This window comes from Magnolia sinica, chromosome 8 (assembly GCF_029962835.1).
Source record: "Magnolia sinica isolate HGM2019 chromosome 8, MsV1, whole genome shotgun sequence".
NCBI classification, from domain to species: Eukaryota; Viridiplantae; Streptophyta; class Magnoliopsida; order Magnoliales; family Magnoliaceae; genus Magnolia; species Magnolia sinica.
Window position 1 is genome coordinate 76,618,993 of NC_080580.1, and position 72,089 is coordinate 76,691,081.

Sequence of the window (72,089 nt, forward strand, 5' to 3'; positions counted from 1 at the left end):
AATGAATCCATCACATTGCCCATAGTCACCTTCCACTTCTCAGCACCAGGCTCACCTAGAGCTATTAAAATAAAAGATGAATCCCCTGCGATATTGGAGTTGTCCTTGTACCATGCCGATATCCTATGATCATACTATATGATTCTTCTCATAGGTGGCTGCTCCACCTACTCTGTATCCTTGTCTTGCTCACTCATGTGGCTATGCCCAACATGCCACACACGTGCAGAGGTGGAATCTACTACATCCACTGCAGCTCCACCTTTTGAAGTGCTCCCAATCAACCTGTACAAGTTACCGAGTCGTTGCACTTTCATAATTACCTGTGCCCCCTTAGATACCTTAAGAACACTATCAATACATGTGTACTTGCATCCTTTTGCCTCAAGTACAACAAGAGAAATCGAATTCTGCTTCAAATCAGGAACGTGCCTGCCATCAGTCAAGGTACGCTCCTCCCCATCAAACATCCTGATGCGTACTGTACTAACAGTCACAACATTACAGGCAAAGCCATTGCCCATAAACACCTGTCCACCATCACACTCCCTGTAGCTGGCGAACCAACTCTGATGAGGAGTCATGTGAAAAGATGCCCCTGTGTCTAGCATCCACTCAGCCTTACGATCATCGTATGGCCGCCTGATAGTAGACAACAAAACATTACCATCACATCCACTCGATCCATCTGATGTTGCAGCATTGGCCTCCTTGTACGAAGCCTAAGAATTTTCTCTCTTCGATTTAGGATTTTCACAATCCTTCTTCACATGTTCTTCCTTCCCACAATTCCAGCACTTTACATTTCCTTTGCCCTTGCCCTTGGATTTGGATCCAGAGCTTGAAGAACCTGTACCTTGTTCAGAATTCCTACCCCTTGTAAACAGTGCATCAGAAGATGTTCCCATGTCATCGTTTTACTTTCTCATAGCCTTCCCTTGAAGAGCTGAGATAACGGTGTCGACACTTAGGATTTTATTTGTGCTACACATAGCGTCCTTGAATGACTCATACGACGCCGGAAGAGAATTCAGCAACATACATGCTTGTTCTTCATCTTTCATCACTTCCTCTGTATCCAGCAATTTGCAAACTAATTTATTAAAGTTGCTAACGTGAGCCTCCAGATCTCCACCCTCTGTCATCCTGAAGTTATACCACTGCCGCTTCAAGTGTAGGTGATTTTCTGAGAATTTTTTCGCATAGACATCCTCTAACTTCGCCCATAACTTAGTCGCAGTTTTCTCCCTCATGACATTGTGGAGAACCTCATCCGTGAGACATAAACGGATCAATGATAATGCCTTCTTATTAAGAGTATTCCATTCATCATCAGTCATAGTAGACTTTCACTCCTTAAGAGCACCATCTTCGCCTTACTTGATTAAGGAACTCATCATCTTGATATTCCATAACTCAAAATTATTTTTCCCTGAGTACTTCTTAATATCGTACATGGTGCTTGTCATTATTACTAATCCCTCAGATTCAGATATGTGCATTGCTTTGATACCACTTATTGGGGATTTGTACTGCAAAATCACACAGATCTAGATCTAAGATAGCAATCCAGTGACACCAAGCACACACAAGAGAACACAGATTTAACATGGAAAATCCTTGCAGGAAAAAATCACGGCACGAAGCGACAGATCTCCACTATGAAATAGAAATTACAAAGAGAGAGGACTTACCAGATTCGAACAACCTTAAATTTCACCCTTGCTACACCCTTTAGAAACCCTAAAATTCTTTTAGGAACCCTTATAACTCCTTTAAAAAGCCTTAGAATACCTCCCAATCCCGCATACACCCATTTATATAAGTTTAGAAATAAATAGAATCGGAATAGGAAACAAAAATCGTAAAATCTGCGTTTCCGCGGAAAATCTACGTAAAATCTTCGATGACATCGAAGGTCCATCGATGTCATCGAAAATGGACCAAAACTGTCTAGCGACCAGGGGTGAAAAATTCTGAAAATTATCGATGGCATCGAGCTACCTTTGATGTCATCGACGACTGGCTTCGATGTCATCGAAGACTAGTTGATGTTATCGACAGACCAACAAACAGATTTAAGACATATGTCCATAATATTAAGGACATTTACTCTTCAAGAATCTGTCGATGTGGTTGTTGATGACCAACCTTATGACAAAAATAGTCATTCAATTGATATAAAGGATGATGTGGATTTATACATTATAGGTAAATCAGATAACAAATCCACATCTTCTAATGAACCTCGATCGTTGAATAACATACCATTCATTAAGGATCATCTTCTCAATCAAATCATTGGAGATCCTAATGGCGGTGTGAAAACTTAACGTCAACTTGAGGGTATTTATAGTCATTTCTCCTTCACCTCAAAAATTGAGCCCAAAAATGTTATAGAAGCACTTCGAGATGAATATTGGATTGCTGTTATGCAAGATGAGCTACAACAATTTAAGAGAAATGAGGTGTAATAGCTAGTTCCCAGACCACTTGATACAAATATCATCGGAACTAAATGGATCTTAAAAAATGAATCTGATGAATCTAGAAACGTGGTAAGAAATAAAGCAAGACTTGTGACGCAAGGATATTCATAGATAAATGGCATCAATTTTGATGAAACATTTGCCCCAATAGCGCGTCTTGAGTTTATAAGGATTCTCATGTCTATTACGTGCACTTTACAATTCAAATTGTTTCAAATGGACGTCAAAGGCGCCTTTCTCAATGGTGTACTCGAGGAAGAAGTATATGTTCAACAACCAGAGAGATTTTTATATCCTAAGTATCCTCAACATGTATATCGACTGAGAAAAGAGCTTCATGGTCTTAAACAAGCACCCGGTGCATGGTATGAGCGCTTGACGCAGTTTCTTCTAGACCACCAATTTTGTAGGGGAAGTGTTGATAAAACACTATTTACGCAAAAGACAGATAATTCTTTACTCATTGCCCAGATTTATGTGGATGATATAGTCTTTGGATCCACTTGTGAAGATGTTACTCGTAATTTTGCCGAATTAATGAAATCTGAATTCGAAATGAGCATGGTTGGTGAGCTAAATTTCTTTATGGGGCTACAATAAAGCAAATGCATAATGAGATATTTGTATGCCAGTCCAAATATGCAAAAAATCTAGCTAAAAGATTTGGACTTGTATCTGGATGTACTCACCATACTCCCATGAGCACCACACTCAAACTATCCAAAGATGCTAATGCAAGAGTGTGGATCAACACTTGTACCGCAGCATGATAGGTAGTTTACTATACCTTACAGCTAGTCGGCCGAATATAGCTTTTAGCATTGGTGCATGCGCACAATTTCAGGCCAATCCAAAAGAATCACACCTATCAGCGGTTAAAAGAATTATCAAGTATGTGGCTGGAACTACCAATTTCGGCTTATGGTACCTGTTTGACACATCTACTATCATTGCCAGGTATTCCGATACCGATTGGCCTGAAAATATAGACGATCGCAAATCAACCAACGGTAGTTGTTTTTATATCAGCAACTATCTTATATCATGACAAAGTAAAAAAACAGAACTCAATATCTTTGTCTACTGTTGAGGCCGAATACATAACAGCTGATAGTTGTTGTGCGCAACTTCTTTGGATGAAGCAAATGTTACTGGACTATGGGATTGAATAATCCACAATGACACTTTTTTGTGATAACACAAGTGTCATCAATATCTCTAAAAATCTAGTTCAACATTCAAGAATAAAGCACATTGACATCCGACACCATTTTATATGAGAACTTATCGAAGACAAGATTATTATGTTGGATCATGTGCCTACCAAGCGTCAACTTACTGATATCCTAACAAATCCCCTGGATGCCAATAGATTTGGAGATCTCCAAAAATCTATTGGAATATGTGCGATCTAATATATTTTATAGTTCATGTGCGTCTAATGATATATCTGAGGACCACGGGCCTCCAAATTCTTTTTGAACATAAACATAGGATACGTTTATAATTTTGGTTATTATCCTTTTGTGTAAAATTTGGTGAGTGTACAAGTTGATAAGTAGGTATATTATTTTGTACATCTCCTTGAGCAATTTGAAGCATTTAAAAAATTCTAAAACTCTTACTTCGATGTTTCATTTGATGACTCGAATGACCCTTCGATGACATCGAATTAGATTTGATCACATCGAAGATATACCAAGAACTAAAGCGTCGGACATTGCTTGCTGTCATTAAACACCTCCTCGATGACATCAAATTCCGGATGTTCGATGTCATCGAACTAGCTTAAATGACCTCGAAGCATCCTAACTTATAAAAGAGCGGGTGAGCGCGAAAAATCCCCATTTTGGATTTCATTTTGGGCAAACATTTTTTTTCCTTCCGACTCGGTGGTGTCATGGTGCTCGTCCTGGGTTCAAATCAACTCCTATCTTGGTAAATTTTCCCTCTTTCTACTCCCCTTTCATAAATAGATTGGATTTTGGTTTGTCCTTGTTCCTAGGGTTTCTGCCATTTCTCTAGGAATTTCTGTTTTGAACTATGACAAAGGACAAAGGGAAGGCTCTTGCCGTTGGGGAAACCTCACGGCCAACTAGAAAAAAGACCTTGGCGCCTAAAGAAAGGGCCAAATCCCCTGCGACATCATCGGATCAGGGTTCCCCTACCTCACGACGTGGTAACCCTGCCCAGCAAACTCTCATTGCTCCTCCCGCTGATTCTCCTCACGGCCAACTAGAAAAAAGACCTTGGTGCCTAAAGAAAGGGCCAAACCCCCCGCGACATCATCGGATCAGGGTTCCCCTGCCTCACGACGTGGTAACCCTATTCGACAAACTCTCATTGCTCTTCCTACTGATTCTCCCATTGCTCCTCCAAGTGCTACTTTGCTTGCCAAATATTCAAGGAGGCAGCTTGTACATGAGCGACGGGTTAATGCTGAGTGCATCCAACCCTTTGGGATTGAACCTCTTCTTGCTGCAGTAGATTGGACCCCTTTGTTGAATTTTGAGGGTGTTAGTCGGGATAATAGGTCTATAGGTTTCTTGCACACTATCATACCCCTGTTATGGACCCACCATCTGTGTCCATTACTATTGGACACTCCACCTTTGTCATCACGCCTGACACAGTTGCTAGTCGGTTTGGCCTTACATTGTCTCCAATATGTCTGTTAGAAATGAACATTGATGACCATACTATTGGTTCTTTAATGACCAAATTCATGTGCTATGGTAGAGACGTTCCCTGGCACCAAGGCAATGCTCTCAAAACCATGTACATGCTTCCTAAATATTGGGTCCTCCATGGCATCTTCTCCAAGAATGTCTACCCGCGTGGAACAAATCGTGTCGATCTTAATCCTTTTATGTTACTAGTCCTGTACAGTGTTGCATCAAGGGTTAAGTTGTGTCTTCCGTCCCTAATTATCCACCAACTCATCGTACTTGTCCATAGTATAAGACCAACTCATCTTCCATTTCCACATCTCATCCGCATCATGAGCTAAGAGCCGGGCTTGCCTGTCACCGAAAAGGCCTAACTATATGTCCTAGAAGGGGGGGAGGGGTGACTAGGACTATGCCAATTTTAAAATAATAACAGTGGAATAAAACAATAAGATAACCAAGAATAGGAAAGATAATAATTCACAATACAGAATGTAAAGCAATCACAAAATCTAGTTGTTCTAAGGACAACCTTTCACCATAAAAACCAAGGGTTTATGGCGGGACAACCTTACTAGAACAATTAGAGAATTAAAAGTTAAAACTGTAAAGGAACAGAAAGGAAATAGTAAGAATTGAAATCTAAACTATTACAACATTCCCCACAGTGCTTGAAATGAAAATATTACAACATTCACATCCACACATACATCCCACAATTTTGAATGATAAATGATATAGAAATTAAGCAAACATTCAAACCACAATACACAAAGAATTATAGTGGTTCGTTGTGTGTTCACCAACTGTTAAACAACAGCCGCACAGATTCCTACTCTACTCCTAATATCCTCACACAGGGGATATTAGCGTTCACTATGAAAATAAGTTTCACAGGTTCACCTAAAACCTTCATAATTGTGTCTTTCAATGGGCTTACACAATTCAAAAACCCCACTTCTGAGTTTTCCTTGCTCTCCTCAGATAACCAATAGATTGAGATTTTTCTGGGTTAATCTCAAACAAAAACCAAAATGAAGGAAATTTATAATACAATAAAATACCTGGGTTTCTCCTTTTGTAGCAGCCCGAAAAAATCAATCGGAGTAGAAGTTCGAATGTGGAATTTCAATGTCCAATACTCACTTTGAAATGGTTCTAAGTTCTAATTGATTTTAAATTAAATCCAATTAAAGCTAGCTCTATTTGATTTTGATTCCAAGAAGTGAAATATCCCAATTCCTCTTTCAAATTAGATTGGAATGCAGAAACAAAATCAAATAAGAAAAAGCTAACAAAAGAGAATATTAAATATGCACAATTAGCTTAAGAATGAACACAGACTTATCTTAGAGTGATGCCTTGATTTTACTTGAATTGCCTTATAAAACTCTAAAATTCGTGTTCTATTTATAGTTGCAGAAATCACATCTATGATTAGTCTTGAGGACACTACGACTGGTTGTAGACTGAACAGATTTTTGAAATTTTAAGCGCGATCGGATAAAACCGTTTCACGACTGGTCGTAGGGTGTCCACGACCGGTTGTGAGCCCTCCACGACTGGTCGTGAGCATCCTACGACTGGTCGTGAGACACCTGATTTGATTGCTGTAGTTTGAGTCGAAGGTGCACGACTGGTCCTAGAACGAGTCGACACTGTTTCTACGACCGGTCGAGTAGTCTCCAGGACTGGTCGTAGCTCAAACAAAAAATTTTAAAAAATTACAACAACTTAGGACTAGTCTAGAAATTTCTTAGACTGGTCGAGCCAGAGCTAAGACTAGTCGAACAAAGTTCAGGACTAGTCTTAGAACAGACCAAACATCTATAAAATGATTCAGTTTGAATTATGTATATAAAATGACCTATCCTAAGGTCAATCTAAGGTCAATCATACCTTGAAAGTGAAGTATGAACATTGAGACTTCATTTCTTCAGATGATAGTTGACCTTTGAAGATTGTGAAGCTTGAGATCTTTCTGCTTGATGTAACCTTGAGCTTGAGATCTTCTAGAGCTTGAATTGCACTTCATCTTGCATTGTACACTAACTTGAGTCTTTGAACAAGATCACTTCTTTCGTTGTATCTTGTACTTGCATTTCTTGAAATGGTTTGAAGTAGTTTTTCGTTTTTGACTTGAAGCAAAGTGTTTAGAGAGGTGATGTAATATCTTAAACATATATACCTATGAGCTACACAAGACATAGATTGAAGTTTTGGCACTACAAAATTTGACAACCAAAGGAGCAGGAAACCATAGCACTTATAGTCACCAATGATCCCAAGCGCCCTTGACAACATTTTACCAAATTGAACATCAAGCGGATGGATTTGAAATATCACCCGATTCCAGGTGAACAAGAAGGGGATGAGCGGCAAGCCGAGACGGAAATAGGAGAGACGGTAGCTCCTATTGAGGATGAGGAACGACCACCGCCAATCATTCCATCGACTCCTGACTCAATGCATGCGCAACGCTCCAAGTGACATCAGGATCGTGTTGGTGCAACTCTTCATGGGCAGGCGTGTCTTGAAGACCGATTTGATCGTCAGGAGGAACATATGATGCGCATAAAGGAGAGACTCTCAGGACTAGAGCAAATGGTAGCGGCCTTGCAGCGCACGGCTCAACACATTGTAGACTTGCTAACTTGCCGCTATGATGATACAATTCCTCATGATGTAGGTCCTGCTCCGTAGTATGTTTTTGTTTTTCATCACATATCTGTGTTGATTGGTTGAACTTAGGGCATATATATCTTTTTTGTTGCCTTAAGTTTATGTGTGTATGTGATGATTACTAAACTTCTTTTTACGTGACCTACTTTTGATCTTGTCCATAGATGGGCTACATGCTTTTTGATAATGTTTTTAGATTATTTTGTCTATGTTAAGCTTGGGCATTTATTATTATTATTATTTAAAATGATATCTATATACGTGTCTAGCTTATTATCTCTGCTTCCTCCATATTGATTCTACTAAGCACTTTAAATGCTTCAACTTCAGTCATATAATGATGTATTCCTATCTACTAACCCCTTGCCAATGACTGACAAAAAGGGGAGAACAATCCCACCATTATGTTCCTATGAGTGCATGGTTAAAATGAATGGTGATGCAGGATGATAGAGGGAGTAGCAACTCAAGCAATACAATTGTGTAATTGTTCAGTTTCGGAATACAATTCTGTAAAATTGTGTAATGATGTGTACCCATAATTTAGTTTACTGTTCCAAGTATTCTAGGTGTTTTGTCACGTAATTGACAAAAGAGGAGATTGAAAGTGTACTTGTTTGTCAATTAATGTGAAGGTTGAGTCAGTCAGTTCAGTAAGCTCCATAATGAAATGACCACAACATACAGTCTCAACACAATGGATGAATCAAGATGTCAAGGTAAATTAAACCTCACATCTCATGACCAAAACACCTCAGGCATATAATACCCATTAAAAAATACTCTAATCTATTCAAAAACTAATAAGGAAAATATGTTTTATAGATTAGGTAATAGAAAGCTAAGTTGAAAAATCATACGAAATTCTGTCAAGTTTTCTAATTCATTCGTGTCATCGAACACTATTCGATGACATTGAAGGTGACTCAATGCCATCGAATAAGTGTCTCAAACTGTCCAGTAACCACATAACATTTTGGACCAAAAATTTGATGACATTGAACTTGTCTCAATAACATCGAAGACCAACCTTTGATGACATCAAAAGCGACTCGATGACATCAAAAAATGACACTCAGATGTTCAACAAGCTCACGCATACATTCACTTGAAAAATTCAATGACTCGAACAATTGTTCGATGACATCGAACATCAACCTTCAGTGACATCGAGAATTGAGCAAATTATGTCCAACAAACTTTGTAGGAAAAAACACTTAAAATATTCGATGAATCGAACTGGATTTGATGATATCGAAATTCAAATTTCAATGACATCGAATCATGTTTGATGACATCGAATAAAGATAGAAAAAGTCTAACAAGTTTTAAACAATTTTCAAACAAAAATCTCGTGTCATCGAACTGCTACTCGATGACATTAAAGGTGGCCTTCGATGTCATCGAATGCAATTTGATGGCTTCGAATGTAGAAAGAATTTGTTTGTTTTATTACTGTTTAGACTTTTGCCTATATATCCGGAAGGTTGCTTTCTTAGTTTGTATCGAGAAAAAGAGTGAGCTCTGAGAGAGTAATTGCTTACCTACCATCATAAACTTTTTTCTCATGGGAGTTCATCCTTCAACCATTTCTTAATGCAATAAATGAATATTCAATAGATTGGATTGGAGAATGAACTTCACCATTCGAGGATCATCCAGCAACTTACTTAATGACAAATCATTGTGCTGGAATCTCTTGAATGCCTAATACCCTAGAATCACTCTCTCTCTTAAGGATCTATATTCTTTAAAGAGTAGATTCTCCTAAAACCTTAACCTAACTCCAACGACTTGCATTGGGAGCGTCTACAGTGTTGCGGTTCAAGGGAGCTGAAGATTCTTTCTTATCAAGGGAAACCATCTTCATTATGTGCTAGAAACGGAGCTCACCTATTTTCAAGTAGGTGTTTAGAGTCCATAGAATTTAAAGATCCTTCGTTGTGTATGATTGGTTTTCAGGTTGTATTTCACAAACACACTAAAACCTTTACAGGCTTTCGACGGGAGAATATGTATAGAGTTCTTGTGTAGGATTTATAGTGCCTTGTGTAGGTATGATTGATTGTCTTGTGTAGACATGTATGGTTGCCTTGGGTAGGTAATTCCTTGTGTAGAATATATGTGTCTTGTGTAGACAATACTTTATATAAGTTGTGAAGGTTTATGGTAAAACTGATTTAAAACCATCACGTAATTAATCCGGCACACTTTAGGGTGGAGTGAGTCAGCCAGGAGTGGAGTAGGCACATAGTCGAACTACTATATATCGCTGTGTTTGTGATGTTTCTTGCATTATTAGTTTAATTGATTAATATGTGTAAATGTGATATATTTATGTTTTGCTGAACTTATATCTCTTCAATGCCTTAAAACATGAATGTGAATGATTCTTTGATGATCTTATTGAACTAAGTTTAAATCAGTAAACATTACATAATAGAAAGATCAGAATTTAAGAAAAGTCCTATTTACTCCTTCTAGGGCACTTTGATCAATTCCATACTTCTATTATAGCGGTTATACCACAATTTCAATAACCCCTTAATCTCCTTGATCTAGCAATGTCACCAATAGTAATATTCCTTTGCAATTGATTTCAATTGGAAAGTCTTAACATCATTTCAAACCTTAGTGGGTGTCACGGTCATTTCATTGTCCAAAGGTAATGAAACGTCACGGCAGTGGTATTTATTACTAACTAGGGAATTTGAAAATGGCCGAAACAAAGTCCGGCATATGCAAGTGTTGCTATGCAAAGTCATAATTTTAGTCCATGATACATGCAAAGGACGGAATAATTTGAATCACTTATTCAGCAAATACAGAAATTATAATTTGTAACTGCATGCGTATCATCTCCATCATCTGCCGGAGCATGGAGTTTTCTTCTCACGCAGGACTTTATAAGCCATTGGCCCTTTTAACCAATGTCATTGGCCACCAGTACAGCGTCTTAGACCCTTCGATCCTTGTGATTTATGAAACACCACCCATCCGGAAAGGACTCAATGGGGGGACCGTCTGGCCTCAACAAAGCACGAGACAAACATCTCTATCATATCAAATGGGCCCCACACCTTCACAAATCCTCTCCCATCAAAGGCACGACCCTATCAAAGTAGGAAGCGGATTGGGTAGCGTACTGAGTAAACTCTGTGGGGTCCACTGTGATTTATGTATTTTATCCACTCCATCCACTCATTTTACTAGATAATTTTATATCTTGGGTAAAGAAATGAAGCATATTCAAAGTTTAAGTGGGCCACACCACAGGAAACAGTGTGAATTGAGGTTTACCATTGAAAAATTCATCGGGCTATAGTTTTGAATCAAGCTTATATTTGTTTTTCCTCTTCCTCCATGTCTTTATAATCTTGCGAACTATCACCGTAAGGCCTAGAAAGGTTTAAACGGTGGAAATGATTATGTTACCACATTTCCTGTGGTGTAGTCCAGTTATATTTATATATAGTTCAATTTTGCGATAAACAAATAAAATGATCTGAAAAAACGGATGCCCAGCGTTTACGGTGGGCCGAACAGAGTCTAGTCAGTACGAAAAAGCGTGCGGAGTAACTCAGTACGCAAACCGATTTCATGGAACTATACACGCGTTTTCGATTCTGACAACTGGACATTATCTTATGCAATCCAAACCATTGATCTGATGCCTCGGATCATGAATGGACTTTTCTCCAAAAAATCCTTCAAGAAAAAGATATCATCCTTTCATTTTGGTCCCCAAAAAACAAACGGATTAGAAGAGGAATACACTATCAGTCCAAACTCAACTGAAATAGCACAGTCAGTATAAGAGATATTCAGTAACTATCTATCCATCTGTGGGGCCCAACAAATCAATGGTCCTGATTATCAAATCATGGACTCTACGTATCAGAAATGAAAACTCACGTACACTGCAAGAGACATGGTCGCGTACCATGCAATTCATCCGATCGAAAGTAATCTGAACCTCTTCTCCATCTGGCACTCCACATTTTCCCCATGCCTTCCCTCGTTCACCACATCGGCACCCTGGCGCAAGATATCCAACCCGGCGTAATCTCATGAACTCCCATCCCCGACTCGCCTCCCAATTCCGGATCTTGCACCCCCACTTTTATTAAAAACCCACCCCTCTAATCTCTCATTCTTTCACCAAAAATCCAAACAGAATGATGGGCCCTGAAAATCATCACCCCTTTGAAGACTCTCATGTCTTCGCATCGCGCGAAGAGATGGAAAATCTCAACCTCGACGACAACGACGACCACAACAACCACAGCGGCCGCTCCCAAATCAACTCCTACGCCGAAGACTACCGGAGCGCCATGTCATCGATCTCTGATCTCCACCACCCGTTATCATCATCGCCATCACTGGCCCCATCCGTTGTAGTCACCCGCAGCGACGACAGCAACAGCAACAATAACGATAACAATAACCAAAACAACCACAGCGATCCTTTACTGTCGCCGCCTTCCCCTATAAATTCCCCAAAGGCACCTCCCTTTTCGGATACTTCCTACCTCGATCCCCCTTCGTATGCTGACATCATCTTCAGCCCCTCCAACGGAAGATCGCCCTCGCCGTCTGCTTCTTCGACCTCCGAATACATCAAAATTACGGTGGCTGACCCTCAGAAGGAGCAGGAAATGACGAACTCCCTCGTCCCTGGGTCGAACACCTATGTCACTTATCTGATCACGACGCGGAGTAATATGCCGGAATTTGGTGTGTCGGAGTCGAGTGTCCGTCGCCGGTTCAAAGACGTTGTGACGTTGGCTGACCGGCTGGCGGATTCCTACAGGGGGTTCTTCATCCCGCCTCGGCCGGACAAGAATGTGGTCGAGAGCCAGGTCATGCAGAAGCAGGAGTTTGTGGAGCAGCGGCGGACTGCGCTTGAGAAGTACCTTTGCAGGCTGGCGGCCCACCCGGTTATCAGGAAGAGTGAGGAGCTGAGGGTGTTCTTGCAGGTGCAGGGAAGGCTGCCGCTGGCGCCGACCACGGACGTCGCGTCACGAATGCTTGATGGGGCCGTGAAGCTGCCGCGACAGCTGTTTGGGGAGGCGGCCGCAGGGGCCGTCCAAGTGCATGAGGTGGTGCAGCCAGCGAAGGGTGGTAGGGATCTGTTGAGGATCTTTAAGGAGCTGAAACAGTCGGTGGCGAATGACTGGGGGGGTGTGCGGCCCGCCATAGTGGAAGAGGATAAGGAGTTTTTGGATAGGAAGGAGAAGATGCAGGATCTGGAGCAGCAGCTCAGCAATGCGTCGCAGCAGGTGATCTGTCAGCCTATCTATATATTTTTTTCTTTTCCTAGAAAGAATGTTTGTAGAAATGACAGATCTGACTCAGATATACCATGAATAAGATATAGAGAAATGCTACATTTCATGGAAAGCAAATGCATGGCCTGAATCAGGAACATTGGTATGGTAGGTGGCCAGGCCGATGAGCCATTATCCAAAAATGTCAGAGACTGGGTCATCATGAGCATCCAGCGATTTTTGTGTTTTGCCCATTGAATGCGAACAGTATGGTTCAATGTTGTCTAAGCCGCCCGCTTATTGACCACTGATTGGATGTTTAACATGGTTTGATTACCTTGATTCTTCAGCCATGGTCCATCATCCACATGATAGCCCCACCAAATCAATTGCTTGGATCACTGTTACAGAATAGGTTCTTTGGTGCCAGATTCATGGAGCTCCATAATGCATGTGCATCATGGTAGAAATCTTCTTAAGATAAAAACTCGGTTGAAAAGAAGCTGAATAGTCCCTTAAGCCTTGAATCTAGCATGAAAGTCAGGCATGTGAACATTGTAAAATAGTGATGTGACTCTAGTGTTTAAATCTAGTTTGCAACAATGGAATATGTCATGCGTAACTCAAGCCTCGAACTGGAGGAAACTGAGCTGTAGATGAAAATTTTGAGGCAATTCCCCACTAATTACTCCACATATTAATGATTTAATGTAATGGCCTAAATCAAAATTACCGAAATCGCCAAACCACGGTCATGGGTAAATTGTGATCCTGATCATATGTTTACTGACCTGAAATTATGCTCCAATATTCTTAATATTGATTAAGTTATAATGTTAATTTGTTTAGAAAGTAGAAATCTTTACTTCATTTTATCCAACAGTATTCATACGTCATGATATTACGCATGCGGTATCTATCATACGTATCAACAATGCTCATTATTCATTGATTCATATATACATATATTACTAAATCAAGTCACATGCACATATATTACTAAATCAATTCACATACATTACCATATCAATTCGTCTAGAAAGCTATTATGCACATGCCAGTGTACTCAAAGGCGTTCCAGGCATGTGCGTAGGTGTTTTGGGCCTGTGCACCTCTCTTGGACCTTGGGTGAGGCGTTTACCTTGGGTGCGCGCATAGCATTGGGTGTGCCTGAAGCACTCGTGACTTGTACATGAGGTGCCCTTATGGGGACCTCATATATATATATTTTTTAATTATTTTTTTGGGGGGTGGGGGGGTAATATTTTGGGGGTTATTTTACCACCCAATATGGGTGCAAATAGACACGAAAGGTTGTTTAAGCCCAATTTCAACAACTTTTGTCATTTATTTTGATATTAAAGCTTAAGATATTTTCCCCTAAATTTCAAGGTTTTCTAATTTATTTTTATTCTTGATTTCTTTATCCTAGCAGTGTGACAAGGTAATCTTATTGGACTTCCTGAAAGCAATTTGAGCTTTTGTTGGTGCCATACAAGAGATTTAAGGTGAGTTGGGGATTTGGGGGGAATTGGAAAATTTAGGTTAAAAGATATGGAAAAATGGGATTATAGCCAAGGTGTGACGAAATGGTTTTGTAACTGTATCGGCTAACCCCATTAAGTGATATGGGGTTGAATCAGTGAGCCCTTAAAAAAACACTGCAATAGTTTGCTATAGACCCGTAACAGTCATAACGGTGCCATTTAAAGAAAAAGCCAGTTGAAGAAAATATAAAGTTCAAAAAAACAAAAAAGAAAAACAAAAAATTATACTTACCTCTCCTCCTCCTCCACCTGACCCCATATCTCCCCCACTCTGATCCCATATCTCCCTCTGACCCCATATTTATTAGCGATTACCTCACTCCACAATCTTCTTTCTTCTAAGTTGTACCTCTACAACCGTTTCTTGAAAAGAGCCGGGTTCATTGCATTCATATCCCCAATGCTTACACGCTTCATCCCATTTTATAAGGTGGCTTTGCCAACTTTCCCAAACAAAACGGAGAGCGAGGGATTCAATGGAAGAGGATAAAGTCTTTTGGTCAAGTAGTAGATCTGGGAAGTTCTCGGTTTGATCGCTCTATTCCTTCATTTCCTCTTTGCCTCCGATCTCGGGTCCACCTCATCCTTTTCACATTGGTTTTATGGAGCCCTTTCTCGAGTTGCGGTTTTTGTTTGTTTGGTGGGGCGGAAGAGAATTCTTACTTATGATAACATTCAAAGAAGAGCAATGGTTCTCCCTAATATTTGCCTGATGTGCATGGGGAATGAAGAGTTGATCGACCATCTTTTTATCATTGCTCTTTTGTCGAGTTAGTATGGCATTATTTCCTTTCTTCTTTTCAGTTGGATTGGGTCATGCCGAGATCAGTGGAAGATTGTTATGGGCGTGGCATGGAGGAGGCGTTGGAAAGGATCAAACAATCTTATGGTGGATGCTTATTAGGGCCGTATTGTGGGTCATTTGGGGTACCAAAAATGGTCGTTGTTTCCGGAATGTGGAAGTGGGGGTGAATTAAGTGATATCTAAAGTTAAAAGGTTAGTATCTGACCCAACGAGGTTTGGGCGAGCGGCCATCACCCTGGGTTTGCTCCCTACAGGTGTGGGTTTGACTCCCCTACTTAGCATTACCCAATACACGTGGTTGTGGGTGATTGCGTGTATTCGCAAGGAATAGTCTCGCCTCAAAAGGGGCAGGGACACCTCGTGTCTTCGGAAAAAAGAAGGTCAATATCAAAATGGGCGGTTTGTGCAAAGGCAGCCTCGACTGCCCTCCCCCTTAGTTGTTAGTTAGAGTTTTGTTTGGGCTTGTATTCTTTTGTCACTTTGTGAGCTTCTCAATAAAATTTCATTTATCTCTTTAAAAAAAAGGGAGATCGAGGCACATTGACGAAAAGGAGCCCTCAAACACACTCGAACACACCTGCAAATCTCAAGACCTCTTCTTTTGACGTACGAATACCCAATAACCCACTCTTAAGGATATCAACTTGGAGACCTGATATGACTTTGAAGCACCTAATGATTTTTCACAAATTGTCCATTGGAGCTTCAACATCGCAAAAGAGAAGCTGGTGCTGGCCAATTGGATGTGTGAAATCTGAATTCCGGCATTAGCCACTTGAAATCCACGAATAAGACTAGTCTCTTGCCCTTTGTCAAGCATCTTACTTAGAGCTTTTGCTACAATCATGAAAAGAAATGGAGAGAGAGTGTATCGCCCTGTATAAGGCCTCTCGTTGCGTTAAAAAACCTTTCAAGGATCCATTGACCAGAACTGAAAATACTGCCGATTGAATGCATTTTTGAACCCACCTTCCATTTTTGCTCAAAGCCCATCGAGCCCGGCATACAGTCCGAAAACTCCTACTTGATGTGGCCATAAGCCTTCTTGATATCTTAGCTTATGCACGATACCCTATTGGCTTTCCTTGTGCTGCAAATCGATGCACTCATGAGCCATCAGCTCACTATCCATAATCTATTTACTTGCTACAAGCACACCTTGGTTTTTCGAGAGGACATTCACAAGAAACGCCCGACATCTTGTGGCAAGGACTTCTGCCAAAATCTTATATAGGCTCCCTTATATGACTTATCAGTCTAAAATCTTTTAAACTATCCACCCTTTCAACCTTTGGAATAATGGCAATGAATGAAGCCCCCAAGTCTGAGAATAACTATCCTCTCTTAAAGAAATTTGAGACAAAGTTAACCAAATCTCCCTTTACCATGCTTCAAAAGGCTTGAAAGAAGGCCAAAGGGTAACCGTGACAGTCAGCGCCTGGAGCATTATTCCAACTTAGATTGTCCACCGTCTCTTTAATTTCTTCCTTGGTAAATGGCTTTTCAAGGAGCTTTGCTTGCACCAATTCATTCTTTTGCACCCATTCTGAAAAATCCCTCATGCTTTGGGTGATGCAGTTGTCACTAGATTTCTTGTGAGCGGATATGATCACAGCGAAATCACCCCCACATCACAGCATTCTCCACCTTCTGTGAATAGAGCTGAGCTCCTCCCACAGTAAATGCTGTTGCTCGGCTCGACATGGCCCATAGGTTGCCATGAACAACCAAGACAAACCCAAAGCTACATCCACATCCCTTAAAAGCACAGACATAGTGAATGATCTACTCCACTAGTCCTCTCTAGCCCACACGTTAGTATTCCAAGCCACCACAATAGCCCTGACAGAGTTGACCACATCCACCACAATTGCCCCAGTAGAGTTGATTGCGTCTAGCGGCTCCCAATCTTCCTGAACCCGTAGATTGAGTGCAATATCTTTGATCAAAACTTTGGAGCTTGGTTTCTTTTGGCAGTATTAGCTGAGCCTTGGCCCTTCTGCAAATTTCTTTTACTTGGGAACCTTTTTTGCCTGCACCCCAGGCCCTTGACATTCCAATTGAGCATCTTCATTGAGAAACCATCCTCACCCCTCTCCCTTTAGCAAAATTGTGGTATTGGATTGGTGAATTTCGGGGATTAAAGGTGAGAATTTGGGAAAATTGAGAAATTAGGATTTATAATTGGAGAATTTGTGGATAATTGCGTATACGGAGCTTTGGGCTAAGAGGAATTGAATGGTTTTGGCTTTGATTATTAAAAAAAAAACAGCTTATATCTAGACAGGTAAATTCTAAAATTTATTATATAAAATTAAAAAATTGCACCTGGCGGCGTGCGCCTAGGTGGGTGCTCCTAGGTGTTTCAGGCGCTACTGGGGCAGTTGCACCTAAGGTGCGCATAGTGCCTTTAACTACACTGGCATAGACTTAGTGTGTGTACTGAAGCTGCCTGCACTGCATGATCCTGCCCCTCATGTGCCACATTTTGGAGGAAGTAGCTTTATCATGTGCTCATCGTACCATGTATGTGAGTGACCTTTGATCTGGGTAAATATAGTATGCCTCATCTTATTATCGGTACGGGTTGCATGCTGCACATGATGCATCATTTGTATCAGTGCAAACTTGGTCAGTTCGGGATCGAAAATCTGATATTGCATCAAGTTGTATAAAACCGTGATTCAAAATTTAAACCGTTAAGATCTTCTAATTCTTTGAGATATGTTGAAATTTGAAAGCCTATCCATTGTGGGCCCATCAAATCAGTAGCATGGACACCAAACCGTGGGACCCACTATACATGTCTCTCTTTTTTGGGGAAGTATTTACTTTCTAAATTAGTTTTTATCCATCTTGTTCTGTCTAATGCTTATTATAATAGTTTTCATAACAATATCTTCCTCTTTGTTAACTGTAGAAATTATTTTGGATCATGTAATAGCTTAATGCCATTTTTTAAAAACTTCTGGGTGCAGGCTGAAGCACTTGTTAAAGCTCAGCAAGATATTGGAGAAACCATGGGAGAGTTGGGATTAGCGTTTGTCAAACTAACAAAATTTGAGACAGAGGAGGCTGTGTATAATTCTCAGAGAATACGATCTGCTGATTACAGACATGTGGCAACGGCCGCTGTTAAAGCAAGTAGGCTGTATCGCGAGTCAAATGCACAGACAGTCAAACATTTGGTAATTGTCTGATACTCTGAATTTGAGAATTCAACTGTGCTGGGTCATATTAGTCTGTAGAACCATGCAATTGGAATGCTATGCTTTTCATTGTGAGGCTTGTCTGTTGTTCTTTTGTTTTCTTATATGATTTCATGTGTATGGCAGGATACACTCCATGAATATCTAGGATTAATGTTGGCTGTCCACAGTGCATTCTCGGACCGTTCCAGTGCTTTATTGACTGTACAAACACTTGTATCAGAAATATCTTCTTTGCATTCAAAGGCTGAAAAACTTGAAGCTGCATCATCAAAAATATTTGGTGGTGATAGGTCTAGGATCCGGAAATTGGAGGAGGCGAGAGAAACAATAAGAGTCACAGAAGATGCTAAAAGTTGTGCAATCAGAGAATATGAACGAATCAAGGTAATTTTACCATGGCAACTGAACATTCCACTGTTTCAATTTTGGTACTTGTTTTGAATGATTGTTACTTTTCATCTGAAGCCCTTCATAGTGTGTTGATGGGAAGTGTTGTGTCTAACTTTCTATATTGACGAGACAAGTTTTAAGGAGCTCAGAATTCGAATTGGACAGTTGATCGTTAGCAATGAGTGTCATCATCAAGTTAGTTGCCTGACTAGAGATCGGAAGTAGATGGTTAACGATGAGGAGTGTCATCATCATTATCATCGTCATTGTTCATCATCTAAGCGTTATCCCAACTAATTGGGGTTGGCTATACAAATCCTGTTTTGCTTCTCTAGATTCACGGGAAAAAGACGTGGCCAAAGTTTGATGCCAGCTGCCAACTGGATGCAACCCTACTTTACCTGGGCTTGGGACTGGCAGTGAGAGTGCAAAACTCCCACTGGTGAGGGGTGTGATCCGAAACTAATCAAAGGAAAGAAGCCACATTACTTTCGTGGTCTCGCAATTCTGATACCTTCTCAGAATGAGAAGCATAAGGAAATATGTCTGGGCATTTCTTCTTTCTTTGTCAATGCTGGCCATCATAAATCCATCGAGTTTAAATATAGTTGTATCAATCTTTGAATCTAGAGGTTGTTGAAAATATCAATTTTTTATTTTTTAAATAAAAACAACTACCACAAAGCTAATTTATGTTTTATTAAAATCAAGGGGTATCGTTAAAATTTTGATAGCATTTTTTACTGATATAGCTGGTGCAAGGCTATCATGACGATGATGATAGCATTTAGATGTTTCGGTCTCTTGACTTTTTTGGGAGAATTACAAGTTCTGCACTATCCTAGAGTCTGGACCTTCAGTCTCTTGCTTTGCACAACCATAGCCTCAAAATGCCAGCACAAGTTGAAAAGCTTGTACCTCATTATTTAATTTAGGTAGTGACTTTGTTGCAAGAAATAAAAATAGTAATGCTACTTAAGTGCCAAAATTTGACTATCATCAGCTATGGTAGAGGCTCATGTTGACACCACTCACATGCCAAAGTGGTCCCATCTAGTATTGATCCCTAGCCCAACTATTACATGCAAACCCGAAAGGGCGAGTGGGTAGAGTAGGGTTATTGAGGGGCAATTTCAAAGAGAACTGCTAAGCACGAAGCTCCCACGCACATGAAGTCATGCTAATCTAGAAGCTCTTTTGTGCGATGTATGATTACTCCATTGACCTAATGGAGTACATGTATAAACTTGGCCATTTAGAACTTTGAGATATCTGACATCTAATCTACCACACGTGCTTGACGACTGGCCTTGGATATCTCCTTAAAGCCTATGCTTTTACATCCGGAAGTGGATTGTTGGAGACCGAAACACTAGGGATATCAAAGGTGACCGGACGCGGAAGGATTTGATTGGGCCACGTGACTCTGTCAGAGATGGGGCCCACACAAGGCATGTTTGAAAATTGTTTGGTCAAGTATGTACTTGCGTGATCCCCAGCTTTGATAGTGACATGTGGGCCAATCAAATCTTGCCACGTCTGGTCACTGGGGATATCGAGGATTCAAACGATGCAAAAGCAAGAAGTACCCTCCAAGGTTTGAAGATTTCAATTTTCAAGAATTTCTTAGAGCATAGACATGTGGTAGAATAGAACAAGCCTTGGTGGATGTAATGGAAGCAGCTTGCATGGTGACTGAAGCCAATCGGCCTGGAGAAAGCTGGCTTACTGATTCCCATCCTATCTTTAAACTCTAAACAGCTGTGCCCTTTGGGCCGGTCCCAAGTTACCATTTGAGCTACCATCAGAGTTTGCTCAAAATTTACTGTTTACTTTTCTTCCTATCCTACCCCCTTCGTCACCTGTCATTAACAAATTTTAGTCCATGATGCATCCAAGCTAGCCATCCAACTCTATACCGTAAAATGCAAGCTGAACCTAAACCTTATTTCATATGTAGCTTCTATACCTCATGCACACTAAAGAGTCCACATTCGACCTGATCTTCTGCCCCTAAACAAATCCTAATACTTAATCATAGGCCATATAAACCCAGAGCCTTTATCCTTGCAATCCCTTTCCAACCATGTACCTCTCAACCGCAATCTCTCTCACCTTTTTATTCAACTATTCCATCAGTTTGCATTATCCAAACCCTCTTACAACCCCTAAATTCCAAAAGCCGGCCCTTAGATCTCAAATTCAACCAATAGTCCCCTATCCCTCAATCAGAAAATTGCCTTTTATTGGCCTAAGTGCATAACCCATCCCTAGCGAATTCAATGGTTTATGGCCACAACTGGGTTCTCTCATAGTTACAGTCCCAATATGGTAGGGGGAATCATAGTGATGTTATGAGAGCATAAAATAGTTGACAAAATTAGACAATTTGGTAAGCAGATGAGTGAGATGAATGGTAGGTTGACTGTCCTAGAAGAGAACAGTAGGAGAAAGAATTCTAGCTATTAGTAACTGAGGGAAACTACTGAGGGATACATTTAGGGAACTGTTGTTGGTTTTGATACTGATAAACACAATGGATTGGATTTAAAAGTTTTCAAAAGTGATTATGAGTTTTAGATTTGAGGATTGCCATCTATGATCAGAACATGTTTCAAAAACACAAAATACACATCTCATAATGCATACTTATGCGTAGAAAAATCTGTCCATTTTTTTGGTCGTCGATTTCTCAACGTACAAAGCCTCCATCCAGATCTGTTGTAGGTTTAGGAGGGTGAGAAGCCACGTTAGATCTTCTGGTATGGGCAAGGGCTGACTAGAGCTGTTCAAGAGTGTGCCATAGGCCCTAGGTGTGTGTACGTGTGGAGGAGATGAGGTGGGGACACCCATTCTTCTCTCTCTCCTTCTCTCGTCTTCTACTCTATATGCTCTCTCTAGCTTGGATGTCCAAGGGGGGTGAACGTTCAGGATTTCTCTCTACACTCTCCCTCCCTCCTGCAATAGGCTCTTATATAAGAGGATTTAAGGGTTTGAGGGGAGCACCATAATATGGCAGTCCATCACCTCATAGGACTTCCGTGTTCCTTATTATGAAGGAAGCCTGCTTACCTTCCTAATTCATGCCCCCCCAACTATCAAATTTCTTTCACTATCCGCGTATCCAACCTCATGTGAATCTGATGCCACCCCAAGGTTTGGATCATCAAATTTTAATTGTTAAATCTCCATTAGGTCTGATTGAAAACAAATCAATGGGTAAAACTCATTTTAATGGTTGAAAAGCGTCTTTTTAAAAAAAAAAAAAAAAAATTAATGAGAGGACCACCCCCCCCCCCCCCCCGGCGAAGGGGGGACTATTCCCTGCGGTTGCACGCAATCACCTGCCAACCATGTGCATCAGGTAATTCACGAGGAGGGGAATCAAACTCGTGTTTGTGGGGAGCAAACCCACGATTGAAGTCGTTCACCCAATCCCGTGACGGTTGAAAAATGTCGATTAGCCAATCAAAAATCATAGAAGCGCTCGCCAGCCTTTTAAACACCTAACGGTTGGTTCAAACCATAAGATCAACTCATTAATAATTGTCCCAGGTAGACCATGTGGATCCAATGTTGGATCATGTGGTCCTTGACATCTAACATTACCCACTTTTAGTAGCCATGCTGTAGCCTCGTAAAGCGAGCTAAAGTGTAAATAGTCAATCTATCTCGGTCCACATCCTTACACACATCCTTAGGTCTAAGGATATGATGGAGCTACTGCAGACCGCAATTATCATTCTAGTGTAGACATAATGGGTCTTCCGGTCTAGAAACTTGCAAGCAATCCCGCCAATGTAAGTAACCAAAGATCCATACAAGGGGAACATACATGGCTCGTACATACACTTTTGTGAGGTATTTCTCCATTCTTTTTATTTATATGAATAAAATAATTATGAAGCATATTGTAATCCATAGGACAACCTAAAACATGATACTGATTCTAACACTCCCCCTCAAGCTGACACGTAGATATCGGTCACACCTAGCTTGGAACCAAGTAAAGAGAACCATGCATATGGCAAGGCCTTAGCGAGAATATCTGCAATTTGTAACTTGGACTGGATATAGGCTGTGGTAATCTCCTTAGAAGCAATCTTCTCTCGGATGAAATGGCAGTAAACTTATATGTGCTTAGGTCTGTCATGGAACTTTGGATTATTTGCAATGCGGATTGCTGCTTGATTGCTGCAATAGAGCATTATAGGATCACCTGCAAACAATTGAATTTCTTGTAATAAGAACTTGAGCCATAAAAGCTCACAAATGGCATGGCCCATGGCTCTGTACTCGGCCTTTACGCTGGAAAAGGTCACCACATTTTGCTTATTTGTCTTTTTTTTTTTTGAAAGGTAACACTATTAGGGATTGAACCCCGGATCACACACGCACGCGCGCACACACACACACACTGCATTGTCTTTGCCAGCTCATCGAACGAGCATGAGACACCGCATTTTACTTCTTACTCTTCCAAGTGACCAAATTCCCACCAACAAAAGTACAATATCCTGAAGTTGATTGCCTATTTGTGATGGAACCTTCCTAATAAGCATTAGCAAATGCCTGTATCTGAAGATAACCATTAGCTCAATATATGATCCCTTGGCTATGTGTTTTCTTCAGACATCTGAGAATCTCAAACTGCCTCCCAATGAGGAACCATCGGTTGGTGCATATATCTACTCACAATGTTGACAGCAAATGCAATATTTGTTTGGGCGATTATAAGATATATCAGCTTTCCAACCCTCCTTATATGTATGCTTGGGTCACGAAACAGCTCTCTGATCATCTAGCAATAGCTTCTTACTAGTCACAATAGGTGTATTAGCTAGTCTACACCCGAGCATGCCGGTTTCCTTTAGCAAATCAAAAGAACATACTTCTGTTGGGAAAGATTAATCATGGACTTTGATTTGACGAACTCAATCCCTAAGAAGTATTGAAGCAACCCCAAATCCTAAGTTTGAAAATGCTTATGGAGATACTTCTTAATCTTTGTGATGCCAATGTGTTACTCCCATGCAATGATGATATCATCAACATATACAACCAATACTATCAATACCCTTATTATTGTGTTTCATGAAGACTAAGTGATCAAACCTTACTTTGATAGAAGCCATTAGAAAGCAACACCTTACTGTATTTGTCAAACCACGCCATTGGAGATTGTTTTAAGCCATAAATTGTTTTATGAAGTTTGCATACTTTCCCAGTCTCCCCCTGAGCAACAAATCTGTGAGGTTGCTCCATGTAGACTTCCTTACCCAAGTCCCCATGATGAAATGCATTCTTGACATCCAACTAATAAAGTGGCCAGTCCTGGTTGGCTACAATGGAAATTAACACTCAAATGGAGTTTAATTCAGCCACAGGAGAAAACGTCTCCTCATAGTCAAGTTCCTAATCCGCTTGTACCCCTTACTACCAGACGGGCTTTCAATCGCTTAATGGAACCATTTGGGTGATACTTGATAGTATAAACCCATTGACACTGCCCCCTTTTCGGCTGGCAAAGCAACTAGCTCCCACATGAGTTTTATACATAGCAACTATCTCATCTTTCATGACTTTACACCAACTAGGATGTATTGCTGCATATGGTAATTTGTGGGCATGGATACATGTGACAGGGACATAGCATAAGCATGAAAACTGACTCAATTGATGATAAGAAATAAAATTAAATTTAGGAGGATGTAGGGTGCAAGATTGAATGCCTTTTCTAAATGTAATCGGTAACTCAAAGTCAACATGAGTGGAGAATGGACCCATAGGTGAAGGAGAAGGCTGAGGGGTGTCAGAATCGGGAGGACCAACTACTTCCCCCGTAGGGGTTAGTAGGTCCTAAAATATCAACCATTGGGCTAGGAACTGCTGGCAAAATGTCCATGGAGGGTAATTCTCTCTCATCAACAAAAGTGGTGAAGTAGAGAGCATCCTAAAAAAACGTAACATCGGCACTAACATATAGATGACAAGCAATAGGATTGTAACATCAATATCCCTTTCTAGAATATCCAAGAAACACATGCTTGACTACTCGAGCATCAAATTTATCACTTTGAGGTCCAAATTCATGGACAAAGGAAGTACACCTAAATACACAAGCAGGTAACGGGAAAGGTGCTAAATCATGAAACAGGACAAAAAAAGGGCTTTTACTGTTTAATTCTACAAAGGGCAATCGATTAATGAGGTGTCATGCCATGAGAATAGCATGCCCCTAGAACCATTAGGAGCACGCATATGGGCAAGAAGAGATCTAGCCACCTCCAATAGGTGTTGGTTCTTTCTTTTAGCTACCCCATTCTACTGCAGGGCGTAGGCACATGGAGTCTGGTATAAATCCTTGGTGAAGCCAAGTATGCTTGAAAGGATGTGAATAGATACTCTATTGCATTATCTAACCGAAACATTGATATATTGGTTTTGAATCTCACTATGAAACATTCGAAAAATGTCAAAAACCTCATAATGATCTTTCATCACATACACCCAAGTCATCTATGAGTAATCATCAATAACGATAATAAAATACCGAAAATCATTTAGACTTGGGATATGAATGGGATTCTACACATCAAAATGCACCAAATAAAAAGGAACAGAACATCTAATCTCATATCTTGGAATAAAAGTAGAACGGCGGTGTTTGGCTAATTGACACGCCTCACAATTAATTGAACTAAGTGAAGACAAAGAAGGAACTATAAGTTTTAAGGATGCCAAAGAAGGATGACTTAATCAACTATGCCATTGTAGAGGTGATGGACGAGCATGAATTGTGGCTCCAAAGATCCTAAGATCAAAGTACTAAAGTCCACATGATTCATGACCCACACTAATTATGCTCCTTGTTTGTAGGTCCTGAAATAAACAATGAGAATGATAAAATGTCATTGAACAATTTAGGTGCTTTGTTAATTTGCTTATAGATATCATGTTAAGAGGCAAGTTGGGGACATAAAAAATTGAGGGTAAGGATAAATTGGAACTAGGGCTTGCAGCACCCTTACCTTGGACCAAATAAGGATCCATTGATAAGGGTAATAGAGGAATGAGATGGTAAGATATCTGGGAAAGGTAATAAGATGTACCTGTCATATTTCCCTGAGTTAATCACTCAAGGGGTGGAGTCAGAGGATGCAACATAAGCGCAAGGTAGCAAGGAGTAAAGACACACCAAGCTCCTGTTTATACTTTATACCGTCTCTATTAGGCAATATAACTAGTGTACGGATATTTGATAATCCACTTATTAGATTACCCTTTGAGCTGGGCATAATGCTTATAAAGATTCGTTCCCTGTCTCATTGTACAAATCTCCTGAAAGATGTCATAAAGGCGTTGTGTATTTTTCTTTGTCAAGTTTAACTGTTGTAAATTCTCTCATACTTCTTTTGCAGTTCCATGACACATTACAGTGGTATACACTGTCTCATCCATACTCACATATAACCAATTTATGACTTGGGCATCATCCTCACTCCACTAAAGATATGACGCTGTCCCCCCAAAAGGACTATCATCTGTCAAGTGTTTAAGCATCATGTTGGATTTCAAGAAGAGCTTGATAGATCGTGGCCAAAGGAGAAAATTTGACATCCTTTTGAGTTTAATTGAGGTTATTTGCTGAAGGTAAGTTTTCAAATCATGCTTCATATCTGTGCTTGTTATGGGCAGGGCTTTTGTCTTCTTCTTTGAATTTGCTCGTTCGTCGGAGGCGTTGCTTGTGTATAGATATGGGCAAAAGGGGTATCGCGACTGGAATTGTCGAGAGAGACTGATGAAAATAGAGAAGATGGGTCCACTCCCGAAGGCCCTTGAAGAGGATGTGCTAGAATCGGGGTGTCCGGGATCAAGGACGATTGGAATGGAATTGGGGTAACTGGAATCAACATCGTTAAGAGGGGTTTTGATGGTGATGGGGTTGTGGCAGGGTGTTGGTTGTGCTTTCGTAGAGAAGGGTTTGGACAGGCGGCGATGGTGGTGGGGTTTTGAGGGACCGAATACCGGCCTTGATCGGGGTTTGCGATTCCACTTTGGGGTTTTGATGGGCGGAGATGGTGGTGGTGTGTTGTTGCTAGTGGTCTTGACGGGCGGTAGTGTCTCTCGCTAAAAGATGCATTGGCAATGGTGAGGACTGAGAATGTGAGCATTAAAAGGACGAATCGACAAAGCCTTGGTGAAAAGATCCGCTACATTTTTTGCCAATGATACCCGCAACACCTCAATAGGCCAGCAGGTGGAACGAGGAGAGGGCCCATCAATCATAACATTGCGGTCGAAAAAGCGTGTTCTCTTCGCCCTTCAGATAACACGCACCGTTGCCCATCCTCGTCCTTCTTTGTTTTCGATGAAAATCGACATCTCGTTCTCCAACATCTTGTCCTTAACATACTTTCGCATAATACGATATTTCCTACCAATGTGCTTAGCCTTGCTATGATAAGGAGGCTCCCTGTACCATGCAACTGCTCTAGTGTTGTCATAATAAACAGGCAATGACCTATCTACTCCTGGAATAACATTCCACTCTGAGGCAAATTTTCTGATCCAAACAACTATCAACTAGATTTTGCTTCCATCGTAGAACCTACGATGCACTTATGCTTAGTGCTATGCCAATTGACAACTCCACCCGCCATATAGGATGTGTACCCACTTGTTGATCGCCTCACATTTGGATATGCTTGAAGTCTCATTGTTGTGACCAACTGTAGATAGATTCCCATGCCCATAAACCAAGATCATGTCCTTGTTCTTATTCATGTACTTAGAGATATGTTTCACAACCATCCAATGATTCAAGCTATGATTGCTTATCAGCTCACCACTACCATTGAGAATGCAATATTTGGCCTTGTACACAGCATTACATGCATAAGGCTCCTGATGAGGACATCACTTCATGTACACCTTTATGTACGTATCAGAGGAGGAGGCGGGCCGCACCGATTTCCCTGTGGTTAGGCGAGTACCCTTGATCATGTGAAGACCCCATGTGCATGTGCGAGCATCTGGAAGACCCCACACTGGAAAGATGCACAAGAGCTGCTTTAGGGAGTGGTTTGGACCGTCGGATTCGAGGGACGTGATGATCGGGCCGTTGGATCGCATGGATCACATGATCGGGCCATTGATCATGGATCATCTTCATCAGTTTTTAGACTTTGTCATCTTTTAGGATTTGGTTTGTGATTACTTTATGTTTGGACACATTACGAGTGATTTTAGTTGATTTTTCTTTAGACTAGGGTCATTTTCATCAAATTTCATAAGACAATTGAATTTGTAATTTTTGAAAGTTATTAAAGCTATAGAAGAGGGGAGGGGCGTGTGACCTCTCTTCATTAGGTTTTCTGAGAAAAAGAAGAAGAGAAAAGCTCCTTGCTTCTTCTTCTTCTATCTTTATGTGATTTCAATGTGATTTCCATGTGATTTGGAAGGAAGATTGGTGTGAAGCTAATCTTCATTAATGGAGGTGTGAGGTCTCTATTTATTACTCTCATTATCATCCCTTCACCAACCATCGATGTATCTTCAAGTTCTTCGATTTTCTCCATACCAAACCTTCCCCATTCTTCCAATCCTTCATCCTTCTACATTTATCGACGAACCAAACCCCAAAGACCCAAACCCTCACAACCTAGCTTGCACGTGTGACCATACGAACACACGTGTGAATCCATAGGATTGGCCGTATGGACACTCTCGTCCCATTGGTTTTCCATTACCTTTGCATCAAAACCCTACTCTCCCTTTTCCTAACCCTATCCCTAAACCTATAAATTCCTAATTTTCCTATTTCCCCAAATCACCAAACCCTAATTCTACACATCATTTGATTAAGTCTAAATCCTTACAATCTTTTCATCTAAAACCCTAATTCCTTTATCCTAGTACCTAAACCTTTTAACCCCTCTACCCAATTACCCTATTAATCCTAATCTCAAGTTTTCCCCAATTTTCTCTAAACCCTAATTTCACCCTAGATAGTATTAGGCTTTCTTGTTTAAAATAGGCTTTACCCTATGCTACTTGGATGTCCCTATATCCATTAGATCATAGTTTCCCTTATTTAATGGCCCTGTAGGATGATGCTTGTTAACTTAGGCTGGAATCTTGCATGATCTTACCTTGGGATTTTGATATTTGTGATGATGATAGCAAGTTTTGCCTTATAATTAATATTATATATATATATATATATATATATAAATAATTAGTTAAGTTAATTTTGCGGATTGTTCTCACACAATATTTGTGTTCATGCATCGGTCCTACATCAGCTCCCAATGGCAGATTTAAAGGGAACATTCTTCATTGCCTCTCTCCTCAAGTGTCTTGAGACCTTATTTAACAAGTACATGGCTTTTCCTATGGCATACCCGCAGAAGAAAACGTAAAGTGTAGCAAAACTCAACATGGATCTTACCATATTTAACGTATGGTTTCTCCTCTTGGCAATCTTGTTATATTGATGAGCGTGGGTTGTGGTCCATTGAGGAATGATGCTCCCTTTGTTTAAGAATTCTTCTACCTCATTCGAGCGATATTCCTCACCTTGGTCCGATCTTAGTACTTTAATACTTTTATCATGTTGCTTTTCGTCATCTTTCAAAAAAAAAAGCACGTTGTTTTTCGACTTAGGCCTTGTATTTCTTGAATGTGTCAAAGACGTCCAATTTGTTATGTATCAAGTACAAATATCTGAACTTGGAATAATTGTCGATGAAAGTGACAAATGCTCATATGCACCTTTCGCTTTTACATTGAATGGGCCATATACATCGGTGTGCACTATTTCAAGGGCTTGAGTAGTTTTGTTCTTATTCCTTATGGGAAAGGTCATTCTAGTAATCTTTCCATACGAACAAGCCTCACAGGCAGAGATAAATTTTTTTTGAACATCGTGAATAGTCCCGTCATTCACCAATCTCCTCAACTTGTCTTTGCTGTATGACCTTGCTGCAAGTTCCAAAGGTAGATTTATCTGTTTGGTTGTGATTGGAAAACCAATGTTTGGGTTGCTCATGTTTTACCTTATTATTTCTGGTCCTGGTTATGCATCGACTCCCATTCATTTGCATGACATAGGTATTGTATGTGGATGTGTTTATTATATATTTGGGTTTGTGAGGTTTTTTCCTTTGAGTCCATAGTCATCCTTAAGAATGGACACATCGCCCATTGACTGGGGGAGATGTGGTCCATGGATCTCAATGCCTTGGTCATGACCTTTATGGTCTCATGACTTACCTTTGCTTTGATTAATGCTCTTCTTGTGCGAAGGGACTAACTTGGCGTCATGATGGATTGTCTCCACCATCGGGCCTGACTATATTCCTGTGGGGGTGGTGAACTACCATATTATGGTATTCTCTTTAAACCCCTTAAATCCTCCTATATAAGATCCTATTGCAGGATGGAGGGAGAACGTAGAGAGAAGGCTTGGACGTCCACCCCCCTTGGACGTCTAAGCTAGAGAGAGCATAGAGAGTGGAAGAAGAGAGAAGAGTGGGCGTCTCCACCCCATCTCCTCTACACGTGCACATGCCCAGGGTGCGTGGTCCACTCTTGGATGGCTTTGGTTAGCCCACGGCCCCTACCAGAGGATTCGTTGCAGCTCCCCACCCTCCTAAGCTTACAATAGGCATGGCAGAGGCTCTCAATGTTGAGATATCGACCATGGCAAAAATGGGCAGATTTTTCTGTGCACAGGTATGCATTATTGTGTGTGTATTTTGTTTTTGATGCATGGTTTGATCATGGATGGTAATCCTTAAATCTAAAACTTTTGAAAACTTTAATTCCGCTACGTTTATCACCATCAAAACCAACATGTGGTAGCAGAGGCACCCGTCTCATATGAATGGCCCGTTTATGTTTTTGGACGCTCTAATATTTTCATCTGTTCATTGTGCTGACCAGCCAAGTCACAGTTCTCGGTGTGAGGATTCTTGGTCTAAAATTTCAGTGCAAACGGATGAACAGTTTGGACGCTCTAATGTTGTCTATTCTCTTGTTTAGAGAGTTACAGTCTTGTATTTTGTTGTGCCCATTGCTACTGATAGATCTGCATTCATAGATAGCGATCGTCCCTCTTCTGGTTCTAGTTCTTGGGCTTCAAGTATGTACATACACACAAAAGATACAAAATATACATATATTCTCAATAATCGTGTGTGACAAAAATCTCTAGTTGATTATTTTGTACACGTGGCTGCACATAAAATAGCAATAAATACAGCCCATGGTTGTGTTTTAAACTAGCATGCATACACAATGTATGGCTGTCTACACAACTCTTGTGCGGATGGTTTATTAGAGTTTTAGCTGTAATGGAAGTGTTTTTGTTTGTTTCTATTATGCTGCAAGGCCTTTTCGGTGGGAAGAATCCAAAACATGGACATGGAAAACCTAGCGGAATCCTATGGATAGAGGTAAAGCCACATACATGAATCCAGGATATGTTGTTTGGTTTGCACGGTTTATTTCCATGGGAATGTTGAAAGGTCAATGAATGGCGAGGGCCGAGAGGTTTCTTTCATGACCGTGGAAATGGGGATCTAATACCTTTTTTGAAAGACATTTTCCACATAATTTGAGGGAAGCTGTAATCTTTACAGTTGATTTCCACAGTAAGGTGTTCCATAGTGGTAATGGTGGCAGTAATGACCACCACTGTTACCGTTAGGATACGGGCTGTAACGGCCGTTATGGGCTTTTTTCTTTTCTCAGAAAATCTGTTTTGGCCACTTTATGGCCGTTACGGGACTGTTTTGGGCCATTTTTCTGTAACAGCTGTGTCCCACCATTACCATTACGTAACCGTTTTGGCATACCATGTTCACCAATACTTTTTTTGCTTGGAAATGGAAAGGTAGATTCCATGGAAAATCAGTTTCATTTCCGAGGTTTTCAACATTCCCAAACAGCCCCTTGGAAATTCCAGATTGTATGCAGAACAGGAATAGTAGTGGTACTCAAATAAAAAGCTGTACAAAGTTTACTTCTGTTACACTTTAGGAAGTTCAGACTGTACAACGAACAGGAATTGTAGTGGTATTTAAGCATGGGACCTATGTCAAGTCTATAAATATGGCTTCTTGTCAATACACAATTATTTATTTATTTATTTATTATCTTAGGGGGGGGGGTAACAGCATGTTTCAGCTATTAAATCCCAATGTGCAATTAAGTGCTGGACTGAACATCTTGACTATAAGGTGTTTCTCTTGTAGACTTGAAGTGTCCCACCCACGATGCAGACCTGAATTTATTTTTGGTACTCACCATTTTTAGCTGTAATGCTTATTGTTGCAGACTGGTTTCACACTACCATTTACTTTCTAAGTATAAAGATTAGAAGGAGAGCATGCATGTTTTTTGTCTTTTTCCTGGTAAATTATGTATCATGTTCTAGTTTTGTTGCAGTGAAGCCGGTTGAATCCTGTTAAAATTTTTGTTTGTGCATACTACGAATATAGGGAGCACCACTTACATCCTCTGACTGATAAATACTCCCATCTTTTCTACTTTTGGCTATACATTGTTACATTAAACAAAAGTTGAGAGGATGATTATTCCCTAATATTGGAGTACCTTTCACACATCTTGTAATTCCACTTTTTACTTCTGTATTTTGAGGTCAATATTACCTGGTTATGATAAATTGCAGGAAAACAACAGGAATGAACTTGAGAGGCTTGATCAGGAAAGACATGATGACTTCTTGACCATGCTGAAAGGGTTTGTTGTTAATCAGGTATTATTTGTTTCCAATTCATATCCATTTATGATAGTTAAAATGTTCAAGGAACATATAATATTAATAAAGTGACTTCTGTGATAAAGCATGCTCCTTTGCTTCCAAAATTCAAGCAAGATATTTCCTGGGCTCTCGGGTTTTCCCTAATGAGTTCGTATTAAGGTATAGAAGCTGGAAATTTTGGTACATTATGGTTGAAAAAAAAAAAGAAGCCAAGGAAACTTGTATATTTGAGAATCTTGTCTTATATCCTTTTTGTAACAGTTTTCTTGAGACATACAAGGAAATGCAAAATGATGATCAACTAAAAGAGTCTTCTGCTTTTGGTCTAGAGTTTGATTTACTTATCGTAGAACATTAGAATCACCACACATGGAATATGATTGGAGGCAGTACATTTAATCGATCAAACACAGAGGACACTATGACAATATCTCACCATTTTCAGAAAATTGCTTGGTCTGACACCCATGTCAGACATATCTTTCTTCTGAGATACTGGCAGTATTTATGGACTGTTTTTATAATTCTAATTTTTTAATACTTTTTGGGTATATTATCCACTTACGAACTAAAATCTGTAGAGTAAATTTGTAAGGATCATTATATAACTGAATGGATGTGTGGATATTTTGGATTTTTCAGGTTCCCCGTGTCTCGACGCTGTGTATGTACCCGACACCTGAACTAATGTGTTCATGAACTCATATTTGTACAACAAAAGATATGTGAATACTTTGTGTCAACAACTCTTACCTGTCATAGGCTTGGCAAATTGTGGGAAATGAGCTGCAGGATCTGGGCTTTGTGTTTAATGTAATTAGTGCTCTTGCCTCTAGGCTAAGCCTTTTGCTTGCTCATGTTGGTAAGAGGCAAATTGTTTAGCTGCTGCTTTGACTAATGAGGTTGTTAGTTGAAAGGCTCTTTGTCCGTGTCTTAAAAAACTGATAGGAATTGTTTGCCAAAAGATGGACAATTGGTGGATTTTTTTGAATGGTGACAGTTAGTGGAATTTAACTGACTTCTTTTTATGACCCACATATTTTTCTTTCAAATATTTTTCTTTACTTGAAAGACCTTCAATCTAATTATAAGAATTTTCCAATTGGTGTGATTTTCGGGTTATGGCCAATCCAAGGTAGGCCTACGTGATGACCAGTTCTGGTCTTGTACATGTTCTGCTTCGCGTGTACAAAAGTAGAGTTACTGATAACTCAAGGAAGAATGAAGTGAAAAACAGTGTCGTGTCTCTCTCTCTCTCTCTCTCTCTCTCTATATATATATATATATATATATATATATATATATATATATATATATATATATATCAGGGAAAATGCCAAAACGGTTGCGTATCGGCCGTTACGGCCGATACGTAACGGTAACGGTACACACCGTTACCCGATTCGGGGCTAAAACGGCCGATTCCCGTTTTTGTACCCGTATCGGCCGATACGGGCCCGATCCGGGCGTAACGGCCGTTACGGGCGTAACGGTCACCCGTAACGGTCAGCGCCATAACGGTCGAAAAACGGCCATTTTTTTTTGCATTTTAAGGTCCGTTTTTGATGTTTTTTTCAAATTTCTTGCTTCCAAACTCCTCCTCACTCCTTCTACTGCTAATTTCGACCAACCTTGGGTGAATATTTGAGGAAAAAACACATTATATTGGCGGATTTTGTTGAATCAAAGCTTGGTGGGCCATTTTTCATAAATTTGTCAAAAATAGGTATTTATATTTTTTTGAATATGTTGTGCTGATTTAATTATCTCCTATGATGTGTTAATCCTAGTAGAACATGTTAATATGCATTTTACAGATTTGGGGGCCCATTTTATATTTTTTAAATATTTTTTTCTATTTACGCATGAATTTTGCCCCTTTTTTTAAAATTCAAAAAATCAATTTTTAATGATTGTTTTGCTGTTTTAATCACTCCATATGATGTGTTAATCATAGTAGAACATGTTAATGTGCATTTTACAGATTTGGGGACCCATTTTATATTTTTAAATATTTTTTCTATTTACGCATGAATTTTGCCCCTTTTTTTAAAATTCAAAAAATCAATTTTTAATGATTGTTTTGCTGTTTTAATCACTCCATATGATGTGTTAATCATAGTAGAACATGTTAATGTGCATTTTACAGATTTGGGGACCCATTTTATATTTTTAAAATATTTTTTTCTATTTACGCATGAATTTTGCCCCTTTTTTTAAAATTCAAAAAATAAATTTTTTATTTTTGTTTTGATGTTTTAATCACTCAATTTTATGTGTTAATCATAGTAGATCATGTTAATTTGCATTTTACAGATTTGGGTTCCCATTTTATATTTTTAAAATATTTTTTTCTATTTACGCATGAATTTTGCCCCTTTTTTTAAAATTCAAAAATCAATTTTTAATGATTTTTTTGCTGTTTTAATCACTCCATATGATGTGTTAATCATAGTAGAACATGTTAATGTGCATTTTACAGATTTGGGGTCCCATTTTATATTTTTTAAATATTTTTTCTATTTACGCATGAATTTTGCTCCTTTTTTTTAAAATTCGAAAAATCAATTTTTAATGATTGTTTTGCTGTTTTAATCACTCCATATGATGTGTTAATCATAGTAGAACATGTTAATGTGCATTTTACAGATTTGGGGTCCCATTTTATATTTTTAAAATATTTTTTTCTATTTACGCATGAATTTTGTCCCTTTTTTAAAAATTCGAAAAATCAATTTTTAATGGTTGTATTACTGTTTTAATCATGCCATATGATGTGTTAATCATAGTAGAATATGTTAATGTGCATTTTACAGATTTGGGGTGCCATTTTATAATTTTTTAATATTTTTTCTATTTACGCATTAATTATGGCCCTTCTTTTTTAAATTTAAAAAATAATTTTTTAATGATTGTTTTACTATTTTAATCATGCCATGTGATATGTTAATCATAGTAGAACATGTTAATGTGTATTTTACAGATTTGGGGTGTCATTTTATAATTTTTTCTATTTTCGAATTAGTGACTTTATGTTTTTATTTGCTTATATTGGACAGGTTTTGCCTTGGAGCTTCTTAGGGTTTAGTTAGAATATAAAACCATCTTTATTAACATAGGTCATACACTCATACTCAAATCTAATTATCTAGTGTCTACCTAAGCCTAAAGAAATGTCTGGATCTGGCCAACAACAAGTTAGTGATGATATTGGATGGCAACATTGTGAGAGGGTTGGTGGTACTAGGCACCAAATTAAGTGCAAGTATTGTGATAGACTAGTGACTGGTGGAATTACCCGTCTCAAACAACATTTGGCACATCGAAAGGGTCAAGTTGCGCCATGTAGTAGAGTACCGAAAGAGATAATGCTTTTAATGCAAGCTAGTCTGGATGAGTCGAAGGGTAAACGTGCTGCTGTACAAAAGAAGAAAGATGATATTTTGGATGCAGCTCGACAGGAAGTGTTTGGTCCTGAATATATGGGCATTCGTGATGAAGATATTATTGATTCTGACGAAGATTCAGATCGAGAACTTACTATAGCTAGGAGAGAGAGCTTGCGTCTAGCTCGTGAAGAGGAAGAACGTCGCCGCATGTTTGGCCCGCACGGGTCCGGGCGTGATACCGGGGGGGGGGTGGGGGAGTGGGAGTGGGAGTGCGACTGGAAGTGCAACTGCTTCTGCAGGTGGGGGTGGGTGTTGGGGGGGTAGGTTTGGTGGGTTACGACGTATGTTTGGGAGCCGACGACAGACATCTTCACATGATGCCCCTATACGTTTGGATGAAGAAGTAAATGAGCCTAGGAGACCCTCTATTGATCCAATCCTATTTAGGAAAGAATCAACTAAACAAAAGAAGATAAAACAAATGTGGAGTAGAACTTCCGTTGAGAAATTAGGTAGAGCAACAGCAAAGTTATTTATACATGCCAACATACCTCCTATCGCAGCCAATTCACCATATTGGCGGGTAATTGATGCAGCAGCAGAAGCAGGTGAAGGAATAAAAGCTCCCACGGCTAAGGAGATTATGGGAAAATGGACAGATGCAGAGTATGCGGATGTGAAAGCATACGTGGCTACCTTTAAACCTGTATGGCAAGCCAGAGGATGCACAATCATGTGTGATGGTTGGACTGGCCCAACCAGACGCAGCATGATCAACTTCATAGTGTACCGCCACTTAGGAACTATATACCACAAGTCAATTGATGCCTCAGAGGCAACAAAAATTCTACTTATATTAATGGACTAATGGATAAAGTTGTGGACGAGATTGGAGAGGAGAATATAGTGCGGATTGTGACAGATAATGAAGCAACATATAAGCTTGCGGGACATATGTTGATGGATAAGAGAAAACATCTTTTTTGGTCACATGTGCCGCCCATTGTATTGATCTTATATTGGAAGATATTGGGAAGAAGAAGAATGTTAAGGAAATGGTCGAAAGGGCAAGGGAAGTGACGACGTTTATTTACAACCATAATCAAATAGTTGCAATAATGAGAAAGTTTACGAAAGGACGAGAGTTGTTGAGGCTGCGGCGACTAGATTCGCAACAAACTTTATAGCATTAGAGAGTTTATTCCAACATAGAGAAGAGTTGAGTGAGATGTTCGCTTCCCGAGAATGGCTCAACACAAAACATGGGAAGAAGACATCGGGAATAGGTCGAAGTTGTGAACACCATACGGGACAACAAATATTGGAAGAAGGTCAAGGCGATCCTAAAGGTGATGGAGCCACTAATGAGGGTACTCCGTCTTGTTGAATCCGATGAAGCACCTACCATGGGCTTCATATATGATGTCATGGATAAGGTAAAGCTTGCAATTCAACGTGATTGTAGAAGTTGGCAGACTTATTGGAAGATGATCAACAAGAGATGGACAAACCAACTCCATCACGATCTTCATGCAGCAGGTTACTACCTAAATCCTAGGTATAGATATGCCCAATCATTTGTTGCAGATGATGAAGTTCGTGTCGGGCTAAAAAATGTGATAAAGAGATTAGAGCCTGACTTAGATCTGCAAATAAAGGCATTAAATGAATTAGATACATTTGGAAATCGCCTTGGTAGCTTTGGAGATGCTCTTGCACAGCATGCAGTATATAGATTGCAACCGGCCGAATGGTGGATTAATTTCGGAGAGAGTACGAAGGCTCTCCAAAAAATTGCAGTAAAAGTTTTGAGCCAGACAACATCTTCCTCTAGCTGCGAAAGGAATTGGAGTTGTTTTGCGCTCATTCATTCAAAGAATAGGAATAGATTGGAGTCTAGAACATTAGATAGACTTGTCTTCATGCACTACAATATAAAACTAAGAATGCGACGACATCATAGGAGCATTACAACTGCTGACTGAGACTACTGTAAAATAAAATTTGATAATATTTATGATGATTATGACCCACTTCTACCTTTGTTGGAAACAAGGGAAAAACAAATTGAATAGGATATTGAAGAATTTGAAATTTATGACCCAAAAATATGCAGAGCGCAACAAGAGAGTCGTGCAGGTGTTGGACCCAGTAAGAGGGGCAGCGTTTATGCCACGTACAAATACGGCTCAAGATCAACAAAAGAGTACGAGCAGTGGTAGCGTGACCGTGTCGGATGAAGACGATGACCCCCCTGCCCCTGGTGCTGGCACTTCTGGTGTTGCTCAGTGCCCTATACAGCCGTCTACAGATCACGATGTCGATGAACAACGACGAGGTGGTACACGAGGTCGGACTTATGAGTGTACCGAGTCACGATACAGCCAGCAGGAGGTGGGTACATCTAGTGGTGCACCGGGTCCGAGAGGTTCGGAACATCAGCAAGCTCATGGTCTTGGTTATTATGATGGATATTCTTATGGTGAATTGAATTATGATGGTTATACTGAGCCTGTTCCATCACATTCATGTTGGAGTAGCCCTCCGATCAATATCCATATGATTATAGATATCCGGATCCAAATCCAAGTTACTCATCACACAGACGCACTCTCAATCTCAAGATTCTCAACTGAGTATGGGCACCGGATGGCTATTCGACGCACGGTAGATATCCTTATTCCGGTCGAGTCGTTGCCTAGTCGAGGATCGATCATCCTCTAGTTTCGTTGATCTAGTATTTCCTTCGGCACCGGATATTATGGATATGTAGCACCTACACCTATCGGACAGCCGCCCGATGGTGACGATGACGATGATGTGGAGGTCGAGCAACCACAAAAAGCGATTTTCATTTTGGTGGTGACTTGTGAGTATATATTTGTGTTAAGGTAAGTATTTGTTGCAGCAGACAGCTCACAACAGATTATTGCAAGAAGCCATGCACACACTTGACACTGCCGAACTTGTATTTAAAATAGCTCCCCCGACAACCAATCAAGTAATCCTTAATCAAGTTGCAGGGAGTATATCAGACACTACTAATTTTTTATTTTTTATTTTTTAATATGAGGATGTTAGGTCATAGAAAGGAATCACACTATCACAGTCACGTGCACCACACTGCACAGGACCACCGGTATGTTCGAGAAATTCCTCAAAAATAATTGCAAACACCGATGTAAGATATTTTCATTTTACATTCATTCTAATATATCTATCATTGATAGTAGATAGTTAGAAAATTAAATATATGATCAAATCCAGGTTGTCTGGTTCATAAATTCATCAGACAATCCGATACAACTTCTCACCAAAGAGTGGACCGTTACACCACCATAAACATGTTCCAATTTATAAATGAATGCATATTTGGAATGCTTAAAATATTCTGGATTTAATCCATATTTTTTCATATTTTTTGGCAAAATTGCTCTGTTACAGGCCGTTACGCCCCGTATCACCGTTCCGCTTCGCGTGTACAAAAGTAGAGTTACTGATAACTAAAGGAAGAATGAAGTGAAAAACAGTGTCGTGTGTGTGTGTGTGTGTGTGTGTGTGTGTCTATATATATACAGCATGCTTTGGATGCAGGGCAGGTTCCTTCCCATCCTTGTATTTGGGTTTCCCCTTGTGTATTGGGAAGCCAGCTAAACATTTATGGGATAAAGTGATTGAAAGATTTGAAAGAAAGCTATCATCTTGGAGAGGCAGAATTTTATCTTTTGGAGGGGGGGGAGAATTGACCTTGATAAAGTCGGCAATGTCAAATCTTCCAGTGTCTACAAGTCAATATTCAAATGCCAGAAATCAGTTATTGCAAACCTAGAAAAAATCAGGTGAGATTTCCTTTGGAGAGATTTGACAGACAAACATAATTTCCACTTGATTAAATGGGAAGAAGTGTGTAAACCAACGAGCCAGAGAGGTGTAGGAGTACACGACTTGGAGGTTATGAACATGGCTTTATTAGGAAAATGGGTTTGGAGGTTCGGGGTTGAGGAAGGTAGTTTGTGGAGAGAAGTAATTGGTAGAAAATATGGTGTTGAAGAAGGGGGTAGGTGGATAAAAGCATCTTCTTTATATAGATCCTCATTATGGAAATCGGTAGATCTTATGAAAGAAGAGGTTTTGGAGAATGTGGGCTATGCTCTTGGGAATGGTAAGAGGATTCATTTATGGGAAGACGTTTGGATTGGGATACATAAGTTGAGTACATCATTTCCTAAATAAGCAGGAATTTCCACCGACCCCAACATATTGATTGAGAGGGGTTTTTCTATCCGTGATGAAGAAGTCGTTTGGGTACCTCTATGCAGAAGAAATTAGGTAGTGCCGATATATCCCACATGTTCGATTTGGTGAGTATTTTTAATTTTCGAGCCCTCTGGTGAGCATTTTTAATTTTCGATCCCTTTGGTGAGCATTTTTAATTTTTGATCCCTTTTTTTGGTTGTTGAAATTATGTTAAATCTGTGTCAAATGGTTACAAATCCATTGTTTCTTCATGTTTTACATGAAAAATCATGGAGTTGGAGCTTTGATTTCGATATCCATTTGTTCTTCATGTTCTCCATTTTTTTTTTCTCAAAAATTTTCTTCAAATTTCGAAGTATTTTGGAGTGTTTGATGAAATGATTATCACATACTCTAATTTTGAAATTTGAGTATAAGTGGACCAATTTGGAAAAAAATAGGGAAAATTCGAAATTTCTCCAATTTCTCCCAAATTGCTTGCAATGTTGCATTCCAAACATGAAATCAAGCTTGTATGAGAGCTGATCTACTGATTTGTTAAGTCCTTGTCAATTTTTAGGAAATAAAAATCATTTTTTAATTTTAAATTAATAAAAAATATTAAAATATTATTTTTTTCGAAATTTTAAGTCCTTGTCAATTGAGACTAATTTCAAAGTATTTAAGACTGTTTGATGAAATGATCATCACATACACTCTAAATGTTATGCATTCAATTTGAATATAGTTGCATTAGTTTGGTCATACAACACAGCTTAGGATCCTATACAAAGGAAACCTATTATGTGCACTTCTTTTTTGAAATGTTATGATTTAAAAATGTTTATTAAGTTCTTTTTTAATAATCCCTGAAGTTTCATTGAAAAATTCAACCATTTCCCCAATGTTTCCCCATGTTTCCCAAAAAGTGCAATAAATTACCCGATGCAAACGATATATCCTGTGCGATAACCGATACGTATCTGTATACCAAGGATGCGATACGTAACGCGATATTGATATTTCGAACACTGACCCTGGCTTTAGATAATGTGAGGAAAAAAGAAGCTTGTTCTACCAAAGTATCTGCTTCATGTGGTGGGAGGATGAGGAATTCACTGATCACCTTTCTGAATTGCTCCTTAGTGACAGAGTTGTGAGCTCATTTCTTCAAAATTTTGGCGTGGCTTGAATAATTCAAGGGTCAATTGAGACCTTATTATGGTGTGGGCAGGTGTTACATTCTTGTCTGACGGGAATATTCTCTGGAAAAAGTTGATCCGGAGTGATATGTGCCTGCTTTTCATAACCCCATGTGATATGTTGGCATGTGCAGTGGGGTTGGAAGTTAGCATCATGGGATACCTGATTCAAATAGATTTGTCATTCGCTGCTATTATTATTATCATCATTATTTTGGTAAGATAATAGATTTCTGGTTTATTTGATTGCCATTTGAAACGAGCAAATTTGAACAATATCCAGTTTGACCATGTGGCATGTTTGGATTGCCACACCTAAATTACATGGATCCGAATAATTGGAATCCAGTGCTGGATCACTGCCAGGCTAGTTCCATTTGAGGTTTTGCTGCTGGAAGTAACGAAAGTCTATTTCATGGTATCTTTCTTCACAGGTCGGTTATGCGGAGAAGATATCAAATGTGTGGGCAAAGGTTGCAGAGGAGACAAGCGGGTATGCAAAAGAGAATCCATGAACTCTTGTATATTTGAGTTTTGGCCATTATCTCTCTTCTAGCATTTGATGCATGTACACTAGTATGAATAATGACCCAACAATAAACAGCAAAAAAAAAAATAAAAAATATCATGCAGTAGAAATTTCAAAGCAATGATCATTGAAGTTTGAATCTTTTTTCACGAGTATATTGACAGTAATTGTAGATTTCATGTTTGAGAAGAGCTTTTAGATTTCAGTTGTTAGAAGATCTCTCCTTTTGTATGAAATGCTCTACTTGCCTGGCATTGATTGCTAACTTTCCTCATTTGAGATATTATATATGGATCATTGCCATAAACTAGTTGATTTCATGCTACAGCGATCTAAACTTTTTGTCTGGTGGGCCCAGGTGGGGATGTGACAATTAGAAGATCCTGGCAATTCCATCCATTCATAGGCTTTTCTTTAATTTGAATGTGGACAATTGCATCATTTTTCTTGGCTATCCAGACATGTATTTTGGGGCTGCTGATACATGGGTGGAGATTTTCCATCCAGGAGATGTTTAGAACATGGTTTGTCTGTGCTGATCATATCGTGTCAATCTCACTCAACCATGGGCCCCTGTGGTATTGTGTGGAGAAAAGGGAGTAGTCTTACTCGGTAGGCTGTGTTTATGCGTAAGGGGAGTTATTAGATACTCTGGCCGAGTATGACCCTTGATATGCAGGTACTAAAAAATCTCAAGCCTAACATGCAAAAACATATATTAATCTGACTAAATTGTGGGACGCACTGTTGCTGAGTCACTGTCCAAAATCAGATTGGTTAAACAATCCTAACCTCCGAGTCGTGAGCACTTGATTGTTGGAAATGGATGATGGGGTGCTTTCACTTTTAACCGTCCAATAAATGTCCACCAATCCAATAATCTGATAGTCAAATAATAGCTTTTGGTTCATGATATATTTAAACTAGGGAGTCATAGTTTGGACAGTTTAATTTCTAGATGCCTTGCTTATCATCCATCTACACGGCCAGAGTATCAAAGTTTTTCTCTGCAGAAGCAGGGCTTTTAAATTGTGGGCCCCACTGTGGAAAGACAATTGTGTAAAAGGGTAGAACTGAAGTGATGATCTTGACTGTAATTTCATCAACTCAGTGGCCTGCAAAGGGTGGATGCCAGATTGTGTGGTGACCCAAACACCAGGTTAGGACTGTGGGGCCCACTGTGATGTATGTGTTTTATCCACGCCGTCTATCCGTTTTGCCAGCACATTGTGGGGGGCATGAGCCCAAAATTGAAGCATATCCAAAGCTCAGGTGGACCATGCGAAAGGAAACGGTGGTAATAGTATCGTAGACTGTTGAAACCTTCCAAGGGCCCAAAGTGATGTTTATTTGTCATCTGACCTGTTGATAAGGTCACAAGAGACCTGTGAGGGGGGCTGCGGTCCCCCCTCAACAGCGGGTCCCACCAAACGAATTCCTCTGACGATGCAATTTCTCCCATTTTCATCAGCAATGGGCCCATCAAGAGAAGAGGGGAATTTAATCACTATCCACCTCCCAGATTTGCGTTAGAAATTGGTGTGGGGCAGTCAAGACTCTTGTGTTATATGACCCACCCACGAGAAAAAAAAAGGCCCTAATCAACCGAATACCTAAGAAAAGATTTTCGGAACAATAACTTTAAAAAAAAAAAAGAAAAAAAAGAATATAAATGCTTGATTCTCCAAGGGTATTTGGGTGCCAGCGAAAAATCAACCTAGTTCGTTTCTATCCTGCATAAAAGAGCTTGACGGTTCGAATTGATCTCACCACTGTGGCCTACTTTAATATCTAATAGGTGTGATATTTGAAGATCTGCACAGACATATCATGGAACTTCAACTGGACGGTTTAGATCCTGCACGTGTGCATGTCATGTGACAGCTCGGACCATGAACACGTGGCCCGTATGTCAGCCTGTATGGCAGAAAAGAAACCTTGGGCGTCATTCCAAACATGGTCTAGATGGACGTACCCAAACTAAGAAAACAAAATTTCACCCATGTTTAAGAGTTGAAGATCTCACATTCCTCAAATCTTCAACATCAATGGTGGTGGGGCCACCATAGTTGAGATCGTGATTATCGAACCGTTCAACTGCTGCCACTTTTGGCATCATCATCATCAAACTCAAAATCCCAATTGTAAAATCAGATCTAACCATTGAAAGGAGGAAACGAATCATACCAAATGTTCAAAAGTATCAGAATTTGTTGTATTATATCATTCCTGACGGATACTATCGTGCAAGTGCACGTAATGGAACTTGTTGTTTGCAAAACCCACACATTCGAATGCAAATGCAATGGCATTGTGTAACTCTACGATGCCTATGTTAGGAAGAGCATGCACCATGTTGTATTAATTAGCTTGTTTTAGTCCATATCAGAAAGTGGAGTTGATGAAATGTGGTTTTTATAGGAACTTTCTTATATATCTACTACGTAAGATTCCATATGAAAATGGTGGTTTAGCGAGTTTTGTAGAGCTGTGTGGGCACATTGGGGTGCTGTAGTGGTGCACTTACTGTCACTTACCCCATGCATGTTGAGCCTTCATCATGACCCACGTTTTTCTTAGATAGACTTATCCGCTGGGCTTGAAATCCAATGAGGCAAGCTTCTTAGATGACTGGATTGAATCAAGCTTAATTGAATTTTGATGGTAGTGTGGGGTATCTTTTACTCATTTGGGAGGCTTTGACTACCTTCAAGAAGTGTATACTACTAAGCCACTCTCGACATTCTCTAAATATGAAGACATTTTTTGATAATTTATTTTTCATAAATTGAAGATATCCTGTCTTCATAATTTCTATTTCTCCAATTAGCTCTATTGGATTGGTTCAATCTAAGACTAACCGGTTTAACGCAAAGAACTTTTCTTATTGAGTTTCTTTTCAAACAACTCAAAGTTACTTATGCTCTTATTGGGGTCTGTCATGCTATTCCAATGTTTCTGGTGCCTCCGACAAGCACAAGGAAGTTCTTATTTGCCAAAGATAAGGTACGAAAATAATTTAATGAAGACTACATATTTTAACATTATTCTAAACTCCTATAAAAGGCTATATAATCAATACTCAAAGAAAGAAAATTTTGCTAAGTAGCTATGGAAAACTCTCAAAATTGTTTATATGGTTGAAGAATAAAAAATAAAAAATTACAAGTTGCAAATTGTTGGGGTTTTTCCTCCTCAGTTTAGAGGAGAGATGGAGCAGCGGGTGAGAAATCGGAATAATTCACCGCGCTGCTCGACCGGTCGAGTGGGCTGCTTGACCGGTCGTGGGTGGCGCTCGACTGGTTGAGTGGGGCTCGACTCAAAGTCCAGTGACCATCCAATATTTTTCCTTCAAGGTGCTCGACCGATCGAGGACTTGGCTCGACCAGTCGAACTTACGCAGATTTGAGTCCGAATCTTGTGCGGATTGCGGAAATCCGAGGCCTTTCGCAACAAAGTGTGGAAGGAAGTTTCCTAAACTATAAATAGGGGTGCCTAGGGCTTTTCTAGGCAATGCAAAAGGGTTTCCTAAAGCTTTAGGGTTATCAAAGGTGAGAGAGTGAGAGAAAAGAGAAAGAGGAAGCTTGTAGAAGGGAATCGACGTCTCAGCGCTTCTACGTCCTCATAATCGGTGAGATCTCTCCGTTTTCTTTTTATTCTCTTACTGTTTATCCACTCTTGCGTGAGTGAAGAGGGTTGTAACGTTCTACTTCATAGTGGATTGTTGATCTAGACGAGGTCCCGTGGTTTTCACCTCTTTGAGGGTTTTCCACATAAAAATCTCTTGTGTGGTGTGGTTTGTACTTTAATTATTTTTCATTGCTTTATTATCCCATAATTTTGGTTTGTTTCGGGAGGCTAGATCCTAAGGTTTTGTGCAAGGCCCCCAACAAAGTGGTATCAAAGCTAAGTTCATTGAACGGAGTGAGATCGGTTTTGAATTATGGAAGGTGGCTCATCAAGGATGATCAGCCTCAATGGTTCTAACTGGACCATATGGAAGGTTAAGATAGAGGACTTGCTTTATTGCAAAGACTTATATTCTCCAATTTTAGGCATATCAGCAAAATCCAAGGATATATCTAATGATGATTAGAAGAAGATGGGCCGGAAGGCGGTGAGATTTATTAGACAATAGTTGGACGATTCCGTATTCCACCATATGTTTATGAAGACCTCAGCCACTAGCCTATGGCTGAAATTACAAGGGCTGTATGAGAGGAAGACAACCGGTAATAAGATTTTCTTGATACGACGACTTGTGAATCTTAAGTTCAAAGATGGTGGTTCTATGGCTGAGCACATGAATGAGGTCAGTAATATAATGAACCACCTCTCCACTATGAAGATGGTCCTGGATGATGAATTACAAGCTTTGCTATTGCTTAGTTCATTGCCTGATAGTTGGGAGACATTGGTGGTGTCTCTAAGTAACTTCGTGCCAGATGGAAAGATATCCATGGAACAGGTAACTAGCTGTCTCTTCAATGAGGAGACAAGGAGGAAGTCTCAGGGGTCTACTCAACAAGAAACCCTTGTGACACAGGAACGGGGGAGATGAATAGAAAGGGCGGGATTGCCCGAGATAAATCAAGAGGCAAGTCGAGTACCAGGAAGGATGTTGAATGCTGGAATTGTGGCAAAAAGGGCCACTACAAGCATGAATGTCGTGGTAAGAAGAACGACAAGAAAGGAAAAGGAAAGGAGAAGGAAGAATCAGATTCCACTGCGGTCACTTCAGATGGTGACGTTGTAGTTATTCTTTCAGCAGATCACGATGTATGTCTCATAGGTACGAGTCAGGACACCAACTGGGTGATTGACTCGGAAGCCTCTTTTTATGCGACTCCACGCAGGAACTTCTTCACAAGCTACAAGTCAGGTGACTATGGGACCGTGAAGATGAAAAATTCTGGCGTATCGAAGATCGTAGGGGTCGGTGATATTTGTGTGAAGACCGATATGGGCTGCACATTAGTTCTCAGGGATGTGAGGCATATCCTAAACCTTCGCCTCAACTTGATGTTGACGGGAAGACTGGATGATGATGACTATGAAAGCCGGTTTGCTAGTGGGTACTGGAAGCTCATCAAGGGTTTGTTGATCACAGCTAGAGGAAAGAAGTGTTGCACCATTTACAAGGCAAGTGTCAGTATGTGAAAGGGTGGGTTGAACACGGCGGAAGATTCAGTTATTGACATGTAGCACAAGCGTCTAGGCCACATGAGTGAAAAAAGGCTTCAGCTACTAGCGAGGAAGCGACTCATTCCAGACGTAACAGGTATACCTCTCAAAACCTGTCTTGATTGTTTATCAGGAAACGGTATAGAGTTTCATTTATTAAATCTGCTTCTCATGTTGATAAAGTGCATGCATTAGATTTGGTTTATTCTGATGTTTGTGGTTTTATGAGGACAAAAATCTTAGGTGGGGCATTGTATTTTGTCACTTTTATAGATGATGCATCTAAGAGGGTTTGGGTTTATGCTTTGAAATTCAAGGACGAGGTTTTTGATGTGTTTAAATTATTTCATACCATGGTTGAGAGAGAGACAGGTAGATCATTGAAGTGCATCCGCACTGATAATGGTGGTGAATACATTGGTGACTTTTATGAGTATTATAAGTCCCTGGGTATACGGAATGAACAGACAGTTTCCAAGACCCCCCAGCATAATGGTGTGGCTGAGCGAAGGAATCACACCATTGTAGAGAGAATCAAATGCATGTTGTCCCATGTGAAATTGCCCAAGACGTTCTGGGGAGAAGCAATGCACATGGTAGTATATTTGATAAACAGGTCTCCATCAGCCCCGTTGAATGGAGAAGTACTTGAGAATGTGTGGACTGGATATGATCTATCGTACAGTTATCTCAGGATGTTTGGATGCAGGGTATCCGTTCATGTACCAAAAGACGAGAGGTCCAAGCTCGATATGAAGATCATGTAGTATGTGTTCTTGTGGTATAGTGATGAAAAATTCGGTTATAGATTGTGGGATCCGACCGAGAGGAAGCTCGTCAGGAGCAGAGATGTGGTTTTCTTTGAAGATCAGTGTATAGAAGACATTGGTAAGCCAGAGAAGAACCAGCCTAGTTCAAGTGAGCTAGAGGACATGAATTTGGTTATTCCTCCTGTGGTACCTGATGACAGGGGAGTACAACAAGGTACAGAGGACGAGGGAGTTCCTACAGAAGATGGACCGGGGGAGCAACCCCCACTTGATCCATCTGTTGAGCCACAAGTGAGGAGGTCATCTAGGGACAGACAGCCGTCCAAGAGGTACTCACCGCATGAGTACATTATACTGACTGATGGGGGAGAGCCAGAAGATTATTCTGAGACCCTAGCTGACGAGCATAAGGGGGAGTGGTTGAAAGCTATGCAAGAAGAGATGAAATCCTTGTATAAGAACCACATCTATGATATGGTGAAATTTCCTAAGGGCAAGAAAGCTTTGAGGAACAAGTGGGTGTTCAGAAAGAAGGTTGAGCAGAAGAATTCATAGACGAGGTTCAAGGCCAGACTTGTGGTGAAAGGGTTCGGCCAGAGGAAAGGTATAGACTTCGAGGAGATATTCTCACCAGTGGTGAAGATGACATCCATACGGGTGTTGCTTGGGTTGGTGGCTAGCATGGATATACAAATAGAGCAGTTAGATGTTAAAACTACCTTCATCCATGATAACCTGGAAGAAGATATCTACATGCACCAACCAGATGAGTTCGAAGTTAAGGGCAAAAAATATATGGTGTGTAGGCTTAGGAAGAGCTTGTATAGACTGAAACAAGCTCCATGGCAACGGTACAAAAAGTTCAACTCGTTTATGTTAAAGCATGGGTATGACAGAACGGAGTCGGATCACTGTGTGTTCATATGCAAGTTCTCAAATGGTGATTTCTTAGTTCTGCTGTTATACGTTGATGACATGCTCATCATGGGAAAAGACATCAAGAAGATCGACAGGCTGAAACAGGAGTTGGGCAAGTCATTTGCGATGAAAGACTTGGGCCCGGCTAAACAGATCTTAGGAATGGAGATAACCCATGACAGAAGCAGCATGAAGCTTTGGCTGTCACAAGAGCGGTATATTGAGAAAGTCCTAAAGCAGTTCAATATGAATGCAACGAAGCCGGTCAGTACTCTACTAGATGGTCACTTCAGATTGAGCGATAGACAGTGTCCCAAGACGAAGGTAGAGGTGGAAGAGATGTAGAAGATACTTTACGCATCAGTTGTAGGAAGTTTGATGTATGCTATGGTGTGTACACACCTAGACATAACATATGCGGTTAGTGTTGTCAGCCGGTATCTTGCCAATCCTGACAAAGAGTATTGGGCAGCGATGAAATGGATACTGCGGTATTTAAGAGGCTCATCCAGGTTGAGCCTATGCTATGGTGACGAAAAACCTGTGTTAGAGGGCTACACAGATGCAGATATGACAGGTGACATAGACTCTAAGAAGTCTACATCGGGGTTCATGTTCACGTTTGCAAGGGGAGCGGTCTTTTGGCAGAGGAAACTACAGAAGGTCGTAGCATTATCGACGACAGAGGCCGAGTACATTGCAGTCACAGAAGTATGAAAAGAGATGCTTTGGATGAAAATGTTTCTACAGAAACTTAACCTGAAGCAAGAGGAGAACGTGGTCTATTGCGATAGTCAAAGTGATATACACTTGAGCAAAAATCCAAGTCAGCATTCCAAGTCGAAGCACATAGAGATTCGGTATCACTGGATCAGGGATACTTTGGAACAGAAGGTGTTACAACTTGAGAAGGTCGACACGGACGACAATGGGTTGAACATGATGACCAAAGCTTTGCTCAAGGGCAAGTTTGGGGTTTGTAGAAACTGGGCTGGCTTGAAGAAGGTGAATCCCTCCTGAGTCGGAAAGGGGGAGATTTGATGGGGTTTTTCTTCCTCAGTTCAAAGGAGAGATGGAGCAGCAGGTGAAAAATCGAAATAATTCACCACGCTGCTCGACCGGTCGAGTGGGGCTCGACTCAAAGTCTAGCGACCATCCAATGTTTTTCCTCCAAGGTACTCGACAAGTCGAGGGGAAAGTAAGTAAGGATCCTTAATACTTACTCAGGTTGAAAGCCTGAAAAGATACATCAAGAGGGGTGAACCCTGACAAAAGAGAAAAAGAACTAGCCCACATATTGGGCTCAAGGGAAAAAGAAACAGAAAAAAGAAAAAAAAAGAGGAAATGAGAAAAAAAAAACCACCATGAGGTGGCTAGATGACAATCTCTATCTAAGGGATAAATAGGAAAGAAGAGTGCAAGGAGATAATAAGAAGCTTCGAGATAGGCTGACGGAGGTACTTTGATTTACTGGTAGCATAATTACTGGAAGCAACAACATAGGTATGCACTCATCGGGCAAGAATGTGCATCTCCCAGAAGGAGGGATCCAAAATGGCTATAAGGCTTTCACTATTATGAACCTGGATACTAGCACTTGGAAGATTTATAAAATCAAACTTATATATGCCTTGGAATAGAGTTTAAAGACACTTATCCAAAGGCCCCTTACATGCCAATATCAAAGATTATCCCCCAAATTAGGCAAGATGAATGGAGAAAACAAAAGAGCCCAACTTTAGGACTACCAATCTCAACACAACCTAGAATCCAACGTGATGTGGTCCTATGAGGATGAGTAGTTTGGCGGCCAAGAGGATGTACTATGGAATAGGCAGTAGGGAGGTTCCAAGCTGTAAAGATAGAACTGGAGGCCCTAGTCGCAATGGAAGGGCTAAAGAAGATTATGATTCTAGCTTCTAGATAAAAAATAATGTTTATAAAGATGATCTCCTTTGGAAGAAGCTTAGGGTTGAAAATACGATTATTCATCTCTCTAAATATGCCATGCAAGGGTAGTGAATGAAAGTTTACTAAAGCAAATAGAAATTTGGTTAGTAGCATTATCCACATTATAAATAATTGATTGCAGAATAGTTGGATGAGAAACAGAATGAATAAGAAGTTTAGAATGTAATTTTTTCCAGATCTAGTGGATGAACCTAAAAGAGAAAAATAAGTGGTTAATAGATTTGACTCAATCTTAACAGAAAACATAGACAAAATTATTGATAATATTGAGCACAACAAGCATGTCCTTTATTTTTAGCCTCCTCAGAAAGATCATTCAGGCATTTACGAAGTGTCTAAGGATAAAATCATCGAACCATAGAAAATCAACCCAAGGAGGGTCAGGATAAGTGGTCTTGCTAGCCTTTATAGTAGAGGTGAAGGAGAAAGAACCATTGGTGGATAGAGTCTATACCACCTCATCATCAACAGAGATAATATGATGTGTCCTAATTTTTTGAAAGAGTTGGGCTATCACAACAGAGTTAAGGTAAGAGAATTGTCATTTCATACCTTAGATTAGGGTACTAACGGGGAATTGCAATTCATGAATGAATATTGAACTAATTTCATGCATAAAAAGGAAGTTTTGCCTCTCGAATAATTACTTCATCGTTTATGGATTGAAGAAGAATCCTGCAATCGTGAAAAAGAGGAAGAGTCAGTGGTGAGGCTTATGTAATTGAAACAAAATTTGACAGTAAAATGGCACAAATGAATAAAGAATTTAAGAAATATGAAAAAATGATCATACAGGAAAGAAGAATGAAGAATGTTATATATGCAGTAAACCTGATAATATAGTTCACTAGTGCCTGCACTGAAAAGATGAAAAAAAATACCAAAAACTAGAAAGATGAGAATGATGAAAAATATGTGGTAGTAATCACCAAATTCTACATGGTTGGAGGAGAAGTAGAATGGTGGATCGATATATTGTTGTTCGGATGTCTTCAATCTGTATATGAAACATGGGTCTTGAGCGATCGAATAACCTGCTCGATTGATCGAGTGAACCCCATATTATACAGATTGGTTTTTGGATAGTTTTGGACATGTTCGATCGATCGACTTGAGGGGTTCAAGTGATCAACATAATTTAGAAAATGCTTATAAACTCTCTAGACACTTTTGAGCATGTTCGAATGATTGAACATATGGCTATCGACCAATCGATGCTTAGATCAATGGTGCATATAGTTTTGCATAATTGCACGAATTGTTTCCTATTTCTAGTGTAACACTATATATATAGGTGTAAAAATGAGATTAGGGTATCAAAGAGACAAAATAGATTATTCTAGAGGGAGGCTAGGTTTTTTTGAAGGGTTTCACATCTGTAAGTTGATTTATCTCTTGTAATTTGTCATTCTAGCGGATTTTGTTATTGCTTTGTGCTGTGGTTTTTTTTTCCACAAGGGGTTTTCATATAAAATTCGTGTGTTTTTGTGCATGCTGTATTGCGTTTATCTTTTGCTTGTTTGATTCGAATTCAGGATTTGCTACCGTGGTCCCTAACATATAAGAGCTGCCTGTCACATATAAAGTGACAAAAATATGTTCACCCATTACAAGTTGGTGAGAGATGATATGAATATATTAATGAGTAATTCCTCCTCATCTGAAATAGTCGAAAAATGATTTATTAAGTTAAAATTTACCTTTGGAAAGACCTTGACTCTTCATGAAGTACTGCATGTTCTTAACAACAAGAATAACGTCGCCTCGGGTGCATTGCTAAGCAAACATGATTTCAAAATAGTTTTTGGATCTAACAAGTTGGTACTTATGAAAAATGATGCTTTTGTAAGAAAAGACTTTATAATATCTATAATGTTTAAACTTAATATTACTAATGAAAACTCTATAATTTCTTCTAACTTATCTAAGTATCTTGATTGATGGCATGGTAGACTAGGCCATATAAACTTCAAATCTATTCAAAATATGTCCAATTCAGGACTGATCACAACAGTAAAAAAATTATAAACTTATGCGTAATAATATATATGAAATGACTTGTATTCTATTTAAAGAGGAAAGTACTATTCCATAACTTTTGTAAATGGTGCTTCTAGATACACATATGTGTAGACACCCTACCCAAAATGAGTCTAAATTACTCTTCTGACTTCGACTGAGCTTCGATAAAATCACCCCTGGCAATTTGAGGACCGTTGAAAATCCAATTGATCAAATGAGTAGGACTCTTGGCATGTTGTAGGAACAATTGACAAACCTGATCACTGGATCTGGAACCCAATAAATAAGATTCTGACCAATCATCTAAATGCTCTGGGAACCTTGATTAACACTCTAAAAGCGTCTCTATCCGACACAAGAAACATCGCAAATACAAATGAGTCGCACATTTGGGATTCCTGGCACCACTTGAATGCAACAAATGAATCAGTTTGATAAAATAAAATCGTAAGCTAATGACTATCTGACGGTGACGTCATCATCCCTGCTCCCATTTTTGCCCCCACAGGTGTCAAGGAACCCATTTTAAAGTGCGATGTGGACCGTTGGCCAACCACTAACTGACGGACACCTAGCAACCCCTTTCAACCAACGGGAGATTTAGATACTGATAACACCGAAATATTGCATATCTATCCTCTCATAAGCAATAGTTTTTTATGCATTTAAGTGTTTAACCAATCTAATTAGATATGTTTTCTACATGCGAGGTTGTTTCATATATAAAGCTGAATTTGTGCTTAAAAAGAGAATTTAAAGCTTAAGAACAGTATAAACTGAAGAATAGGAAGAATAAAGTATGAAACAAAAAAGATTTGAAGTATTAAAGGATCAAGGAAACTAAGTACAAAAGGAAGGAAATGGAAGATTCAAAATACATTGAAGATTGAAAAAAAAAACAACACTTTTCATTTCCATTAATAGGTCTTCGATCCCATTGACAAACTTTGATAGGACTCGATTCCATCGAACTTTATATCGAGAAATTTTAGATTGGTTGCTAGTTTGTTCCTTCGATCCCATCGAAAAAATCATGAATTTTAAAAGTTTGTTGCTGGACAGTTTTTGGACATTCTTTGATGCCATCAGTGCATCTTTGATCATATTGACAGACGTTCGATAGGTCTTGATCCTATTAAAGCTCCTATCGAAGAAGTCGGAGACTACGTTAGTTTTGTAAAATTTCCAAGTTAGCGTGAAAGTGCAAGGCTTCTATCTATATAAGGAGTTCTTTTAGACATCCTTAACCATCTTCTAGGGTTTGAAGAGAGAGAAGAAGCTTGGGTGGAGCACCGACAACACCCTTTTGCCTCAATTTCCTTCCGATTCTAGTGGATAGTTTATTTTTCTTTTGTTCTAGGGGTGAAGCTTTCTAGTTTATTACATTATTTTAGTTCGTTTTGATTCATACTTTAAATTCAATGATGATAGTTAATTGAAAGTAGTTTTGGATTTTACTTTAAAGCTTTTGAGTTGTTTGTTTTTGGATTCATTGTGAACACTAGGTACATCAGATGCTTTGATATTGCAATTGCTTGGCTTTGTTAGAGAAGGAATCAATTTATAAAATTTCTTGATCTATTGTAGACTCTGGGCACAATAGATGCTTTGAATTCCTTGTGATTGATATTTGAATGTTTTATGATATTTGAATGTTTTATGAGAGAATCATTCAATTGAAATTATAACTTGTTGGATGTTTATGATGAATTTAATTGTTTGATCTTACAATTAGAACGGATTGAAATCCGGTTCTATTTGAGTTATAGAAGATGAATTAATGAATTAGATGTTGTGATTGCTAGAAGTAGATCCCTGGATCTTTACTGTTTTGATTTTATTATTTTTACTCTTACCTTATTTGTTGGATTTCTTAGATCTTAACTTTACTTTAAACTAATTCTAGTTGTGTTCTCACATTCCTTGTGGATTAATGTAACGACCTTGGATTTTCTGTGCTAATCTTTCCTTAAGTAGTTGTTTTGGGGTAATTAGCGCTTTACTCGATTGCTTGTGAAATTCGCATCAATCACTTTAAATTGTATCTGCATGGCTCTAATCGTGTAGATTAGTGAGCGCTACGTTACTCTGAAATCTGGGATCCATCGCTAAATCCAGTTGTTCTGGAGAATTTTTGGAAGATCTGGATCGGACCTGGACCGCACGTCGAAAGTCCGATGGCGATGATCTTAGGCTGTTGCGGTCACCGAGTTGGGCTTGATCTTCACCTCAAAAATCAAGTCCATGTGATGTTCTGGGTCGATTTGGTTGAGCTCGGAGTGAAGAGTGTGAGAACGGTTGGAATTTATTAAGCTCTTATTGAAATCTGAGTCGTGTCGCTTGCGCGACGATTTTAAGCTATCTGACCGTTGGATTCTGACCCAATTTCACCCTCTGATCAGGATGGTTGGCCCAGGCATATCCTAGTGCTTGTGGACCTGATCGAGTTTCCGTGACCGTTGATTTGAGTGTGGTCCGCCACGGCTGATCTGAAGAGCCGGTCGGTATGAAAACTCAGCTTGACCTAGATCCATGGTCAAGGAGCTTAAGTCCGACCTTTCGTGGTTATAGGCCCACCAGAAGTGCTTCGTTGGATCGAGAGAGGCATGCTTTGGTTATAACCTAAGTATACCTTGACCCTGGGGTTATTTTCATCATTTTAAGGCCTATATATAGTCCTTAAACCCTAGCTCTCATTTCCATACGAATTTTCTCTAACCCTAGCTTGGAAAGAGAGTGGAAAAGAGAGAGTTAGTGAGAGAGATTGGTTGGTGAATCATCTTGATTCTTCCTTGTTCTTCTTCACCTTTGAACCTTTACTTTGAATCGTTCCTCTGACGATTCTGAGTTCTTTTGGGGTAAGTTAACCTAACCCTAACCTGTGTTAGAGCTTAGACTAGACTTGGTGTTGTTGTATCTCATTTCCATCTTTGTTTTAGGGTATTCTAGTGCCGTTGACGAAGACTACTCGTCTAAATCAGTTCGGTGGTTCTTTCTTCGCTTAAGGTGCGGACTTTGAGTATATAGGTTATGGTTTTCAAGGCTTTCAATCTCAGTTAGTGGTTTATTCTTGTTATGGATGAGATTTCACATGCCAAATGTTGTGTTTACATTGCTTTCCTGATATGCATGTGCTATATTGAGATTTGTGTATTCTAAGTGTATTTATAAAGTACCGTATACGTATAAAATATGCACTTATGTTTGCCATGATTAATTGTCATGTATGTATGCTAGATGCATGTATGACAACTCCTTGATAAAAGGAATTGTCTAAGTGCATGTATTTCAACATACGTCATGTATGTTGTTCCATGTATGCTAAGTGTTTGTAGAAATGCATGAATGATCTAAAGTGTAACTGATTACACTAAATGCGGGCGTTGAGAAGTGATTCTCAATACTCCTATGGATGCGCATGTTTTCCTTTATGCAGTTACCTTTCAAGTTATTTAAATTCAAGCATTTTCTATGCTTACACGTATGTTAAGTTGATATTCTTCAGATGTGTATGTACCATGATTTGAGTTGTTGATCTATTACTGTTTTACATTCCATATGAATATCTGTAGTAGTGTAAGGTGTTTGGGACTATGCCTTAGTCCAGGAAATCGATAATTGACCCTATGAATCGTGGTTGAGATTGCTTTCGCCACGTAGGACGTATTAGACGAACCCGAGCCGTATTAGCGTTGGCGACAGTGGTTTGGCCACGCGGAGTGTTTGCGCACTCTATGTCGTTCAACTCAACGTGCGCTCGTGCTAGTCGAGTTCGTCAAGTAACCCGATTGTCCGATGTATGTTAACCATGTATGGACGCTACTGCTTGAATCTAGGGTACCGAACTTACCAGTGAAATCCTAATAACCATGGTACCTGATCCGCTAAGACTCATGAGCCGGACATGGTGGTATGGGACACCGTGGTCGAGTTGTCGGCCTACGCTGGGGTGACGAACCTCCCCGTAGTGACCAGTGAGCAACTTAACTCGTGAGCCGATTATGGTGGTATGGGACACTATATTCGTGCTGTCGGCCTACATTGATTGGTGACGAGCCCTTTGTAGTGACCTCGAGCATACCTGGATACCGCAAGGAGGTGACGAGCCGATCTGTGGTAGTAAGGGCATGAAAGGCGTGCATTGATTGGTGACGAGCCCTTTGCTACGACCTCAACTATATGATCGTATGAGATATCTAGGATTGACGACCCTAGTATGGATCACTGTTTGGATGGTGATATGAGGAAGGTATCTTAGCTTCCCAATCCTGCTGTATGAATTGGACTAATAACAACTTGGTAATCATATCCATGCACCGCATTTGCATGTGCTTTGTAGATGTGGCGCACTTTGAGGCGATGTCATGCGTAACGTAAGATGAAGACGCTGAGGGTGTATGCGTGAGGGCACGTATCATATTGCATTCATACTTGCATTAACAAGAGTACTTAGGATTTAATTACTTATCCTGCTTTATCATTACTGTTTGATTGAACTGATAACATGTTAACCAGTGCCTTATTGTTCCACTGAGTTGATCACTCACTCCCACGTTTCTGGGGCGGTGTTACACACCCACCAGACTCTGTCTTAGGCTCTGATGTTGTAGATGTGGATGCGACGTCTGAGGCAGAGCGGGGGCTGGATGACGACGAGGCTGCCTTCTCCTATATGCAGTTTTCAGACGGGTTCTAGCGAGCCTGGGTCTGATGCGCGGGATCTCTGGGATTATTTTTGGGAACTGAAATGATGTAATTTGATACTTATAATTTTGTTAAATAACACTTTTACACGATCTGATTGTATATGTAATTCAGGGATTTACACTTGTACACATTTTACTATAAGTCTTCCGCTTACTTTATTCACTTGTCCCTGAATCATATCTGTGTTTTGGCTTAATTTATTCTATATTTTATGCACTAATGTAGTCAACATACATTCATCATTAAATATATTGCATAAGTGATGTTTTGGAACTCGGGAGCTGAGTTATGCTCGACCCCCGAATTTCAGGGCGTTACAATTGACCTTGGTCTCACCGAGATTATTAATATATCGTAGCCCTACACTTGGGGTTGTCAACCCTTGGGTTCGATCAGATACCTTCTGATAAATCTTGCATGGTAAGTTTTTACCAATTGTCTACCATTAGCTAACTGGTATTCGATGATTTTTTCTTATAAATTTGACCCCCCGCCTTTGGTTCAGGGGGAGTGAAGGAAAGAGAGAGAGAGTCAGAGAGGGATATGTCTGGAAGGGCTTTTCTCCGAAGATTTTGGAGATTTCTGATTGATGCCAAGGTTCTGCCTCACTTAGAAGGCTAACCACCGAAAGACCAACTTATCAGAAGAAGTCAGTAAAGTCAAAGAGTAGGGTTGGAATTGTGGACATTCGACCATCCCTTTTGCAGAAGAAGGTGTTGGGTCTTCCATTTTCCTTCTCATATATCAAATCAACTTATATTATAGTCCACACATTTCAAACACATCAAAAGCACGCACTCACTTTCTTTTATATTTATTATGCGCGTTTCTCTTATCCATTTTTCATTTTGCTTTATTTTTTCTACTCGGAGTCTTAAACCTTAGGCAGTAAGGTTAAGTGTTTTTTTTTGGCCTACCCAGAGTTTTAAACTTCGTGAAGTACAACTAGTTGCAATGATGCTAAAACTCCACCGAATCTCCTAAAAACATGTTAAATCCCATAAAGTAGAGATCGCGCATCATATGGGCAGAAAATGGTGCTTAACCCCTCTTGAGTTGGGGAACCTTACGATTCCTCGACCTTTCAACGTAAGAATGACGTTGTCTCAAAACCGCGTCGACTCGACACTGAGTTCGTCTTGGACGGGGTTGGGAAAACTTATAAAAGCCTTTAGACATTGACAGAGACGACCAGAGAATGAGAGAAAAAATAAGTATTTAGAGAGAAAAATGAGACTCTTAAGAAAGAGAGAGTCATTTGTGGGTCTACTCAATTCAAATATTAAACTGATTCAAGCTCGGTCCATGTTCTTTATAAGTGTGGGAGAAAATAAGGAGAGAAGAAAATAAAAAGAAAGTGAAAGAAAGAAGAAGAGAGGAAGAATAATCAGGGCCGAGTTGACTCAGCAAGTCAACTCGTTGGGTTTTCTCTGAGTCGAGCCAAGTGTTAGGTTAAGATAGGCTCATTCAATCACATTATACTAGGTAAGTTGCCTCTTACAGTTTTTTATACATTAGACACGATTTGTGTTAATTACTAGTTGAATTGATAATTTATTGAGCCGACTCGCTAAGTCATGGTGGAATTCGAATTGAGAGTAAGTCCAAATGATTTAGGATCCTTATAAAGGAAGTTAAAGACCTCGTAGGATTATTTGTATGTAGAACTTACATCAGAACACATTGATTTACAACCAGGTTGCACCAAGTCGAGGTGAATTCAACTCCCTAATGCATCAAATTAGGTTAGTGATCCATTTATTGGTTTGATTTCTTCATTGTAATTCCTTGTTTGTCGGGTTTCCCTTCTTGTTATTGTACATGTTCTACGATCCTCAGTAAGGGATCTTCCATTTTATTAGATTTTATTTTTTTGTTAAAGTTAATTTTTATTATGTTTATGAGTGATGCTCTATTACTTTAGTTTCCTTCCTCTTTCATTTCAAACTTTATACCTTCCCTTCTTGTTGAATTCCCTTCTGTATTGTCCGTTTTGCGATCCTTGCTATGAGATTTTTTCTCTTGCCTCAAATCTATCCATATTGCTTTCGACATGAACCTACTTAATTGGGAATAGCTCTTTTTCTCCCCTTTTGACTTGAAGGCATTCCCCTCGACTTTACGTACTTTATTTCTTGCGTATTAATGTATATTCTTGACTTTATATTGTTGATAATAGGCCTATTGTTATTCTTCTTAAATCTTGATTTTCACTATTTGATTTTATTAAATTTATCTTATATATTTGTATTTTGATTGGTTCTGAAAGCCATTGATGTATTTTAACATGTGTGCCTTACGTTGTATGTTAATTCTTGTCTGCATGCATCATGATTTTGTGTGCTTGAACCTGTATGCTTAGATTACACGGCTTGCATTGAAAAGTATAGTGCTCGATGATTGGTTTAGTTGGCTCATCATGAAACACATTGAAATTATTTTGTAATTATTTTGATGATGGATTGAAATCATAGTGATGATGTTTGGTTGGGGATCATCGAGCGGGCGTTTCCCTTGGCCTATATAGCAAGGATGATGTTGTTATGATGTTTGATTAGAAAAATTTTTAGCGGTGATTTTCCTTGACATATATGGCAATGATGTTATTGTTATGATGTTTGATTGTGAGATCTTCAAGTGGGGGTTTCATTGGCCTGTGCAACAAGGATGATGTTGTAACACCCTAGATTTTTTCCAGTTGGGAATTGGATGTCCTTGGCCAGACCTTTGATTTATTGACTTAAGTGTATGTCGGTGTGTGTATTCGCATGTGTTTGGGACTAAAAGAAGTGACCTTGAATCCACTAAAACTGCCTGATAGAGTAATTTATTCCAGATGCCTTCGAAACCTCTATCCTATGGACCGCGTCGTCGTTGCAGTCGCCACGGCGAAAATCGTGCGTCAATCCGATGCTCCGTTAGTAAGATATGACCCATCGAATTCACGGCTAAAATTACGTATCATGTAACATGAGCAACATTTATTGTGCTAAGCCCATTAGACTTGGATCCATGTGGGCCTAAAGTCCAATTTATATAACATAGAAATTATCACAAAATGGGACAATTACTACATAAAAAAATGATTTAGCACATATAAGACAATGCATATGAGACAAAAATGGGTTATACCTCAAAATCCATTATTAGCCCTTTCTCCATGCCTTAGAAACTAATCATGGCCCATGTCCACCTCATCCTTCACATGCATCCAATGCATGCCTTGTTTTATGCACATCACTTCAAACAACCAATTGTAACACTCCATTTTATCATCCACCATGCATCACCTACAACCCACAACCCTTATGCATCCATTAGCCAATGCATGCCTAGATTTCTTTCACCTTGGCTAATGCATGATTAGCACCATTCACCTCATCCATCTATTATCCATACCATATACCACCTTTCACCTCATTTTTAGCACTAATATGACCCTATAAACTTGCCACATCATCTTGCCACCTCAAACCCCAATTCCCTATATAAGAGTAAGAGCTCTCTTACACTAATCCTTTTACTATACTTAGAAAAATTCTAAGATTTTAAGAGAGAGTGAGAGATGGTGGGGACAATGTGTGGCCCATCATCAACCTAGAGGGAGTGGACCACACATCATCATCAAGTCATCCATCCATTTGAGGTGAGTCTACACCCCACCTTCCATCCTCATCATCTTCCTCTTTCCACCTTTTATATTTTCATGTGAGGCCCACCAGTGTGGAGCCCCATGGGTGCATGTATTAATGGTTATGGTGGTCAGTATGGTGGCCCACGTCAGTATGGTCCACCGTAATAAACATTGTATCAACACCCTTCACTTGTAATCCCATTTTTGTATCTGGACAGCAACTTCTAAAAATCATATAAAATCAATCATATTATGATCGGAGTTGAAACTTGGGAATAATATGAACCATAATATGAGATAACTCTAGGAAAAATTTCGTAGCTATCCAATGGTCCAATCATCAGTGGCATCAACTTTACTTGGCTGCTGTCCAGCAGCACATGCAAGATTCCGATTTGCCAAAAACGGAACCATTTTTACTTCCTTTATTGAATACATTAAAAATATACATTCCATTGAATTTCTAGAAAATCAAATCAGCTTTCCAACGGTATATAATAAGCCTCGATCGAATTTCGAAAGACTGAGATCTTGGCCTTATATGAAAATGTATTTGGGGGCTTGTTATGACCATTCTTGTGTGGGTCATATCCGTGATTCCAACGATCAAATATATTTGATATTTATTCGTAACTTACTTGAGATAGATATTAATCATATATATGGTTCATATGGTCAGATTCTTTCATAATAAAATTTAAAAAATTCTGGATCGATAAATACTTCCATAAGGATAAACCTTAAATTGTTTTGTATGATCCAGATGAATCTAAGGCTCTGTATGGTTGGAAACTTATATAAAGTATAAATAAATTATTTCCAAACCATCCACTGGATGAGAGTTTCTAACAAATGATCTGATCATAGAGATTTAATCAATACATTTCATGTGCTACTTGATGTGCATGTTGGATCTATGTTGTATATAACATTCATCCTCTTATTGACCCACTTGGGTGTGGGACCACTTATGATTTATACATTTTATTAGTTCATCTAATCTGGACGCTCATGTACATTGTTTTGTATCTCTTATCTATGGTTTTCTAGCGTGTGGGCCCCACTTGCCATTGGATCTATTTCATTTCCTTTGCACTCTCAGTTTGCTGAAATTTTTTCAAGTACTTAACTGTATTGTATGTAGGCCTCTTTGACACCTTGTAGTGGGCCCCACGCTCTATAGTTAAGGGTACCAATATGGGGGATGTTTAATTCTTATATCAGTGAGATGGGATGTCCCAACTTTTTGTCTGGAATGATCCCTAAGTGTTTGGAAATTGGGCCCTGAGTTGTGACAGACCCCATTGCTGAAAACTGTCTGATTATTTTTTTATTTTGTACCAACTTTGGGCCTTTGTAGTGGACCCCACACATAAGATATGAGTAGACCACCACTTGGAACCTTTAAGTCATACCAATGAATAGAGAAATTATATTTTATTTGGGCCAAATAAGACCCTACATGATCAGGAAGTGGATCTCAAAATGGGGCAAGGCACAGTTGTGCAAAAAAAAATCTGTGCAAAAAATTAAAATACCTATGTTTGGCCCTATACCAAATATTATGTGTGCACAATCAATTGGTCCCAACTTATACTTTTTGAAGTACATATATAGTACTACCAAGGCCACCTCACGGAACACTGAAAGGTGGTCTCTTGTGATCATGAGACATACTCAAAATCGGGCCAAAACTAATTCTACACTGTTTCCTACACACTTCTTTCAAGCACCCAAGTTTGAGTCTTCACCAAAAATTGTATATGCATGATTAAGTAGGGTTATCTTGTGGGTTTTGAAGTACATATATAAATCTACCAAATTCCTTTTTTTCTTCGAAAGTAGTGGATCCCATATAATTGGGGAGTGGATCTCAAATAGGACCAGGCGTAGTTGTACAGAAAATCCTGCGCAGAAAAATTGAAATGCCTATATTTGGCCTTATGCCAAAACTCATATGCGTAAATCCAGTGAACTGAACTATTTGTATTTTGAAAGCCACACATAGGGAGACCAAAGGAACCTAATGGAATGCCAAAAGGTGGCCCCACCTAATCGTGGGACACGCCCAAAAATGGCCAAGGGTCATTTCTGCACATCTCTCCCAAACACCCATGTTTGGGCCTTCACAAATACTTGTGCATGTATGATTAATGAGAACTGAATTTTAGTTTTTGATGCTTCTACATAGAATTATCATATGAATATTTTTCTCATTCAGAAGTGGGCCCTCGAAAGGAAACAACCCGACAATAAGATAGGGCACCAACATGCTAATCAACGAACCCTAACCCTAGGGGCAACACTAAAAATCGACGAACTACTCCTAGGTGCGGACCATTATCCTTAGGTTGCCAATTATCAAACTCATGCCACAATTAATGGTTTATGTAGTGAATAGATGAACGTATGATAGTTAGTGTTGATTTGTGAATGCGTAGACAGATGCATGTTAACCAGTGTTGATTATTGATTTGGGTAATGTATGGACCTATGCATGATAATTAGTGTTGATTTATGATTGTGTAGTGCGTAGACGGATGCATACTAACTAGTGTTAGTTACTATTGGTTGCGCGTAGATGTATATGTGCTAATTAGTGCCGATTGATGATTGAGATATTACGAAGATGGATGCCTGCTAACCAGCGCACTTGCATGCCTTTTGTTTGCCCATATTAGTTAAAATATCCTGAGGTACTAATAAATATGGTTACTTATTCTTGAGTAAAATTGTTTGTGGCATGCTATAGAATTTTAGTCTAACGGTAATTAGGTTGGCCAGCAAAATCAGAAAGATTCGCAAAGGCAGCTTTACTGGATCGGCTGCCTTAGGCCAATCCGATTGATTTAGGCCGAAGATGGACAACTGACAATAGTTGGACTACACGGGATCCTTGTACCCAGTGCCGGTTGCGCCGGAGTTCGCTTAAGTCAGCCCAGTTAGTCTGCTAGTTGGCTAACTATGTATGTTCACCATGTATAGTCATGCTTGCTTGAATTTGAAGAACCACATACCTTTAAGAGGTCTACTGATAACCGTTAGTGATACCATCTCACTAAGACTCATGAGTTGGGCACGGTAGAATGAGACACTGTGTCCGAGCTGTCGGCCTACACTGGGGTGACGAGCCTCCCCGTAGTGCCTAGTGAATAACCAAGTCTAGGGAGTCGGGCATGATGAAATGTGACACTGTGTCCATGCTATCGGCCTACGCTGGGGTGACGAGCCTCCCCGTAATGACTAGCGAACACAAAATGTGACACGTCCTTGTTCGAACGACCTCTGTCAAACTACCTGGCCAATGGTTCCATGCTAGATTACCGTTCAAACAACCCGGGTATTAATGGAATTGAGTGACGAGCCCTTCATTGTCGTGATTTGGTTATGTGGCAAGCCCGCACCTCGAAACTGAGTGATCATACTCGATGTTTGGGTGACGACCCATACCGAATTGATCCTCATACCTTTGGGTATCATGCCTTATCTTTGAAATTATTGATTTGTGAGACAAATGAATGATACCTAAATTTGGATCAATGATCGTAGGTTCAGAGCCAGTACGGCCACCCTGGGTCAAGTAATTTGGATAAGGCCATTGATTAAGTGGAGGTCTTTCAGCTTTCCTAATCTTGCTGGATGGACGGACTTAATTAAATACTCGGCTAGCATGAATATTCATGCATTGCATTATTAGGTTTGCGACTTGGTAGTCAAGGTCTCCTTATGAGGGAGTGTTGGCATTGCGAACGTTAGATGAGGTCTCTTATGGGAGTGTTGGATGGTAAGGGCATGCATCATATCATAATACCATGCATGTGCATTAACAAGAGTGTTTAGGAATTGTATGCTTACTTTACTTTTCATTAATTATGCATGTGGATTTGATAACTTGTGTAACTTGATGTTAATGGAACCATTGAGTTGATCACTTACTCCCACTCTGGGACGATGTTTTAAAACATCAACCAGATGATATTATCGATGTAATTACTATCGAGATTTTAGACGGATAGGCTTAGAGTGGCTTGTACCACCAACATTGTGTTTTAGAGGATTTGACCAAACTGAAAAGTTGCACTTTAATCATTTTTGGTATACATATTATGTCTTGTATAATCCTCATTTGGGCGGACATCATATTTTAATTGTATTGTTACGGTTAGCCCCATATTTATTTATCTTTGTTATCTCTACTTTGCTTTGGGTCCATTAATTTGAATTGCACTTTTCTAATTGCTCGTGTGAAAAGTGAGTGTAAATATGAACGAGGTCATATATGCATTTTATTTGGTTAACACTTGAAAATTCGAGTTCGGGGTCTCTATACTCGGGTGCCAATTTTTGGAGTGTTACAGATGTTGACATTTGATTGGGAAGTTCATTGAGCAAGGGTTTCTTGGGAGATCATATCCAGGATGTATTGTTTTATATGCATTAGATATCTCATTCACCTTGATATCATTCATATTTTTGAGGTGTTACAGATGTTGACATTTTGATTGGGAAGTTCATCGAGTGGGGGTTTCCTGGGAGATCATAACCAGGATGTATTACTTTACATGCATTGGATATCTCATTTATCATGACACATTCACATCTTACTTTGTTGTATTATCACATTGCATTTTTTATTAATTATTTTGCATCTACCATATCTATTTTGAATTCTTGACATCCTTAATCCTTAACTTGTACTTCCATTATCTATATTTTATTTCGATGTTTATTTTATTAAGTCATGTTTTCTTTCAATTATTGAGTCTTATCAAACTCATAATGGAAATGATCTCACTTAGTTTTAAACTCACGAAATTAACAACAATTGCAAGTTTTCAGGTTGAGGGAGGAGCTGGAGATGAAGAATACTGACATGATTATTTCAATTTATAAAATTAAGTCATTGTTTACTTTTTTTATATTTAAAAGTTGCAATGAAAAGAATTAGTTGTAGATTAGTAAGAATGTAAATTTTAAAAATAAATTTTAAAGGATTAAATTTTGAATTATTATGGATTGGATGTTTTAAATCGTGATTTGGTTTGGATGAATAATTATTTGAATATAAATGCGAATGCACGAATGCATAAAAATTAGTTCACCTTCTAACTCAGGATTATAGAATCGTACTCGAGTTCCAATTTTCGAGGTGTGGCACTCTCACTTTACGTGGTTTTTTAGAGGCCATTAAAAGTAGGTGATGTTAGGTACGTCTATCAAAGTTTATTGATTCATACAATGCCAATAAAGAATCCATTGGGTTTACCATGTGTTTAAGGTAATATTTAATTAGATTATGAACTTATCAAGTGATTTTTCCACTTAGCCCAACATTTTAAAAGTTTTATTCGACTGTAAAAGAGGTTTCAACTGTAAAGTTTTGTTTTAACAATTAAAATTATTTTAATTATACTTGATAATGATCTAATGATCTGATGGTCCACTTCATGATCAACATTGGATGTTCATGTGAGAGGTGGAAATAGAGATTTTATTCACAATAGAATAATAAAGTTCTTAGGGTGGTGGAACATTAAACTGAGGGCACCACTGAAACCTTAATCTATTTTTTATTTAAAATCTTATTTTAGAGGGGACTTTATCATTTAGAGAAATCTTGGACACCTCCTTGGGCATCCCACCATCTATATCTAGAGAAAAGAAAATAGAACGAGGGATAAATCTATCCCTCCATCATTCCTTTATCTACCATGTTTACTAGCCTTTTTTGGGTGATCCAACTCTGTGGACGGCCAGTATTTTCTCTGCCCCTTCTAGAGGAAATACATTTTCAATAGGATATCTCTTCATTTATGATAGATCGAAGAGAAATTCCTTAGCTTAAAAGATCAGCATCGACAATTTTATTTTGTGAAAATTATCTACATGACTAATCGTGTCTAGGTATGATCCGAATCATTCTTATAGCGTTTTTATTTTTGAAACATTTTGTTATTACATTTGGGTGTTCTTGTGATGACATCTTTTAATAAAGCTAAAGGATAATGGACTCCTGCTATGTTTAGATGTGGAGGACCCAATAGTAAATTGGGTGAAAGTAATAGATGAAAAAATTATAGTGAAAAAAAAACAATGCATGAGAGTTAACTCAACTTTTAAAAGGGTATAAAGTAACCAGTGTGAAGTGGGTCTATAAGACCAAGTACAAGGTAGATAGGTCCATTGATTAGCACAAAACAATGTTATTTGTGAAAGACTATAAATCAAAACTCGGTATCAACTATCATAGGGTATTTGCACCCATTGCTCGAATTGAATTAGTTAGATTATTGATGACTTTAGCAACACAATTTGTGAAAAAAATCATTAAATAAATATGAAATCAACCTTCTTAAATGACTTCCTTGAATAAGAATTTTATATTAAATAACTTGTTGGTTATATAAAGAATGGATAATATCATTTGGTGTGTTAACTCAAAAAGGAGCTTTATGACCTCAAGCAAGCTCCAAGAGTATGATACACTCGCATAAACTCATATCTTCATTATAGAGGATTTCATAAGTGCCCCCAATGTATATATTATTTATGTTATATGCAATGATTACAATGATGTATTAGTGATATCTTTGTATGTTGATGATATAATCTTCATAAGTAGTGACGGTGTTATGATTGATGAGTTTAGGAAAGCAATAGTTTCTAAATTTGATACGCCAGACATCGGCCTCATGGCATATTATATTGGCTTTGAGGTAAATCAGGTAGATGATACGAGTTTTATATCTCAGAATAAGTATACTCGTGAAATTCTAGAAATGTTTAAGATAGAGAATTATAAGCCAATGTGTATCTCCATGAAAATTTGTTTAAAATTGAGTAATGACAAAAAAATGATCTGGTTGACCCTATCGATTTTAAATAGTTGATCAAAAGTCTTCAATACTTGATTCCAATAAAGCCAGACACATTGAATATGATTTGAGGTTACTTAGTCACTACATGGAATCTCCTAGATAGATTCAATATTCATTTATGCCTTAAAGAATCAATACTTCTTAGGCTCAAAAATAACGATTTGGTTGATAATGTGGATGATAGAAAGAGCACATTGGGCTACGTGTCCTATATTCGAAGCTGTGTAATTACATAGTCTTCACATAAGCAAGATGTTGTCACTCTTTCAACTACCGAAGTTAAGTACATTGTAGTTGCATCTCGTGGAAGTCTAGCCATTTGGTTTAGAAGAATGCATGAAGAAGGCACCATCCTCAAGATAGTCTCACAATTATTTATTATGATAATAGTTTCATGATCTCTCTTAATTAAAATCTAGTATTTCATGGATGTAGTAAGCATATTGATTTCCGTTATCACTTTATTTGAAGGCTTATAAAGAATGAAAACATTAAGTCTGATATTGTAAGTTGTGTAATCAATTTGTTGATATTTTCACGAAGCCATTAAAATTTGACATATTAAAGGAATAGGAGAAAATTTTAGGCATGCTTGATTTTGAAAAGTTCAATTTAAAGAAGGATATTAGAGATTAATTATAAATAGGACATTCAAAGTCGTCATAGTTGAATACGAATCATATAATATTAGCAAGTATAGTTATTGCTAAGATTTTAAGTCTTTTAGTTTAAGTTTTATACAGAATTATGCATAGACCGATCTTTCCTATTGAACCTCTATATACATGTATTTGCTAGAGAATTGTCACACGCCAAAATTCGAATACAGAGTGTGCACCCTCAGACCCGAGTTTCGAGTCACAACTTGTATACTATGTGTACTTAACTCATTTCATTATATAATTATTTAGAGGCAAAAGTAATATTCATTTTATATTTCAAATAGGTCTATTCACAATCATTTACACAAAATGATTTAAGTACCAACATCCGCCCATTCTCAACATCCATAGACATTCGATTAATATAAATTATGCATCATTTATCAGTCAATACAATAGCAATGAATACTCATCACAAACCTAGAACAATTCAATTAAATAAAATCAATCAAATTCTTAAAATCCTATAACTAATACCATAATTCATTATATATAAATCATACCATCCTAACAAGCAAATTCCAATTAAATAATTAGGAAATGTCTAAATGTGGTCAGTCCTAATTCTGATATTACAACTACATATCACGTAGGTCGTGCACCGGTTCAACCACAACTTATTCTTCTTGTGCCAACTCATTAGCTAATTGCTCATCTATACGGTTTTTCTATCAATAAAAATATGAGCTAACCAGGCTTAGTGAGAAAACCTACTATGATTCATGCTTATTGAAATTAAGATATAATAGAAAACAGAGTATGCAAAATGATATTAATGCATATGATGTATGAATGTATCAGATAGGATGATCGTCCATCTACTTCGATTGGAGATTGTCAATCCGCATCCACCCATTGGGTAGACATCCACCTTCTAGTAGGCTTGGGCATAACACACATCTGACAATGATCTATCAGGATCAATGTTTCTTCCAAGGATGGCCCCCAGGATCAATAATGTAACGTGTTTATATGATGGATGATGTATGAATGCATCGTTTTCATAACTTCCATAGATACTTATCTTAATCAGAATATTCATATGTGAATTCAACGTATAATTACCATAATTTATGCAATTTGACATAGTTTAGTATGTGATTTACTGTAACATACATTCATAATAGTTAAATCAACAACGTCATAACAAAATACTCCAAACAGTACATTAATTAATCAAACCATCATAAACAGTCTGTTTTATCCAATGAACATGAGACACGATGGGATTACTCACATGTATCCAATAATAAGGATTTCACAAGAGGGTTCAAATGATTTGTATCCAGAAATCCTAGTAATTTATATCCATAATATCGTTATTGATTCGATTATTTTACAATGGAGCCCACCTTAAATGAAACACCACAGGAGATCTGACCATCCACATGTCTAAAGATGATTAAGCGTTTGATGTAGAACGTGTCACAGATACGTTCCTAGTATGGTTAGGCCAAAAGGAGGTGGACTGTAAATTGACTGTAACTTTTGATCCGGGTATCGTTATGAGGCACACAACCTATCAATCTTTACTGAAACGGGCCATCTGAGGTGATCTGACCGCATCTGTACGTTTTGCCAGAAAACGCGCACTTTCAGCTAAAAAATGAATTTTAGGAAAATTAATACTATTTTTAGTAATTCTAAATTTTTTAATATTTTCTTATTTTTAGAGTTTTAGATTGTCTTCCTTTTTTTTATATATATAGAAATAACTAGTAATTATACTAGAACTTTTCTAACAAAGTTTATTTGAAATTTTTATTTTTAGAAATTAGGCTTTAGAAGAGTTTTAGTAGAATTAGGATTTTTATTAGAGTTAAAATTTGCTATTTTTGGTAATTACAAATTTTAGTTTTTTTTCTATATTAATGATGTAACAGATACATACAGATTAGTCAATTCATCAATCAATTTCGAATTTTATAGAATTTATTTTCTATTTTCTTGTTCTTTCCTCGTTGATTTGAGGAGTCTCTGTGAAGAGTTCAGAGAAGTTTCGTGGATTTGGAACAATTAGCCCCCTAAGGAAAATGGTGCTCGACCTCATGTCCTTCCCTACGTCAGTTTGGTATTAAATTGAGGCTTTTCCTCAGATCTATGACTTCTAATGATGGGTTGGGCAACAATCCCATGCACCGTGCTCTAGGGAATTTATCTTTAACGACAACAACTTTCGAAGCGGTGTAGCGAGAGAATCGGCAAGCCATGCAAGGGCTACAGGCTTCGATCGATCACATGACAGATCCATAATAGAGGCCCTAGGGCAGTTCCATGTTCATGATGGTGATCCACCATCAACAATTGCTGGAATTTGTAATCGCATTGATCGGAGGGCGATGCTAGCAGTGAACCACGAATCACTCTTAAAAAGGTGGGATCCAGTGACATGATTCCACAACATCATAGACAAGGCATTGATCAGATAAATCAGATGGATCAAGAATTCAAGATGAAAGTTAATCTTCCTAGTTTCAATGACCAACTCTACTTCAAGGACTTCCTCGATTGGTTGCTTAAAGTCGAACGCTTCTTTGACTACATAGACATCATGGAAGAAAAGAAAGTTAAACTTATGGCCTACAAGTTGACGGGCAAAGCTTTAGCTTGGTGGGAACAACTTTAACTCGAGTAGACGAGACAGATGAATGCGTCAATTCGCACATGGTTGTAGATGAATAAGTAATTGTGCATGCGATTCATCCCTATCAACTATGATCAGGTATTAATTCCAACAAAATCAAAATTATTGGCAGGATAACCGATCAATAAGGGGATATGTAGAGAAATTCTATTATTTGTCAGTGAGGGATGACCATGTCGAAACGGAGTTGCAACAAGCCACAGGATTCATCGGTGGCAAACATATGGCCCTTATGGGAACAAAGAACCAACCCAAGACTTCTAAGTGGAGGGACAATCTCTCATAATTGAACATACTTTTGTTAAATAATTTGAGAAAAGATGAGATATATATGCATTAGTTGAAAAGAAAAAATATGTGGAGCCTGTGAACATCGCAGAAGATTTGGAACCAGTGTTGCAAGAGTTCAAGGCGGTTATGCTCAATGAACTCCCTAATAAATTGCCTCCCATATGAGATATACAAAGCCACATTGATCCCATCTCAG

At 39.0% G+C, this 72,089-nt stretch overlaps 1 protein-coding gene across 2 annotated transcripts; it reads left to right on the plus strand.

Annotated features, from left to right (window-relative positions):
* The first annotated feature begins 11,830 nt into the window (after nucleotides 1-11,830).
* LOC131253457 (sorting nexin 2B-like) lies at nucleotides 11,831-42,361 on the plus strand. 2 transcript variants are annotated; one of them, XM_058254448.1, is made up of 6 exons: nucleotides 11,831-13,122; nucleotides 18,441-18,650; nucleotides 18,798-19,058; nucleotides 32,764-32,850; nucleotides 33,499-33,520; nucleotides 42,118-42,361. In XM_058254448.1, exons 1-6 carry the CDS (start codon nucleotides 12,019-12,021, stop codon nucleotides 42,237-42,239), a joined length of 1,806 nt encoding a protein of 601 aa, XP_058110431.1. In that variant the 5' UTR covers nucleotides 11,831-12,018; the 3' UTR covers nucleotides 42,240-42,361. The 2 variants fall into 2 exon arrangements, with proteins under 2 accessions (XP_058110431.1, XP_058110432.1); XM_058254449.1 differs by lacking the exon at nucleotides 33,499-33,520.
* The last annotated feature ends 29,728 nt before the right edge of the window (nucleotides 42,362-72,089 follow it).

Coding starts and splice junctions, on each gene's coding strand:
- LOC131253457 (XM_058254448.1), top strand. CDS start 12,019: ATGATGGGCCCTGAAAATCATCACCCCTTTGAAGACTCTCATGTCTTC. Junction 13,123..18,440: donor TCAGCAATGCGTCGCAGCAG/GTGATCTGTCAG, acceptor TTCTGGGTGCAG/GCTGAAGCACTTGTTAAAGC. Junction 32,851..33,498: donor AAGGGTTTGTTGTTAATCAG/GTATTATTTGTT, acceptor TGGATTTTTCAG/GTTCCCCGTGTCTCGACGCT.